The sequence below is a fragment of the Arachis hypogaea genome, chromosome 5 (genome assembly GCF_003086295.3).
Source record: "Arachis hypogaea cultivar Tifrunner chromosome 5, arahy.Tifrunner.gnm2.J5K5, whole genome shotgun sequence".
NCBI classification, from domain to species: domain Eukaryota; kingdom Viridiplantae; phylum Streptophyta; class Magnoliopsida; order Fabales; family Fabaceae; genus Arachis; species Arachis hypogaea.
Window position 1 is genome coordinate 4,493,813 of NC_092040.1, and position 50,724 is coordinate 4,544,536.

General features: G+C 32.9%; 3 protein-coding genes, 2 long non-coding RNA genes and 1 pseudogene across 11 annotated transcripts; 3 read left to right on the plus strand and 3 right to left on the minus strand.

Annotated features, from left to right (window-relative positions):
• Positions 1 to 14,308: 14,308 nt before the first annotated feature.
• LOC112800320 (F-box/kelch-repeat protein At3g23880-like) lies at positions 14,309 to 16,184 on the minus strand. Its single transcript, XM_025842544.3, has 2 exons — positions 16,081 to 16,184; positions 14,309 to 15,928 (listed from the first exon to the last, which is right to left on the minus strand). Exon 2 carries the CDS (start codon positions 15,913 to 15,915, stop codon positions 14,587 to 14,589), a length of 1,329 nt encoding a protein of 442 aa, XP_025698329.1. The 5' UTR covers positions 15,916 to 15,928; positions 16,081 to 16,184; the 3' UTR covers positions 14,309 to 14,586.
• A 10,307-nt stretch (positions 16,185 to 26,491) lies between these two features.
• LOC112804085 (heavy metal-associated isoprenylated plant protein 27-like) lies at positions 26,492 to 26,964 on the minus strand (annotated as a pseudogene).
• An 8,673-nt stretch (positions 26,965 to 35,637) lies between these two features.
• LOC112800321 (F-box protein SKIP31-like) lies at positions 35,638 to 39,975 on the plus strand. Of its 4 annotated transcripts, none has more exons than XR_011861848.1 (9): positions 35,638 to 35,780; positions 35,915 to 35,988; positions 36,347 to 36,422; positions 36,600 to 36,710; positions 37,071 to 37,245; positions 37,358 to 37,480; positions 37,604 to 37,664; positions 39,244 to 39,373; positions 39,462 to 39,975. XR_011861848.1 is itself a non-coding variant. In XM_072196316.1 (8 exons), exons 1-7 carry the CDS (start codon positions 35,682 to 35,684, stop codon positions 37,627 to 37,629), a joined length of 684 nt encoding a protein of 227 aa, XP_072052417.1. In that variant the 5' UTR covers positions 35,638 to 35,681; the 3' UTR covers positions 37,630 to 37,664; positions 39,244 to 39,763. The 4 variants fall into 4 exon arrangements, 2 of the variants coding, with proteins under 2 accessions (XP_072052417.1, XP_025698330.1); XR_003818420.2 differs by having other exon boundaries at positions 37,358 to 37,476; XM_072196316.1 differs by having other exon boundaries at positions 39,244 to 39,763.
• Positions 39,375 to 41,861, minus strand: LOC112800323 (uncharacterized). Of its 2 annotated transcripts, none has more exons than XR_011861850.1 (3): positions 40,996 to 41,861; positions 40,769 to 40,872; positions 39,375 to 39,572 (listed from the first exon to the last, which is right to left on the minus strand). It is a non-coding gene; the product is annotated as an uncharacterized lncRNA (long non-coding RNA). The 2 variants fall into 2 exon arrangements; XR_011861849.1 differs by lacking the exon at positions 39,375 to 39,572 and adding an exon at positions 40,465 to 40,702 and having other exon boundaries at positions 40,996 to 41,825.
• A 199-nt stretch (positions 41,862 to 42,060) lies between these two features.
• LOC112800324 (uncharacterized) lies at positions 42,061 to 44,302 on the plus strand. Of its 3 annotated transcripts, none has more exons than XR_003201368.3 (5): positions 42,071 to 42,470; positions 42,591 to 42,616; positions 43,423 to 43,684; positions 43,763 to 43,965; positions 44,092 to 44,302. It is a non-coding gene; the product is annotated as an uncharacterized lncRNA (long non-coding RNA). The 3 variants fall into 3 exon arrangements; XR_003201370.3 differs by having other exon boundaries at positions 42,349 to 42,470; positions 42,597 to 42,616; XR_003201369.3 differs by lacking the exon at positions 42,591 to 42,616 and having other exon boundaries at positions 42,061 to 42,470.
• A 4,521-nt stretch (positions 44,303 to 48,823) lies between these two features.
• LOC112803167 (uncharacterized) lies at positions 48,824 to 50,134 on the plus strand. Its single transcript, XM_025846680.1, has 2 exons — positions 48,824 to 49,790; positions 49,908 to 50,134. Exons 1-2 carry the CDS (start codon positions 48,824 to 48,826, stop codon positions 50,132 to 50,134), a joined length of 1,194 nt encoding a protein of 397 aa, XP_025702465.1.
• Positions 50,135 to 50,724: the final 590 nt, after the last annotated feature.

Consider the following 50,724-nt stretch of genomic DNA (forward strand, 5'->3'; position numbering starts at 1 on the left):
TTTGGTATTTTTTGAAAATTAATTGAAAAAGGAAAATAAGGATTCCAAAACTTTTAATATGAATTCCAGGAATCTTGCATTCTTAGTCTGAAGCTTCAGTCCAGGAATTAGACATGGCTCACTAGCCAGCCAAGCTTTTAATGAAAGCTTTGGTCCAAAACACTAGACATGGCCAATGGCCAGCCAAGCTTCAGCAGGTGATTCAGGAACAACAGCAGGTGGATTAGCAACAACTAGCTTGCTCTTGATAACAAATTGCAAGCCTCAGTCCAAATAAATTTAGACATGGCTTTACAGCCAGCTAGGCTTCACATGCTTCATGAAACACTAGAATTCATTCTTAAAAATTTTGAATAAAATTTTGAAAACATTTTTTTATTTTTTTTTTCGAAAACAGATGAGAAAATTTTGAGAGTATTTTTGAAAAATTTTTGAAAAGAAAACGAAAAGAAAATTACCTAATCTGAGCAACAAGATGAACCGTCAGTTGTCCAAACTCGAACAATCCCCGGCAACGACGCCAAAAACTTGGTACGCGGAATCGTGATTACACTTTAATTATATAAAATTCATTGCTCTTTCTTCCCTGGCAATGGTACCAAAAACATGATGCCAATACCATGGTTCACAATTCCGTGTAACTGACCAGCAAGTGCACTAGGTCGTCCAAGTAATACCTTACGTGAGTAAGGGTCAAATCCCACGGAGATTGTTGGTATGAAGCAAGCTATGGTCATCTTGTAAATCTCAGTCAGGCGGATATAAAATGATAATGGAGTTTTCGAATAATAAATAAAGTAAAGGATAGAGACACTTATGTAATTCATTGGTGGGAATTTCAGATAAGCGTATAGAGATGCTTTCGTTCCTCTGAACCTCTGCTTTCCTGCTGTCTTCATCCAATCAGTCTTACTCCTTTCCATGGCAAGCTTTATGTAATGCATCACCATTGTCAATAGCTACTTTCGGTCATCTCTTGGGAAAATGATCCAATGCCTTGTCACGGCACGGCTAATCATCTGGAGGCATCACTTTTGTCAATGGTTGCATCCTATCCTCTCAGTGAAAACTACGCTTACGCGCTCTGTCACAGCACAGCTAATCACTGGTTGGTTTCCGCTCCTACCGGAATAGAATCCCTTGATTCTTTTGCGTCTGTCACTAACGCCCAGCACTCGCGAGTTTGAAGCTTGTCACAGTCATTCGATCATCGGATCCTACTCGGAATACCACAGACAAGGTTTAGACTTTCCGGACCCTCATGAATGCCACCATCAATTCTAGCTTATACCACAAAAATTCTGATTAAGAGATCTAAGAGATATTCATTCTGCCTTGTTTGCATGTAGAATGGAAGTGTTTGTCAGGCACGCGTTCCTAAGGGAGAAAGCGATGAGCGTCACATAATCATCACCTTCATCATGTTCTTGGGTGCGAATGGATATCTTAGAAGCGGAATAAGTTGAATTGAATAGAAAAACAGTAGTACTTTGCATTAATCTTTGAGGAACAGCAGAGCTCCACACCTTAATCTATGGAGTGTAGAAACTCTACCGTTGAAAATACATAAGTGAAAGGTTCAGACATGGCCGAGATGGCCAGCCCTCCTGATCTAAGAACAATGCGTCTAAAGATGGGTCAAAAGACTAATTCCCAGATGATCTAAATACAATAGTAAAAAGTTCTATTTATACTAAACTAGTTACTAGGGTTTACAGAAGTAAGTAATTGATGCATAAATCCATTTCTGGGGCCCACTTGGTGTGTGCTTGGGATGAGCTGAAGCTTTCCACGTGCAGAGGCTATTTTGGGCGTTCAACGCCAGTTTTGGATCCTTTTCTGGCGTTGAACGCTGGTTTTGGATCCTTTTCTGGCGCTGGACGCCAGAATTGGGCAGAGGACTGGCGTTGAACGCCAATTTACATCGTCTATCCTCGAGTAAAGTATGAACTATTATATATAGTTGGAAAGCTCTGGAAGTCTACTTTCCAACGCAATTGAAAGCGCGCCATTCTGAGTTCTGTAGCTCCAGAAAATCTATTTTGAGTACAGGGAGGTCAGAATTCAACAGCATCAGCAGTCCTTCTTCAACCTCTGAATCTGATTTTTGCTCAAGTCCCTCAATTTCAGCCAGAAAGTATCTGAAATCACAGAAAAACACACAAACTCATAGTAAAGTCTAGAAATGTGAACTTAACATAAAAACCAATGAAAACATCCCTAAAAGTAACTAGATTCTACTAGAAACATACTAAAAATAATGCCCAAAAGCGTATAAATTATCCGCTCATCAATAAGTACTTTTTTCGTCCCCAACGTCTGGGGTCAAAATCAATTTCATCCTCAACCTTTTTTCCTTATTAAAATCATCCTCAACATTACAAAACGTTATAAAATCATCCTTTTGTCCATAAACAATATTTTTTGGACAATTTTACCCTTTTACAAAAATAAAAAATATTAAAACCAATATTAAAAAACAAAAGAAACCCTCTCCATCCCTGGCGTATCTCTCACTCTCTTTCGGTCTTTCTCTTCTCTCCCTTTTCCGCCACCCCACCACCGCTGCCTCCATCTCCTTCTCCATCTTCTTCTCCCTTTCCATCACCACTTCTCTCTCTCTCTCTCTTCACCACCACCACCACCACCTCCACCACCTCCACCACCATACCACCACTACCCTTAACTCTAACACCAATCCTGCTAACTCTTCATCCATTAAAATTAATATCTGAATGGTTGAACAATATCACCCAATCGGTGAACAAAATCAACACCCTCACACCAACATCAATTGAATGTTCAATGCAATACCCGAACAGAGAAACAAAACCCCCACAAAATCAGCACCAAAAATAATTTTAAAACTGCAACCCAAACAAAAATGAAGAAATCCATAATTTAAAACAGAATTGTAAGGGGGTTTGTTCCTGCTTTCGCATTAAGTCAAACACCTGCAAAACAACTCCGATATCTCTTCCCTGTTCCCTCTCCATCCCGTTTCTCCTACTCTCTTCGAATTCTCCCTTCCCCATATCCCAATTCTTCTTCTCAGCTTAAACAAAAAACCTTTTCCCTTCAGCCAATTCAGCAACAACAACCGCAAAATAAATTTCAAGGGTTAAGTACTTTGGATTTAGCAACAACAAATTCAGCATTTTTAGCCAATTCAACAACAACAACCATAACATAAATCAACAGAAACTTTAGATTTAACAATTCAACACAATCATCATCAGTTGCAACTTCAGATCAAAATCAGCAATAATAGAAATTTTTTATGTTCTTCAAAAAAAAAAAAAAGAAGCACGAAAAGAGGAAGGAAGTGACAAAAATAAAAAAATTCCTCCTACTGCTGCTGGCGCTGGCGCTATCGCAGCTGTGGGTGATAGAGCTCGACGCTGACAAGAAGAGCTTTCTCTACAGACCTGAACTTGATCTGGCCAACGGCCCGTGTGATTTTGCGCGTGGTTGAAGAGGATGCGATTGCATGTGAAGATCCCGTTGACCTCGCGGTGGCGGAGATGTGGGAGCGCATGACCTCTAGAAGGCAGAGGGACAGGGCTCAAAATTTCAATCTTGGTGACCTAGCTGTTGTTGCTGATTCTATAGTGGTTGTGGCTGTGGTTGCTCTCTTTGAGAGAGAATCCAGTCGCCGTTAATCCACTCATGTGGTGAGGCCCAAGCCTGCCGGTGATCTCGCCGGACCACCAACCATCGTTGTCGAAGGCATCAACTGCCTGGTAGAGAGATAACTTGCCATCGGAGGGAAGGCCAGATGTCCCTCGGGAAGAGCGTATCGGTTAACGGCTCAGAAACGGCGTCGTCACGGAGGAGTGTCTTGTAACAGTGGTGGGCATGAGGAATATGGGTTGGGTCAGGGAGGTGAAGGTAAGGAATTAGTGATGAGTTATGGTTGAGGTAGTATGGTGAGTCTATTGGTGGCATGCATAGAGAATGGGAAGAAAGAGAAGGGATAGGGGAGTGGGGTGGGGTGGGAGAGAAGAAAGGAAAGAGACACAAAGTGGGGGGTGCAGGTTGGGGGGTGTTTTTTTTATTTTTTAATATTATTTTTATTATTTATATTAATTATTAAGGGTAATTTGGTAAAAAAAATAAAATTGATGTATAAAAGGACGATTTTATAATATTTTGTAACGTTGGGGATGATTTTAATAACAAAAAAAGGTTCAGGACGAAATTGATTTTGACCCAAGACCTTGGGGACGAAAAAAGTACTTATCCCTATTTTTGAAGAGTATCCCTTACACTTTGTTTGGTATAATGGAACTTGTGAGGAAAGAAAAGGAAGAAGATGAAAACCAATGAAAAACTTGTATTTTCCCTGTTTGGATTAGCAGGGAACTTGAATGGAAAATAAAAAAGCCTACGTGGGGTCCAGTTAAAAATTTTCTGCCCAAACTTGTGAAGAAAACTGGGATGAAAGTGTAAAAATGTGTAAAAGTACATAAATATCCTTTCATTAATAACAAATCAAAATCCTTAATTGTTTCCAAACTTTTTGTTTGGCTATTCATAATCTTCAATTAGTTGCTTCTTCTAATTTATTTGTCAACTGTTTATGTCATAGGAAGAATTTCTGTCAGTATTATTTATACATGTTTGTTTTCTAAATTTTCTTTTTTTTATTTGTTTTCTTTTATGTATTGATTTAATTTCTTAATTATATACTTAAATTGCAACCAAGTGTAGTGATCAACTGAATTAACATGAAGACTACAATTTATTCAAAAACTAAGTGTAGTGGTAAAAAGTTAATCATTTATTGGTCAAAAGGTAATCGCTAGATTATTATACCTGAGAGTGCAACTATATTAGTAGGGTTGAGTCCCTTAGTAGCAAAGAATGCTTGAAGTTGATCCAAGGTCATTGAAGGACTTGAAAGGTTTTGTGTTAAGGTTATATTTGCTGTTAAACTTTTTCCTCCCTAATTGAACTTCCCCACTAGTACCTTGAGCCTTTAATAAACACATATATACATATTTGTATTATGTCCACGCATGTGATTATCATGTTTATGTAATATATGTACTTATTAATTTTGATCCGTTTAATAAATTCCTTATGACATAATTAATATAAATATATTTGCGCATACAAATTTGTACGAAAAAATATAAATTTAATAATAAGCAAATAGAGTTTTTTTAGTTTAGGACAAAAATAACATGATTTCTTTTGCGTCGGTTAAATTAGTTTATGACCATATTATTAAACACTTTTAGTTGCCAAGTTCACTAAATGTTGGTACTTATCCAATGCATTGATTAATATATCATGTGATTTACAATTTTTGATATGTTCACTCTAAACATTATATTCTCATAGATGGATAGCGAGAATATCGAAGATGTGATAGTAGGAGACAAAACGAACATCATACCTGACTCAGGATTTCAAGTTAATCAATTCTCCTCTACTGACCTGTATCATCTTGAACTGATACAAATCTTACCTCCTATTAGGGAAGACTTAGAAAAGAGATAACAGATTTGTGTCACGTCTCTTTCATGTGTTACGGTGCATACGTTGTATTCTTTGGATATCTTATCACAATATAGGCCTAGGCAAATTAATAACAAAAATTTGGAAAGAGAAAATAGACGTATGCAGTTAATGACACAGTTACTTATGTCTGAAAAATGCCGAGATGTCATACGTATGGCCCCTGAAGTATTTAGGCAGTTATATCAAAAGTTAAGAGGAACTGGTAAAGTAAAGGATTCAATTCGCTCTACCGTTGAAGAGCAAGTCGCTAAATTCCTACATATTATAGGTCATAATGTGAAAACTAGAACCATGTCTTTCTTCTTCCACTGCTCAGGAGAGACAATTAGTCGTCACTTTCACAATGTCCTACATGCTATTCTATCGTTAGAGGGAGAGTTCTTCAAGCAACCATCTGGTGAGGATGTTCCTTATGAAATACATAATAATAGTCGATTCTATCCATTTTTTAAGGTACTAACTCTTTCAATTTAGTTAGTGACATTTATGAAATAGTATATGAAATAATTACAAAATTGTTATGTTAATATATCAATATAGGTGATTATGTTTCTTATGTGAATATGGATATATATGTATGTATAGTTTTCACTCAGAATTGTTTGATTGGATTTTTTATGGGATTGTTACAGGTTACATAATGCCGAATAAGGGAAATAAAACAGCAGAAGCCAATCAACCTTCGAAAGATAACTTATGATGGTCTGATGATATGGATGAAGTTTTGCTAAATGCATTAGCAGAAGAAGCATCAAAAGGTAATAGGCATGATGGCTCGTAGAAAACTGAAGCATATGCCAATGTTGTGAAGACTTTGAGCATAGCAATAGGCCCTCATATAACAAAGAATCACATAAAGAATAGAATGAAGACATTGAAAGATCATTTTGCTGAGGCATATGACTTATTTCATCACTTAAGTGGATTTGCATGGAATCCTGTAACTAGAAAGTTTGAAGCTGAAGAGGAAGTGTGGCAAGACTTCATTAAGGTATCTTAAACTTTACTTTTATTACTTATACTTTTGATGAAGTTAGTCAACGAATAATTTAGTAAAATTTTTTTTTAAATATGCTTAAGGAGATTAATGATATAAAGTATGAGTAGTTTTTATTATTCTTTTACGAGATCATTTATTTATATATTTTTAAAAAGAATAATATATATTTTTATTTATGACATTAAAAGATAATAAAAAGAATAAATTCATAAAAATAAATTCAAAAAAATAATTTTTTTAATGAAGAAAATATGTTAAAATTTTGAAATATAATTTGGATAATTTTTTTATTAAAAAAATAATTTAAATACATTGGTATATTATAATTTATATATAATATAAAGAAGGGTATTAATGTAATTTTACTTGGTTATGATTTTCTCTCTTTTTACTTTTCCTTTCATCCAAACACAAAAAAAAAATTTCCTTTTATTTTTTTTCCATTCATTTTCTCTTTATCCAAACAACATAATAGAAAATCAACTTTTTCTTTCATTTTCTTTCCTTCTATTTTCTTTCTTTTCATTTTTTTTCTCTCATTTTCCATCTTCCATCCAAACAAAGTATTAGTGTTGTTTGCTCCCTTCTCTTTATGGGCCTAGGTCCTCTCACATTTATAAATGAATAAATAAATTAATTATTATCTCTTAATTTTTGATTTATCGATTGAATAAGAAAATACTATGAATAACTAAAAAAAAATAATTAATTAATTAATTTTTTTAATACCAAAAAAATTTATCCCTTAATTTGTTTGGTGTCTTGAAATAGTTAATTTTTGAATGATGAAAAATCATCATCATTAATTATATTATTAATCAAAATTTAAAATCCCACTAAAACATGAAAGCCATTCATAGAAAAAAACGATGAATCTTGAGCAGCACAGTTATTATTACATACATAAAAGTACCTTTTGAGAGAGACAGTACTAATAACGGTGGAAATAATTAAATTATTTTTATCTATTATATAATAGAATTTGAATATTTACCTAATGTTAGCAAAAGTATTTTTTTCTACATTGATTATTTAAATAATTATTAAAAAAATAATATAATTAAATAATTATATAAAATATTTTATATTATCAGAGTATTAAAATTAAACTATTATTATAACTATGTGTATAAATTAAATATGTATATTATGTATTGTTATAAAAAGAAATCAGCAACATAAGTTAATTTCATTTTCTTAGTACTTATTACTTAATCTAATTTACATGGGCCTACATCTAATTCAAATCTTAGTAGTTAATTGGTTATTTTATCTACTTCTCCTAATATATTAAAGTTGGATTCAACTTAAAATGATGAGTTTTTGTTACGTATTTAAATATTTTTATCAACTAAGTCTAATTAAATTTGTTTAAATTTAAAAAATTACTTACACATAGAATTAGAAATGAGTTTAAGTCAGTTCATAAGTTGGTTCAAGCTCGATTTATTAATAGTTTGATAAGTTGAGCTCGTGAGCTGATAAACCGAACTTGAGCTTAAAATTAAACTCAAATTAAATGAGGCGAGCTTGAGCTTGGATAAGCTCAGCTCATTAGCTCATGAGCCGACTCGATTTATTAAATTATTAATACACATATCCTATATGCATTTAATTTATTTATTATAGGTTGAATAGATGATGAAGTAGAACATGATAAATCTAATTAAATTGTCTAGAATAAAAGAGAATAAAGAAGACACGTTTATATATATTAATATTCTTAATTATTTAAAATTTTATTGTTATTTTTTATATATAATTTTGATGTAAGACATAAATAAAAAATTTATAATTGATAGATAGACAATATATAAAATTGATCTTTTTAAATATATATAAATTATAATTTATTGATATAGAATTATAGATTATATTCCTATTATTTGAGTCAACTCGTGAGTTCGTGTCAACTCGTGAGTTTTCAATGAGCCAAACTCAATTTTTGTGAGTCAAACTTGAGCTTGGTTTAACTCGGGCTCATTTCGACTCACTTCCAACCCAGTTACACATATGCATATTAGTTACACACTTTTTTTTACGTAAAAAATAATACCAAAATTTCTTAATCTTAATATAAAAAATTATTAATTTTGATATCGAAATTTTTTCAAAATTTTAAATTTGATACCGTACTTTTTATTTTATTTTTTTGTTTCTTCTTATTTTTTTTCTTTTTTCTTAGTACATAATTTGTGTTTTTATTATAAAAAACGACAAACTAAAAAAGAAAATAAAAAATTGTATAATTCTTTTTTTTCTTTTTCTTATTCTTTGTGTGATATTTTTTGTCTTTTTTTTGTTTTTATTTTTTTAGAAGATAAAACAAAAAAATTATTAGAATGTAAAACAAAAAGAATTATAGTACGAAGAAAAAAATGGAAGAGGAAGAGGAGGATGAGGAGGATTATTGGGAAAAAAACTTAAAATAAAAAATAGCACCGAAATTTTTAAACAGCAGTATATGAATTTTTTAACTTTGACAATAAAATTTTTTAACTATAACACATAAAATAGGATGCTGAATTTTTTTTACTTCTTATTCTTCTTCTTTCTTCATGTAGCATTTTTGTGTTTCTATTTATAAATTTATGTGCTTTTCATTCAATTTTGTTTGTGTTTATTGTAAAAAAGAATAAACTAAAAAATAAAAAAGTGCATAATTTATTCTTTTTATTTATTTTTTTGTTTGATTTTTTTATTTTATTTTTATTATTTTTAGAGGATGAAATAATAAGAATAATGAGTGTAAAATAAGAAAAACTACAAAAATAAAAAGAAGGATAACAAGGAGGAGGAGGCGAGGAGGAATAGTAGTAATATTAGTAGTTTAGAAAAAACATAACATAAAAAAAAGCAATAAAATTTCTTAACTACCGATGTAACATGTTTTGTTTGTGCTAGAAATTAACAACTATTAAATTTATACGTAATAAACTTAATTTGTCTAGTGGTTAGTTCATTATATACTTATATAAGTGTTAGAAAGTTTGAATTTTTTGTTGTACATACAACAACAAATTAACTAGCAATAAATCCTTTTAATTCGCGACGAATTAGTTCTTGCAATGGATACCGTAAAAAAAAATTAAATATAAATATATAATGTGTTAGATAATCGTTTCTATGAATTTTGAATATTTGAATCCACGACCCTACTTATTGAATTTGAGTTAATAGTCAAAATCGTCCCTGAAAGATACCTCGATCTTCATTTTGATCATCGAAAGATAAAATTAATCAAAATCGTCCCCGAAAGATACACAACTTGGTCACGTTCGTCCTTCCGTCATCTCTCTCGCTGAGTTGGCAAACGGTTGCTTACGTGTGCCGTTAACTGCGCCAGCGTGGCAAAGCCAAGTTGTACTATGGTGTTGCTACAAGATAAGTCCGTTATAACAAGTCAAATTAGTCCTTGAGTTGATAAACCCTAATCCCAAATTCAACGATAAATAAATTGCCCTCAAGGCTTTTGGTTGGTATAGACCTCGGTAGGAGGTGTAATTGTTGGTTCACGGCGAGGATGGAGACAGAAAATAGAGGTCGTGGTGGTGGTTCGTGGCATCCGTCGCACGACAATCATGGTTCTAGCACTGTCTCAGTTTGTGGCATACAATTCTGAAAGTTTACGGTGGTTGTGGGTCAGAGGAGCATTCAAATAGAGACCCTAATTATTAATACCGCGTTTCACTTAACCCATGCAGATGCAAACCCCAAACACAAGGTAATGTTTCAAATTCAAACATTGTTTCACCATATATATATGTTACTAGTTCAAATTCAATTGTCACTTTGATGTAATTAACTTTTTGTATGATAATATATGTAATATGAACAATGCTGGATTGGTGTTCTTCTTTTGGAAATTAACTGCATGCATCACTATCACTATATCTTCCCAAGTAGCTTTCAGTGTTGCGTTACGTTATAAAACATGCTTTTATACATAGCATCAATATATTATATATCCCTGTAACTAATTAATGTTGATATTAAACTTTGAAATGGAAACTTCACTGCATATGATGTTGTCAATCAATAACAATCACCTAAATACAATTGAATTTTGAAAGAATGGTTTGGATTATCTATCTAACACTATGTATGCAGTAATGGAAGCTGTGAAATGGGTAAGCCAGCTAAGAATTGAGAGTGATGTGAAGACATTGCTTCAGCCATATATGGCAAAAGCTTTTATTGCTCCTGAGTATATGTTTTTCTTATGAATCATAACAGTGATTTGGTTTCAGAAATGACTCCTCTGAGGTGTCTCGGAAGGTTGATGGCATTATTGTATATGGAACAATTGTGATTGAAATTTGTCTACATGTTTCTTGAGACTCAATTGATTCCTTTGGTCTTTTTTCATTGTATTCTGTAATGTACAATTTTTCATTATGATTTTGCTTTTGGTATTAGAGGTAAAGGCCGAGCAGAATACCTGAATTGGAATCTCAGGTTTCTCATCTGAGAGAGGATTTGAAGAAAGTGAGGGAGCAGCTAAGTTTATCTGAATCATGCAAGAAACAAGCTCAACAAGAAGCTGAGGAATCCAAGCAAAAACTCTTTGCCTTGTCTCTCAAACTTAAAGAATCACAGCAGCAAGTTCTAAGCCTCACTTCTGCCAGTCTTGAAGATTCTCTTACATCTTCCATGATTGAAATTTCTCATTGTGAGAACTCACAGACACAGTTTCCAGAATCATCAGATTTGGAACTACTAAACCTGAAACAAAACTTGGCAAAATCTCTTTGTATTCTGAAGAACATGAAACCTACTGCATCTGCACCTGTGTTATTTCTGCTGAGATTATCAAAGGGACAAATTCTGCAACTGCTAAGAGGCTGGCAAACTTTATGATTTTTGTGTCTACTCCAGGCTTCAAGCACCCAAGGAAAAATGATAAAAATGATTGATTAATTAGAAATGTGTTGTGGTTGAATCTTTTTGTATGAAACAACATTTTGTTTTTTGTATGGTATTTATCTTTTAAGACAATGTGTTGTTGTGTCATCAAAATCTCATAATTTTGCTATGGTGTTTATCTATTAAGGGAATGTGGCAATTAGTCTTCAATGACAAATTATTACTAAGGTTACTCAGTTTCATTACTTATTTTGTTTATGGCTTAACATAACTTATATCAACAATGACAGAGACTTGTTTGCAAAATTCACAATTTATAATAATGAATATAGACTTGTTTCCAACTTTAAATAACTACTCCTATTCAGGCCATGGAGTTCAATACAGCATTACATTCTCACATAACATAACTTGAGTTTACTTAGAAGTATATATCAAACAACAAAGTATCACATTAATTACAACAACCCCTAACGTGAAAATCATTAGCAGTTTCTGTGCTCTAACTTTAGCTTCCAAACTGCCCAGTCTCTATGCCACCTTCAACCTCCATTCATCATAGTTACTTTCAACCTCCATATCAATTCCTGCATCTTTCTTTGTACCACATATACCCACTTTTTCATAGACATCATCATCAACCCACTTCAACTAACTGCAGTGATTGCCCTTCTACAATTTCAGAAAGAGAGCAAAAAAAAAAAAAACACCCAACATCACAGAACAAGATGAAAATCATAAACTTTTTTCAACATCACTCACCCGGTACCTTGGACATACATAAAACAATCTATTCGGGTTCTCTGCTGTTCTGGATTTTTTAATCCCATTCTTCAACCCACAGAAACATGATTCGTGATGTGTCTTCAACCTCCTCATTCGCATTGAAGCGCTAGAACCATAATTGTCGTGCGACGGATGCCACGAACCATCACCACGACCTCCATTTTCTGTCTCCATCCTCGCCGTGAACCAACAATTACACCTCCTACCGAGGTCTATGTCCAACGAAAGCGTTGAGGGCAACTTATTTATCGTTGAATTTGGGATTAGGGTTTATCAACTCAAGGACTAATTTGACTTGTTATAACGGACTTATCTTGTCAGCAACACCATGGTACAACTTGGCTTCTGCCACGCTGGCGGTTAACAGCACACGTAAGCGACCGTTTGCCAACTCAGCGAGGGAGATGACGGAAGGACGAACGTGACAAAGTCGTGTATCTTTCAGGGACGATTTCGATTAATTTTATCTTTCGATGACTAAAATAGAGATCGGGGTATCTTTCAAGGACGATTTTGACTATTAACTCTATTGAATTTTGTATGATATCTACTTGTTTCGTGTATTTACTAGAGCTTGAGCCTTGCAATATGCAAATAATTAGTTGAATCATACAAGCCTTTAAGTTAAGAGGAAGTATAGGGAGCTAATGAAGTATTTGTACAATGTGTACAATGGGAGTTTAGGGATGTTCGATTCAGTAGGATATCAGATGTTTATTATCCCTGGTAATCGGATGGTTATTCTAGATGTATTGTGTTTGAGAAATTAGTAATATTTTATTCTGGAGGTTTATTTTTAACTCATATTGGACCAAATAAATAGCTCATTGTACACATTGTACAAATACTCTATTGGCCCCTAGCGGGATTCTAAGTTAATGGTGAAAATTCAGGTACTATTAATTTCAATTTCATGTGAAGTTAATAGATGATAGTCATTAAATACTGGATAGATTTGACTAAATTATCATCTAACAACTCTCAACTATCAATTTTAGATGAAGTTAACTACATCTAAATTTTCACCATAATTAATATCACTTTACTTAAAATATTATGAGCAATTCTTAAGAGAAAATATATTTAAGAAAAAAATATATACGTACATGATACGTGTAAAGTGTAAGAGTAAGACATTGTGTTAACTTCTACGTTCAAATTATTCTATAAAAGGAGAATTTTGATTACACCAGATTTCTTTTTCATTTAATAAGAAAAAAAATTAAATGAGTTGATATAATATCATATATACTTTATTTATAAAAATAAAAAAAATAAAGTTGAAAGCACACAAGTATTAAGCATTCTACCCTTCTAGTTTTCTCTCTAACTCAAGAATAACGTTGGTTTCTCTTGAGAAAGGTGAGGGAAATGAACAAGAGAGAATAGAATAGAAAGATAAAAGTAGTTAAGTTATAGATGAATGTCATGTCAAGTAGTATCATTCTCTAAGGTTTAGTAAGTTTTCAAAAGCAATAAAGTAATTATATTACTCCTAAGCAAAGTTGCATCATGTAAGTGAAATTTGGAACAACAAACGTATAAATCTTTAAATGCACTTGTAACATATCAATGTCATTCATTTCAGTAATTATATTACAGATGAACCGAGAGTGAATTGAGCAACAGTTTGATACTGAACTGAGAGAAAGCGAATCGGCTTATATATTACAGAAAATTGAGAAAAAATGAAAATGAAAAACAACCAATGGACAAATAAACCCACGTCGGGAAAATTTAAAAAAATAAACAAAAAAGCAGAAAAAACACTATAAAAGCACTTGAAAAAGAAGAATAATAACAAACTTATTTATATGATTTGACTCAATGGTAGAGCTTTCAGCATTTTTACCTGATGAGCCACATTATCCAGAAACCTTGCATATGATATAACTGCCAAAACCAACATCTTTGTATAGCAGCAATTCCACAATTGTTTGGCCTCTTGAATTGTTTATCTTTCTAATAATAGTAACAATAACAAATTCTTATGATCCTCTAGCTCATTTGTTCTCCAATTAAATCCAAACCTACAAGGAGAAATGACACTCCTTGGAACAATAAGTAGTAGAAGTGCATCCCTTGTGCTTATAACAAGCTCCTAAATGCAGCAGTGAGCAATAAGAATGCAAGTGCAAGCTCTTTCTTGTATATCTTATTCATTTTCTTTACAGGTTTTATAGCAACACTTTCTTGGCATTTCTGTATTTTGTTAAGATCAGAAAGTCCACTATCAGAAGCTCCTCTGTGCAGTATAAATTATATAGCATTTTATGATGAATACATATTCTAACTAAAACAAAAGAAAATCGGTATTCATAAGGAACCTAATTAAAAAACATTAAACATGAAGCCAGAGTCTATAAAATACAAAAAAAACAAGGCACTACATTAATCATAAGAGATTATAGGCTTGGCTTAATTAACCGCATCTCAGATGAGCAACTTGGAAGACCAAAGTGCGAGGGCGAAACTAAGCTTTCATGATAGAGTTGAAAGACCCTTGGAGATGCGTGCTGAGTTAAAGGAAGAAGTCTGGGCATGCCATCACTGGAGCTGTTAATATTAGGAAGATCTATGCTGCCATCTTTTAAGTTACATAAAACAAACTTGCCACTCGGAGCAATTGCAAGGAGAACATCTTTCAACATGTATATAGGCTGTAATGCAACGCATGAGGGACTATGAACGAGTAGCGGGTGGTGGGGGATTGTGGTCAATTTAGTCCAAGACTGAGGAACTCCATAGTCCTTCATGAACCAGACAGTCCAATGAGTTTTCTTAGTCTCATAACAAACAGCAAGACAATCCCTCAAGATACCCAATTTGGGTTCCATCCAGAGATTATCATGTGAATCCCTGCTGGGAAGGGAAAACTGACTATAAGTCTCTTTGACCAAGTCAAGGGAAATAACCTTCACAAAACTACTATAGCTGTAAAGAAGCCAATTAAGAGTGCCAGTGCCACTTAAATAAAGCCCTGCAAGACGCTCCAGATATTTCCCGGAATGAAAGTCAAAATAATTATGGGGGAAATCCTGGATTGTTCTCCAGGTAGAATTTGGGCCGAATGTAAACATTCTGGTGGTGACGGGTTCGCCTGATTTCTTTCTCACAACAGCCAAGAGCTTATACTTGTCATTGACATGATCATAACCGAATCCGCAAATGGAGAGGACACCTGCAATTTCAAGCGGCTGAGAAGTGAATCCGGTGCAGGGGTTCCACAGCATGGCACGATGGCTTATTATGAATCCATCCTCGCCGCGCTCTTCATCGTGCAAGCACAGCAATCCATTGCAAGAGCCAATGATGATGCGGTAGCGTCGTCCCTCATAGGAAACTACTTTAGTGGGTTCCTGGGGAGGGTTCTCCATCACAGATCGTACGGAGAACACTCCGATTTTGGGGTATTCGCAGGCTCGGGCAAAATAGGCAATAAGTGGGTGGGTCAAGGCTGGATCCACCGCCATTGAACGTCGAAGGTGGTCCTTGGCAAATTGGGAACTGGAAATTAGGGTTCTCCATGAACTGCAGACGCTGTTCCTTAATCGAAGGAGAGACCTCGCCGGTATCCTCAGCAGGATTTCCGCTATGAGCTCGTCCAGAAGGATAGGTGGTGGTTTTGTCGTGACACAGCGGAGCAGTTCCGGCCACCCCCCGGTGGTTGTGACAACCTTCCCCTTCCTCGGAACAGCATCATCATCATCATCAGGAATCGGACCCCTCCTCATACGTACGAGGAAACTCCACAATACAGCAGGAATAAGAAATCAAAAACAATATAATTACTAAAATTCAAATCTCAGCGGTATTGCCATTTAATTTACAAAATAAAACATACATGGAGATTCTATAAAAGAAGAAAAACAGAGGCCAAGAGTAAAACAGAGGTTTACCTAAAGGAAGATGGTGCCGGCGATGGTGAGAGAAAGCGGATGATCTGCGCTTGTGTTAGCAGCTAAAAAAAATATTTTATTCTATGCAAAATAATTTAAAAAATAGCTTAAAAATATTAGAAGTACTATAAAAATTTGTAATGTCCTTAGATATTAAAGAAATACTTTACATAATTACTGAGAATTTAGAAATTAAAGAAAAAATATTTTGATCATGTATTTACCTAAATCATTAGAATATTACAAACTTTTATAGTACTCATAATATATTTTAAGCCATTTTTTAAAATTATTTTGTATAAAATAAAATATATTTTTTAATTATTTTATGTGGAATAAAATATTTGCTTTCATTTCTAAATTATTATTGACTATGTAGAATATTTTATTTAAATTTTGAATACACGTATGTATTTACCTAAGTTATTATAACATTACAAATTTTTATAGTACTCATAACATTTTTTAAGCCATTTTTTTAAAATTGTTTTGCATAGGATAAAATATTTTTTGTAGTATAATTTAAAAAAATTATTAAAAAAATTTATTAAAAAATGTTCATAAGCTATTAAAAATGGACAGAAAAGTATTGTATGGAATTCGAATTGATAGCTCATTAATATTTTAAAGAAGTATCGTAATTAAATATTTGTTAGCTTTTTTTTTAACGTATGAAATACAAAATATATTTTTTAATTTTTAAATTATTAATTTTTTAATAAAATTTTAATAAAATTTTTTTAATAAATTATTAATTTTTAACAGCATAATTCGAATTATACCATGAATTACTGTGTGTAATTCGAACCAAGCTGGTTCGAATTAGTGTGTGTTTGTGTATAATTCGAACCAAGCTGGTTCGAATTATGTAGAACGTGCATGCGTGGATTCATGAAGCAGTTTTTGTTTTGGCTGATTCACGTAAATTATTTTTTCCCTTGGCTTATCTCTGTTTTTTGCCCATACTTTTTCTTATTTATTAGTACTAAACTACAATATGTAAATCACTTATTCATATAATCCGCATGCTTTACATTTTCCTTCCTAATTTTGTGCTATGATTGAAAACATGCTTCTTTGCCCTTAAATTTGCTATGTTTAATCCTCTCTCATTACCATTCGATGCCTTGATATGTGTGTTAAGTGATTTCAGAGATTAATAGGGTAAAGTTGAATTTCGTGGATATTGTTCTGCAGAAGTGGAGAGAGTGGGTTATGGAGTGTGTTAGCACAACTTCTATGTCGGTGTTGATAAATGGGTCGCCAATAAAGCCGTTCAAGATGGAAAGAGATTTGCGACAAGGTGATCCTCTATCTCCATTCTTGTTTGTTCTTGTTGTGGATGTCCTACATAGAATGATTGGAGTGGCAGTCAGGAACGGTCGGATAGCTCCATTACTTGTTGGGAGAGACAATATAGAACTGTCACATCTCCAGTTTGATGATGATACTGTGTTATTCTGTCCACTAGAGGAGGAGACTATTAAAAATTACAAGAGGCTGCTTCGTAGTTTTGAGGTGATGTTGGGGCTAAGTATCAACTTTGACAAATCCAACTTGATCACAGTCAACTGTGAACAACAGTGGGTTCAAAGTATGTGCAGCTTGTTGGGGTGCAAAGAGGCTACTCTTCTGATCAGGTACCTTGGAATCCCCTTAGGAGCTAACCCAAGGTTAGTCAAGACTTGGAAGTCAATTATAGACAAAGTGAAAGAGAAGCTCAGCTTATGGAAATCAAAGACACTCAACAAAGTGGGGAAGCTTGTGCTCATCAAAGCAGTTCTGAATAGCCTCCCGGTATATTATTTAAGTTTATATAAGATGCCGAAGGGTGTTCAGGAGAAACTTATTTCATTACAGCGAAGGTTCTTGTGGAGTAAGGAGGATGGCAAGAAGGGGATGACTTTGGTTAACTGGGAATTGGTCCAAGCTCCAAAAAAGTTAAGTGGGCTAGGAGTTGGTAATGCGATGCTTCGTAATACAGCTCTCCTGTTTAAGTGGTGGTGGTGGTTCTCAAAAGAGGAGGGTCCGTTGTGGAAGAAGGTGGTTTGCTCATGTAATAGTCTCTCTCCTACTAAATTATTATCTTCCCAGACTTTACCTACTAGAGGGGGCCCGTGGAAGGATATCTGTCAGCTACAGATCAGGGAGCAACATATAAGAGACAAGATGATAAATGGCTTGTCTATGGAGATTGGCAATGGTAGGAAACTCTTTTTTGGGAAGATGTGTGGCTAAGTGGTGGTCCTCTAAAGGAAAGGTTTCCAAGGCTTTTCTCAGTTTCAGATCAAAAAGAATCTGTCATAGGGAACTATGGTTTCTGGGATGGGTTAGAGTAGATTTGGAACTTCCAGTGGAGGCGTGAGCTTTTCCAATGGGAGTTGGAATTGGTGAATCAACTACATGATGCTTTGAGACCGATTAAACTAGCTTTTGATAGAAAGGATAGAGTTGTCTGGAAGTTTGACAAACAAGGCATTTTTTCTACTAACTCATTTGTGCAGGTCTTGCAGGTGGAAACACTACCGGAAGAGATAACAAGCTATAGCTTCACGAAGACTATTTGAAAAGGCTTAGTCCCCCAAGAGTGGAGTTGCTTGCCTGGTTCGCTTAAATAGGCAGGGTGAACACAAAGGAAAGGTTGTGTCGCCTCGAAATCGTTAATCAGGATGAGAATGTGTGCGTATTATGTAATCATGATGTGGAATATATTCACCACTTGTTTCTTGGCTGTAAATTTACCTGACAGGTGTGGTGCACTTGGTTATCTGATTTTGGCAGAAAATGGTCTGTTCCGAGTACCCTCAAAGAACACTTTGAAAGCTGGACATGTGCTATAGGTAGAAAGGAGGAACATAAGGTGTGGTTTATAAGTTTCTTTGTCATTGTATGGAACGTCTGGCTGGAAAGGAACAGGAGGTTGTTTCAGAATAAAAGTAAAAGTGTCGAAGACATCATCAACATGATGCGATTTAACTACAAGAAGTGGAGGTGTGAAAATCCTTTTTGTTATTGATGGCAATACTGGAGATGACATTGGGATGCATATATATTCGCTCTGACAAGTTACTAGGTGGATATAACAGACGTTGTTTTATTTTATTTTTATTTTGTTATTGTCACTACTTTGTGCTCCATGTTTGTGTTGAACTTCTTTGTTTCAAAAAAAAAAAACAAAAAGTACCAAACCAGTGATAATATAATAACACTAGTAAAACCACATATCTAATTCATTACTTAATAAATAAGTCAAAAAAATAAAAAATTTTCATCATCTCTATACTTTAACATGTGGTGATTTCAATGAGTCAATTACAGCAGCGTCAAATAATTCTTGTGGTAGCTTTGGTTGATTGATTATGGCAAAACAGAGGAATTTACAATTTTCTATGTTAAAAGATGATGAATCATTATTTTACATTTGAAAAAACCAAAATAATAATGCGTAGAGTTTGGGCTTTTTATATAAATAAACATTGGAAAAACATTAATTCTCGGAATACGCCTGGCTTAAATTAATGACTGAAATACGCATGGCCAATTCAACCTTGCCGGCCACGAAATGGAATTCCACACCAAATCGCAAGTGGCGCCCACGAAATGCAGGGAAGAGCAGCAGGCTTTTTCATTTTGTGGCTAGCAGAAAGGAGATGGGGCTTCTTCAAATCTTGCAACGATGTTTGTGGTGGAATCATTATCCACAATAGATCATCGCAAACGAATGTAATACCTTCTGCTGTATGAGAAATTTCTCCATTAGGATATATAATCATGTAAACATTCTCCGCAGCCATACAAATAGCAAACTAATATTACTACCTGGAAATTTTAAAGAAAGAATGAGGGTGCAGAGGTTGAGGGCTAGTTTGGAGTGTGAAAAGAGAGTGATAATGGTTCCTTTCGCCGTTGATCCACGAGCGTTTATATAGGAAAATTACGGTATCAATTCGTGGCCGGTACACTTGAGGTGCACCAATTCGTGCCCGCCCTCCTTGGAATACCCATTTCGTGGGTGCCAGCCACAAAATGGCTGCTCCCCCATTTCGTGCCCGACACAGCTGGTATGGCCCCTACTTCACTCTCTTCCATTTCGTGGGCGCCACTTGCGATTTGGTATGGAACTCCATTTCGTGGCCGACGAGGTTGAGTTGGCAATGCGTATTTCAGTCATTAATTTAATCCATGCGTATTCCTGGAATTAATGTTTTTTTCATGTTTATTTATATAAAAAATCCCGTAGAGTTTTAAGAAAAAGGAAGGGGTATGAAAACAAAAAGAAAAAAAAAATTGATAATACTAAATAATGTGAACACAATGGACATATCGGATATTTAATTCAATAGGTATATGCAGATAATTATGTTCATTATTTTTACTGGGATGCTTTTTTTTTATTCGATTTACTTATATACAATTAATAATAGCTGGATGTTCAATTCACTAAATGTATAAATAGTTATTCTCATGTTAAAGTTTAAGAAATAATTTAAAGAGTAGAGTATTTTTTTATTTTGTTAGATCAACTCTAAAATTTATTATTTAAATTATTTATAAAAATTATTGTTTACCTAAAAAAAATGATCAGAGCAACAAACGCTATAAAAAAATTTAACAAGTGTATGTCAATTTTATCGAATTACCAGGATAATTAGAGTTCTATTCATTTCTCATTAGGAACTATTCAACTATATATATTTTTTTTTACTACAAGAATTTCAGTTATATTATTAAAATAATTCGATTAAATGTATGATCCAATTTGACTATAATTCTGTGAGGAAAAAAAAAATCCATGTTTCTATTGTGGGAATTGCAATGGTAAAACCTGGAACCAAAGATACTTAGACATATAACAATTTACCAACAATTTATTGTGGCCTTACTAATTTGAGAGATGTCAGCATCAATTTCATTGAGAACTAATGAAGTTGCACGGGGTATGATAAGTATAATGAAAAAAAAATATTAAAATATTGTTAGATTACGTGCTTAATATGGATCTTTATATTAAATTGAATCATAAAAATAAGAATATATAATTTTACTTTTTAAAAAAATGCAAAATTTTATTAAAAAATTAAAAATACCGTTTAATTATAATAAATACATTATAATATAATTGTATAATAAAATTGTGAACAAAACAATTTAATATTAAAGTCTGGTAAAAAAATTAACTATAAAATTAAAATTTTAATGAACAAATTATTACCTTAATATAACAAAAAATATTTGTTATGCCATTTACTACAAATTACAAAAAATGATGAAATTCTATTAATAAAAAATTATAATACAATGCAGTATAATTATCACCATATTTAGATAATGAACTTTTAAAAGTTTATATTTGAAGATAAATGATATTATTAATGAAACTAAAATTCATACGACTGGCAAGATTCTCTGCCAAACTAAAATCAATCCCACACTAAGCTGTCAATTAATGAGACACTATGTAATAAGCCAAAAAAAAATATGACCCGTAAATCAAAATCAATTGCAATAGAAACTTAAAACTAAGATTTCAAACTCAAATTAATAAAAAATCAACCAAGAGGATGAGGGTTCCATTAACTGGACCATTCTTTATTAATGACATGTATTTAATCTTTAGTCAAGGTTTAAGTCTATAAAATAATCCTGCCAATATTGTTGATTCTCAATTAATTATGCAGTTGGAATATCTCATAATATAACGAGAGACTAAAAAATAAAATAGTATAACCATTTGAAACACAATGGCTCTATTTTTTTAGAAATAATTTATTAAATATTTAAAACATCTTATAATACTAAAAGTCTTTAGTATAGTTGCAACATATGAATGAAGAATGGTGAATACAGTGAATGGCCTGGGAACAGTACTGGTTCCCATCCTTCCTGTCATACTCATAGAAAGGTTTGCACATATGAAAGGCATACAAACTGCATACAGTGAATGGTTTGCCGTGCATAATCTTTCCAACATTATCACCACAGATTAACACACTTGTTCACCCAAAGCCGTCATTGGCTTTTCCTGAGTAATACCAAAAAACAAAGACGTAATTAATGTTATTTAATCTATCATTTAATCACTAAGATATTTGAATTCATAATACCATAAAATGAAGAAACCTCTCCGTGCAACAATATATGTTGATTATTTGAATTAATCATTATATGTTACATAAGTTCAATCACAAATGAAAAAAATAATTTGAAAAGAAAACAAACATATATATACTCTAATGCATACTCTCACAGATCAAAACATGAGCAAAAGTAATTCCAAATCTTATTCACTATGTCTAACCAAAGCTTTGAAATGGAGAGTAACGGTTGATTATCAATATTTGTTATTTTTCATACTTTTTTTTTTATCATAAAAACTTTAACCTAATACCCTCTTCTGCTGGAATGTCTTTCAAACATAGCATAATACACAAAGCAAACCATATAATTTCAAAAAGGATAAAAATAAAATACAAATCCTTATAACATATAGCTCGTATGAGCCTTAACCATTCAATGAAAAAATAACCTAAAGAACAATAGTCAATCAATCAATGATGAAGATGACAAATAGACCCTTTTTAGTGAAAATGCATAACATAAAAATATTTATCAATAGGTGCTAGGGCGATACAATGCTTTGATATGGAATTTTCAATAACTTGATTTTTTTATAGACAAATAATAATAAAAGAAAACTACAAACTTCAAGCTTCAGCTAGATGAGAAAAATTTTATGTATCTTCATGACAGGCTTTAGCAAATGGCGAAAAACTTGAAGATAGCATTCATCCCCCATGAGTTCATAAAATAATCTGATAATTAATAACAGAGGATAACACATAATAGACATAAGTGTTTTTTTTTTTTTTTATCTCACATCAAGCTTGAAAATCATGTCTATATAAGTCATATAGTACTTACCTGACAATTGTGCAAGGGTTGAAAGCATGCTATTACTCTAACAACAATTGTTGATCTGCCTTCAATTTCATTCGCATGTTTTAATGCACCCCAAAAGATATGCCACAATAGAGTATGGCAATGAAGGCACTAAACTAATAACTACAAAATAAAAAATAAACTAATGTGAGAATGGGTATGGCAGTGTTAATGGAACCTATCCTACCTGCGAAAACAAAGAATAATATGAGTTAGTTACTTTGTTATTTATGAAATGAAATTGTCTCAATTTGAGGATTCATTCATATCCATCATATATACCTTATTTGAGGCACAACTGAACCAAGCACCATCAGCAGAACCACCATGCCAGAGAAGGCTTTGCAAGGAAGAATGTGAACCTGAACCACCACTTTCTTTCTCCAATTCCTCCCTTCTCTTTCAATTATTACATTCAGGACTGCCATCATGGTTTCTTCACCTCCTTGCTTCTGTGGTGATATTATTTTCTTTTTTCTGAGGTTATGATAATGATAAAGATATGAAAAGATCACATAAACAGTTAAAATCAAAATATTTACCAAATTTCATTATCAAAACTCAAAAAGGAGATACCGAACCGTGTATCATAAACAGTAGAAGTTACCAAATCTTAGTCAATAATGTATTGGAAAAATAAGATTATAGAGAGGTGATATGAAATGAAAATCAAGATTTTAAAATATGGTTAAAAAACATATTAAAAAATATAATAGTAATGTCACTCTTAAATTAAAAGAATATAAAACCACTATTAGAAAAAATTAAAATAAAAAATAAACGCAATAACAAATCAATCAAATGCTGACTTCAAAAAGAAAGGAAGAAGACCGAAACAAAAGGGATTGCAAGAAAGAAAGCAGTAGAGTAAGGGGTGCACAAAAGTGTGCATATTCACTTGTTATGAAGAAAGAAAGCCATAGTGTCAGGGATTGCAAGAAGTTAGAGTACCACAAATCTAAATGAAAGATTGGAGATCCCATAAATCTGGCTGTTGCAAGAAAATGTCTCTGGAAATTAAGCAGAGCTGCTGGATCTTGGACTCCGAAAGCTAAACCTTCTTGTCGGGGTTGCCCACGAATTTCCAGTAGCCAATTTGATTTTGCCTTCACGTACTCTGCTCCATTAATGGAGTGATGAAAAGAAAAAAAATTAAAAAATATGATCTATGAGGATGATGAAAATGAATATATACTCTGAAAATACAAAGCCAGGACATCAAAAACTAAAGGAAAAATGATTAGTTCATGCTGCATTACTTAACAATCTCATTTGGTTTGTACATTGGATGCAAATTAAAGATAAGAGGGAAAGAGATTAAGACCTTTTGGCGAATTGCAAATAGAATCCCGGCAACAACAATGAAGTTATGGATTTACTGCATCAAAAGCTCCACACCAGGCAAAGACGCCTCTGCACAACAACAACATCATCATTTCAATTCTTACCAAAATTAGAACATATACATCAGATCAAATAATAAGGAACACACATAGCTCATCATCGCAAACCATTATGAATCTGTGACTGAACAAAGAGGAGTATGAGTAGGCATATCAAAATTAAAAATCGTATACGTTCATTTGAAGAAGACGACTACTTACATAAGCAGAGAATACAGCATTATCACACCAAGACCGTTGATGGCCGCTTTTGGTGCTGCAACTATGACTTCTCTTCCGTTCTGTCTATTGCCATCCGAATCATCTCAGCCTCACCAAACTGCATGCCCATTGTTGTCGATGCCAGTATGCATCTCTCGCTCCTCCCTGTCGTGTCTCTACTTCTTCCCTCTGCTTCCCCGCAACAAACACAATACCATAATGCATGTCACCATCAAGAAATCTCCGTTTGACAAAGAGAACACAGAGATAACAAAAATAAAAGAAAAGAAATGATGCAGAGAGATATATAGATCTAGGAGAAGAAAGACATGAGAGAAGATAGAGAAAGAAAGAGAGTTATGGTAAGAAGAAAATTGAAATTTGATTATTTGAGAGATAGTTTGAATGCTTGATAAGGTTGTGCATATTTAAAAGAGAAAGTATGAGGAGCCAATGGAATATTTATACAATGTGTACAATGGAGGTTTAGGGAGTATTAGAGATATAATCATTAGTGTTATCTTTATCCATTAGTTGAAGCTTTTGGGATGAATGGTATCATGCATGGTATTAGAGCGCTAGATCCGAAAGGTCAAGAGTTTGATCCTTGGTGAACCCAAAATCAGTTTATGCTTTTGGAAAGATGTTTATTATTGCTAGTACTCGGATGGTTATTCTAAATAGTAAAGAGGATGTTCATTTTCTAACTCAATAACTCATTGTACACATTGTATAAATAGTCCATTGTCTCCCTAGCGGGATCCTATTTAAAATTCAAATTTCATATCAAATTACATATAGATATAGTCAAAATTAAAAGGACGAACATTAGGAACATCTTGAAAATGAAGATGAATCCTTGTCTGGTTGCAAATCTAGTCTTTACGGACAGAAAGATAAAGACAAATATAAAAGTATTATATCGTTGTTGTGCTCTTTGCTTTCATAGTCTCATTGCATGTGCTCTTTGTGGCAGTGACTCAGTACCTTCCAGCGATCTGCTCTCTTTCGCTGATTCCTCCTCTGTATCCATCCCTACAGTATTGAAGATCACCACAAACTCCACCGCACCCACTGCGACCACCACCGACATAGCATGGTCCACCACCGTAGCAGTCGCCATTTCATCCATTGCCGCAACCCTACCACCAGCGATAGCGTTGCCTCCACCGCGATGATTCCTCGAAAGGTTGGATCCATCAAGTACAGTGACATTCTCTGTCTTAGTGCGTACACTAACTCTATAATCTCCACTTCTGACTTAAATTAGGAACAGTAAGAATTAGAAGAAGAAGATGATGAATAAAAACTACTGAAGAAGAAGAAGAAGATTATACAAAAATAGAATCATTAAAAGGAGGAGAAAAAAAAGAGAAACTGATAATGAAGAAGTAGAAGAACCAAAAAAGAGGAGAAAGAGATAAAATTGGAAACAAAGAAGAGAGAGAAATCCTCTTTTAGTTTTAATTTTGTATTCAAAATTTAAAATTTAAAATTTTAGGAATGTGTGTACATGTAAATTGTAAAGCAAACTGAGAAAGGGAGATTAAAAAATTGGATACGGTCATGAAAAGTGTGGTGTAACGAAATTAGTTTGATGTAGGGATGTAATATAAGAATCATGATGATTGAAGACCTTTAAATTTTGATGGATGAATACATATAATAGAAATTGAGAATAAATCTGGTAAAAGACAAATAGGAATTCCACTATGAGAATAACCTTCTTTTATAGGATTAATTGGACTTTGTTATTGTGTTTAGGCTTGTTACTTTTTTTAGTTGTTACGTACTTATGCCACTTTGTACAATGACACTGTACATGAAGCTCCACATATGACATAACAGCATTGAATAACCAAGATACATCACATAACAGTGCAAGCATTGGGGTTCTCATCGCTGAAGGCGGTGGTGTACTTGACCTCGAAGGAGCTAGCACGTGCCAGTTGAGAAGCTTCTGGATCCAAGAGCACGTTCCTGACGTACCCAGGCGGAGCCTTCTTGTCATAAGCCTCTGGCGCATACGGGTGCGGAACGACGTCGTATGGTACATATGGCCAGAACTCTGCTTTCTTCCCAGTGCGCTGCCTCACGCGCTCTAACACTTTCTTTGGATCAACGTAACCCTTTACAGTTAACTTGCTCTGCTTGGGTTCAACTTCCACTTCTGTCACGCCTTTCATCCCCTTTCCACTGATTTCTTCACCCTTCTCTGGCACCCTTCGCAATCCATCTTCACCTTTATTTCCACTCCCTGTATTTGCTTCAGCTTTCTACTTTTGTGCTGTATTCCACACCATTCCTCACACACCTCTCCAATACTATCAAAAACACCCATTATACGTGCCTAATTAATCTAAGCTAGCTAGTTTGCTTAGTTTATGAAATTTTTTATATAATCCCAAATGAGCAATCATAAGATCAAATGCGGCCCTGCTTTTGGCAGAAGATTCTAGTGAAAAAAAAGTGAACCAGATTATTCTAGTGAAAATATTCTTTTTAAATTTTTTATTTTCTTTTATTTGCCGTGGTGAAAAGTGAAGATGATAAACCTACCCACCTATCGTCCATATAATCATCATCATCCAAGGTGAAAAGAAAAGAACAAGTTTGTAATTGACCTCAAACAATAATTGATGTCTAGTTTTAGTCTTCTAGTTATAACAATTTAATACGATTACCAACATTGATAAGGAGCTCAAGCACATGCATAAAAATAAATAAATAAATAAATAGTTAATAGTTAAATTAGTTTCTTAAAGACATATTTAATATTGACAACCCTTGGACAGGCCACAATGTTGTTGGCTTGGCTAGAATTACCGCCAAGGACTTACAGATTTACAAGAATCGAAACAATGCCTTTCAGTCTCTCCGAAATTGCCTGTGTTGGAAACTACCGGTAGGCAACAGTTTTAAAGTTAATTGTAATGTAAGCTTGTATCAGGATTCAAATTTAGCGGGATTTGGATGTATTATTAGAGATTTTAAGAAAGATTGGGTCTCGGGCTGCTCTGGAAGCATTCCCTCTAGCAGTGACGGATCCAGAAAGTTTTGACAGTGGGGGCAAAATATATGTATAACATAATAATAATAATTTAAGTTTAGCTAATATGTGTTTTAAAGAGATATGACAAACTTACTATTAGTAGAATATTTTAAATTTTTTCATTTGACAATTGTAAAATAAATACATTAAAAATTTAAATTTTTTGTATTTCTAACAAAAATATTTTCAATTTGTAATCTTGTAATATGTTCCTTTAGGACACAAGATAAATAAACTCTAATAATTTTTATAATAAAAATATTATATTGCATAAAAATCAGCTATAAAATTATTCATTAATCATTATGTATTTGTGTATAAATATATTTATTGTTTAATTCATTTTCAATATATATTTTTTATTTCAATATGTATTTTATACAAATAGTTACTTTTTATATACATATAACATAATTATTGTTATAATTATATTTTATTATTATAAAATATTATTACTCTTCAAAATATATAATTTACAAATTAAAATATTAAAATAATAATTTAAATAATAATATATAATTTATAATTCTATTTTTTAGGTTTTATATTTTTAAAAACACTGAATAATTTTTTTTAACAACACAATCGAAATGCCTCTTTTATATATATATATATATATATATCATCAAACAGTTATTAGAAATTCACTTCTCATACAATCAAAAGTCAACTCTCACCGATATCTATAGTTAAAATTTTTTCAATTAATGTAGTTGCTACTGAAAAAAATTAAAATTAATTTTAAAAAAAGGATAAATAATATCGTTTGAGTTCATTTCTAAGAAAGAACACCAATCTTATATAAATTGAGAATTGATCATTCTAATAAACATCTAATATAAAATTCTTAAACTGATTATTAAGTACCAAAAGTTAAGTAAAAAATTATTATGGGGTCAAATTCAATAATTTAATAGGGGCAAATAAATATTATTATCATATACTACTCAAAAAATTTTCAAATTGTAGTGGGGGCGCTTGCCCCCACTACCTAATATATAGATCCGTCCCTGCCCTCTAGTCTATCATCAGATGTGAATTATTTGATGCTTGAAGGGGGCTGGTTTTAGTTTAGGATTGCAGTTTGAGGGATATTCCTTGACATTCTGCCTATCATGCATGAGCTTACAAGTGGGTATTCATCTGAAGTAACAGATTTGGTTCACAAGATTCAGGAGCTTTTATCTCATTCTTGGCTTGTTCACGTTGAGTGGGTGTCCCGAGAAGCAAATAGAGCTGCGGATTGGATGGCTAGATATGGTGTCAAGAGTAACTCTAATCATGTTATTTGGTCTGAGCCTTGTGCTGATCTCCAGCAAATTATTCGCTCGGATATAGGATAGTGTTTGCTTTGTTTCTTTCCATGTTTAGACACAAAAAAAATAGTTTCTTAAAGATAAGACATTTTTTTAATTCGTTCCTAAAAGATTTTTCAATCAAATTAGTCTTTCAAAGATTACGAATTAATTTTATCTGTCCTTTGATTACTTTACTCACAATTTTCGTCAATAATTGATGATGTAAAATATTAACTGATAGCATACATGACCATAACATGTTCAATTAGACGTTAACTAAATATATTTACGAAAATCTATAAATTTAGTCACTATGTTATATTAGGAATAAGATTTTTGTAATTGAAGAAAATGACTAAATTAATAAATTTTCATAAACATATCTGATCAATATCCAATTAGACATATTAGGTGTTATATATGTTATCAATTAACATTTTATAACATTAATCTTTGAAGAAAATTGTTAATGGAGAGACAGGAGGACAAATATGATTAATTCACAATCTTTTAATGATCAATTTGATTGAAAAAATATTTGAAAAACGAATTTAAAATTTTCAGAGACTAATTTGACTATTAATCCAAAAAATAAATGAAGAAGTTACGAGTTTTTGGATGAGAATTATAGAAACCCCCAATTATGGGAATGATAAAACCGAGTATAAAAAGTTAGAATTCTATATTCAAATCAAATTCATAATATTATTTCTATTGTCATAAGAACTCGCTAATGTTAACCCAAAATAAAGTAAGAATAATGCATATGAGATGTGAATTGAAAAGAATGTATGAATGTGTGAAAAAGTGAATAATGAGTAGCTAGTTTTGTATTAAAATTGTATACGTTGTTATGTGTGTTAGATAAAAGTTTAAGTTAATCAAAAATTCAAATTTCAATCTCATTTGATCACATACATCTTTATCTTTACTCTAATCCCATTACAACCTTTAGATAAGTCCTCATGATATTTGTATGCATGTATTGAATAATTGTTGATTGTTAGATGAAGAACAAATCTTAAAAAACTTGATTAGAGGAGAATTGAGTGAATCAACCCTAAACACTTGAACGACTAAAGCGTATACACATTTGATGAAGGGTTCGATAAGTCAAATTTATATTTTCTCCTGTAATTATTTCTTGTAAATTTGTACATTTTTTTTAATTTAATTCAATTGTAGATTTAACTTGACTGTGGTGGCTTGAATTAAGCTTTTAGTTTGAAACATAACCCGACGTAAAACATTAGCTAGATGAATTCATTGTTATCCATTTTATTTGTTGTGTTACACAAACATTTTCTTATGCGATAAAATACATACTTTGAATGCTTATTCTATTTCATATATTTAGTTGACAAGTCATAAGAAATTATATGCCCGCATAATACAAAATAGAAATATAAACAAATAAATAGGACTCATCTCGTGTTGTTCAGAGAAATATAGTTTGCTTCGTTGGATCAAGCTAGTGACCACAACTATGGTGCTCTTCTAGCTGACATTTGGGCTTTGAGGCATCGAGCATGGACTGTGTCTAACATTCTAACTGCCTATTGTGAACTGTCATGGACTCATGGGTGAGACTAGGGTAGTGTTACCGACCCAAAAGAATCACAAGACTAAAGAAAAACAATTATTTATATTCATAAATTTTGTAACAATTTTGCTATGTTATCAACAATATTTTTGTTAACATCTGCCAACTATTATTTATAAGTGTGTTTAATAGAAGTGTCTTTATGGATGTGTCTAATAAAAATATCTTTTTTATAGCTGTGTTTAATAGAAGTGTCTTTATAGATATATTTTTTGGATGTGTCTCTTTATATATGTGTTTAAAATATAATAATTAATCATTGTTGGCAATAAGTTGACAGATAATATGTTGATATCCTATACTTTTTTATTTTGTAAATATTAACAAAAATATTTATTAAACAAAAACATTAATATTATATTTATAAAAAATGAGTTTTGTGTAACACAAATACTTAAATTTTAATTTTTTAATAAAATTTTTAAATAATTCTTACATTTTATCTTCAATCTCAATTCTATTATTTTTTATTATGACTTGTGTCCGTGCATCATCTCTTTCTATTATGTGGAATGGGAATAGATTGGATAGTTTTGCTCCTAGAAGGGGGCTTAGACAGGGCGATCCAATGTCTCCTTACTTATTTGTGCTTTGTATGGAAATACTTGCTTGCTATATATCTCATAAGGTGGTCGAGGGTGTGTGGAAACCAGTTTCTGTCACTAGGGGTGGCCCAAAATTTTCTCATTTGATGTTTGCAGATGATCTCTTACTCTTCTGTCAGGCTACAAAGAGTCAGGTCCAAATGGTCATGCATTCTTTTAACATTTTTTGCAAGGCATCTGGCATGAAAGTGAATCTTAAAAAGTCTAAAGCTTTTTGTTCTAAAAATGTGACTGCTCGTAGAAGAGATATTTTTACTAGTGTTTCTTCAATACGTTTTACTTTGGACTTAGGAAGATATCTTGGAGTTAACCTTAATCATTCCCGTACCAGTAGGGCTTCTTTTCATTCGGTGATTGAAAATGTGAGGGGAAGATTAGCTAATTGGAAAGGAAGGCTTCTAAATAAAGCAGGGAGACTTTGCCTGATCAATTCTGTTGCAGCATCCATTCCTGTCTATCATATGCAGGTATCTTTTTTTCCAAATTGGGTTTGCGATAAATTATCTTCTATGATGAGACAGTTCCTTTGGAAGGGTCAAGTTGATGGTAAAGGTCTTTCTCTTGTTAATTGGAGGACCGTGATCACTCCAAAAAAATTTGGTGGCCTGGGTGTTAGAGATCCTGCGTGTGTTAATATATCTTTACTTGATAAATTGGTGTGGCAACTTTTTCATTGTCAGAACAAGCCTTGGGTTGCTCTATTGAGGGCGAAGTATCTGAGGAATGAGGGAGTTTTAGATGGCCGTGTCCCTTGCAATGCTTCTCATGTTTGGAAGAGTATCTCAAAGGCTTTTGGTGCTCTTAAGGATGCCTTCTCTTGGTGCGTTGGGTCACTTGATCAATCTTTTTGGTTTGACAATTGGAGTATTGAGGGCCCAATTGCTCAAGATGTCCATTTTGTACATATATCTGACTCTGATTTAACTATTAGAGACGTTTGGAAAGATGGTCAATGGAATCTCCATGATATTTTCTCTATCATTCCAGAAGATGTCAAACAGCGTTTGAATGCTTATAATCCGGATTTGAATGCTGGAGAGAGTTCGGGTTGGTCATGGGGTGTGGCATCTTCTAGACTTTACTCAGCTAGGAGTGGGTACAGTTGGCTAGCCAAAAGAAAGTTTGACTGGAATGAGCATGATAATTGGTTGTGGGTATGGCAACTGCATATTCCTGAGAAGTACAAGTTCTTGATTTGGCTCAGTTTTCATAATGCTATTCCTACGGCAGAGTTTCGTTTGGGTCGTGGTTTAGCTTTATCTAGCACCTGTCATCGGTGTCAGAATCGTTCTGAATCAATTCTTCATTGTCTTCGGGAGTGCCCTAGTGCCAAGGAGGTCTGGAACCTTTTAGGCCTGTATTCAGATAACTCGAATATACATTATTGGCTCTACAAAGGTGCAAGGAGTGAAAATATTTTTCTTTTCTTTTCGACCATCTGGTGGATTTGGAGAAGCAGGAATCATGACTTATTTAATATAGATGATTCATGGAGTGCTAGTAAAGTGGTGAGTTTGATTCGTAGTTCAGTAAGGGAGTTTCACACTATTTTTGCTATGCATCAATCTCTGTCTCCTCCTTCAGTTTGTTTGCATTGGGTTCCACCTCCAGTTTATTCTGTTAAATTGAATTGTGATGCTAGTTGGTTTGCTCCTTCTGGCTATGCTGGTTTTGGTTGTATCATTCATAATCCTGATGGATGTTGGTTGAAAGGTTGCACTGGGAAAGTCAAAGTGTGCAGTGTTCTTTTTGCTGAATTGTATGCAATTTGGAGAGGTTTACTTCTTGCTTGGGAGAGTGAATTTCGTGAGATTATTTATAAAACAGACTGTTTAGAAGCTCTTTTCTTGGTAAACCAAAGAATGCTTGGTAAGGATATTCCGGAATGGGATTTGGCAAAGCATATACAGGAGGTTATGAATTGGAATTGGAGAGTCTCTATTCTTTTAATTCAGAGGACTGCAAATAGTGTTGCAGATTGTATGGCTAAAGCAGCTGCTTCTGTCGCGGACATTTACTCGAATTGGAGCCAACCATGGAGTGAGCTTCCACATCTAATAGATTTAGATATGACCCTAGCCAATTAATTTGGTTTTGTCTCTTTTTTTTTCTTTCTTTTCGATTTAGTCACCAAAAAAAAATTCTATTTTTTTTCTTTCCAACTTTTTCATTTTTCAACAAAGATGCTTCTTTTTCTTCATGCACAACTGCATTGTATTTTTTCTTCTCGTTGTCATTTTCAATCGCCAACACTAAGTTCAATTGATTTGTGGTACTTCCTTTTTTCTTCTCCAAAGCTTCAATTACAGAGTCGGTGGAGGGATTCTTTTTTAAAACTTTCTTTTTTCTTTTATCCTTTTCGGTATTATGGGGTGCGAATCTGATATTGTTAGGGATTTGAATTTGTTCATTTGATTCCTAAGAAGGTTGAGTGGGATTTCTCCAAAAAGAATTGTTGTCGGAAAATAAAAAAGCAAGGGCAATGCCTGCTTCCAGCAAAGCGGCGATGAAGAACGAGGAGAAAATGCTAACGGTGGGGGGTGGGGGGAGGAAGGAGCTAAGTTGATTTGGGAAAAATCCTTTAGTTTTTTTGTCCATTGTTTGAATTTGAGAATATACTGAGTCAGAAATTCGGGTTTAGGTGGTAAAAAAAAATAATCCTAAAATTGACACGACGAGACAGAACAAAGGAGCACAATATCAACCTCAAATATGGTAAGAGTGGGAATCGATCCCAGGTGTGGCTTAATATGAGGCAAATTGATTTGTCACTCACACTTTGTCTCAACTACGTCTGTAGTGGGTTAATTAAGGGAGTTTGATTTTTTTTTGTGTATTAAAGGAGTTTGATTTTAGTTTAATGAAAATGTGTTAGTTGTTGGATATTTTTGACATATTGGATAAAATTTTTGTTAAGATTGGACTTTTTGTTGGATTATTGAGTGTGGAAGGATCATTGTAGTTTTATTTTTATTTGTAGGATATATCAAAACTAAATTTTTGTAACATTATAAAGGATTGTTTTAGAATTTGTTTGGGTGTTGTTTTTGCGCGGTAAGTTTTGGGAGAGGTACAGCTTGTTCGGACTAAGGTTGAGCTCGTTTCAATTTGGGTTGGATGAAGCATATGTGATATGTCGATTTTCAAAGAACGAAGGCGGTGAAAACCTGTAAAGACACTCCAATATTCAAGTCAAAAAGAATGTGAAATAAATATAATGCAATTCAGAATGAATAGTGTTGAGTTTAGAAAATTTATATCTAATTTAAATGATGATCAAACATTATTAAAACATTTATTAGAAAAATGTTAATTTGATATTTGCTTCAAATTGTTTGTATGATGGGTGTGTTAGTGTGTAGAAAATTAAAATGAGTTTCCTATTAGGTCAAAAGGCAATATGAGCCCAACTTGTTATTAATCAAACCTTGTGCAAAATTAATATAAGTGGCTGTGCATTGAAATGAAATAAAGAGGATCCAAAGAGGTCCATGTCACAAGCGCACTAACCAATATTGAATGATCAAAAGAAGGAACCCAAAGGTTTTCAAAGCAAGCCACGGTTACCTGCTACATTGTGGAATGGAATTCAAAATTTAAATTGATTAATTGCATGCATAGGTAATCGAAATTCAAAATTAAATTGGGTTTAATATTGTATTGAAAGCTTTGTATCTTCTCTCTCCTCTCTCTTTGCATTCGGTCATATCATTAGTCAGAAAAGAAGATGGAATAAAGAAGAAGTTATCAGAAGAAAAAGTAAAGTAACAGAAAAGCCTATGGAAGAAAGGTTACGAAGAAGGAAGACGTGAAAAAAGGCATGGCAAGATTTTTGTCATTGAAGGCAAGATTTGAAGAAGGGCTATCCGCCTCTGTCAGAGAGAAAGATCTTAGTTGCAAAAGTTCACTTCCATTTTTTGTTCATCAAAAAAAGAAGGTAGCCGCAGAGCTACACGTAGGAAGAAGCAAAAAATGGAAAGCAAGGAGCTGTCCTGGGACAGAGGTTCATCAAGGGTTCGAATTCATTTTTGGGGCCAAAGTCAAGATGAAAGGTTCAGATTGAAGAATTTTGGTGAAAAGGGTTGAAAGAGGTACATGTACGTTGGTTTTGTTTCGGTTTTCTCTCTCTCTTCTCTCTGTCCGAACCGCTGTTACTCTGGGTTGGAGAAGAATTTGCTTGGTTGGACTGGTTTCAACCTTGGAAGCTTTCCCTTCTATATTAAGGGTGAACGGCCAAGGGTTGAGATCAAGGAGAGAAAGTGAAAAACACAGAGTTCTCATAGCTACTTAAGCTTCCTGAGTTCTTCTCCTTTAAAGATGTTCATTTTGTTTTCTTTTTCTTAGTATTATTTGTCTGGGTCTCATGGTAAAAGGCAAACATGTGAGGTTTGTAAAAAAAAAAGCTAGTGAAAAAAAAATGTAGTAATCAATATTAGAAAAAAAAAGTCATAGATATCTCAGAGTTTCTTTCATAGATTTTTGGAGCCGAAGAATTACAATATGAATAATGTAGTGGTGCCGAAGAGGATTGAGACCGGTTCTTTCAGCAAAGTCCCACCTGAGCTCTTTCACCATATCCTTAAATTCCTGTCCTCAGAGGTTGCCTCTTTATATATTTTTGTGAAAAAAATAATAATAAGATGAAGGAGAGAAAACCCTTGAATTTTAGGGTCTACGTATATAGATTGTTTAGGGTTTATTGGCTAACTACTGTTGTTTTTTGATGGGTGCAGGACCTTATTTCTTGTTCCTTGGTCTGTAGGTTTCTAAATTATGCAGCATCCGATGAAGCATTGTGGCGTCGATTGTAAGTAAATGACATCATGTCAAAGTTTGCAGCCTTGCGATTGTTGTTGATAGTTGTTAAATATTTAGCATCTGACGACATGAGCTGACTAATTTGGATTACATGCTCTTAATCCATGATATCTCCTCATTTTGCATCGTCCTTGTAGTTGATGCTGAAGTGATATGAGACCATGAACTGCCATTTGAAGTGGTGGCTCTCACCTCCTATCTCAACTCCTATCAGATTGGGTTTTAGGAGTGGGTTCTCCTTTACTTCAATAGTTCATGTTGATTATGATTCCTTGTTTCATATGATTTGTGATATTAGGTTTTCATGAATCATGTTTATATCCATTGTCATGATAAAAATTATTCAGGTACTGTATGCGATGGGGTCTTCTTCCCCCTACAAGAAAGTTAAGGGAATGTCCATGGAAAAAGTTATATATTCAGGTAATTACTTATTTTGCCCATTTTGTTTGATATCTATTCTTTCAACATTTGTTTTTTATGTATTTATAATAATCATATTTCATCATTTCTCTCATAGAAGCTTGAGTTGAGTTATTCATACATTTTGTTTGTGCATGCATGTTTGTGGATCTTTTCATTTGTCTTATCATTGTGCAGCGTGATGAAGAGGATATGGTTGAACTTGTCAGAAACTGCCAAAATGAGTTTAAGGAGTATTACATTCAAATGCAAGCAGCTAAGCGGAGTCAAGCCCCTCATCCTTCGCAGGTAATGGGAGCCTCCATTAATGTGGAAATATCTACTGATATATTGAGAATGATCTTAGGGAGATAAATAGTTATGGTCCTTGTACCGTTGTTCGTGCTCCCCTGCTGTCCAAGCTATTTGATGAAGGGGAAAGCTGAACTTTATATTGTAATGCCCGTTTGATTTTGCTCTGTGTGTGTATAAAACTTAACAGGGATTTGGGATTTCATAACATTATGCAAATGCTAGGCTGCAAAGTGATTTTGTTGTTAATACTTAATACTATAATGTGTTTTGATGTGAATGCTTCTTGCCTCCATAAAAGATGTGCCTCTTAACTGTTTGTGACCTCCCCTAATTGTATTCGTTTAACATGTGAAGGTGAAGGACGACAGAATAATCCTTGACAAAACATTAGCTGATCAAGTGTCATCATGGAAAAGCAGCAAGGGACTCAGCGATGCAGTGGTAACTGATCATGCTTGTTCTGGGGAAACATGCTCTTACTATGAAATCGGAGATGTATTTATTTGTGAGAAGACCGGGCAAGTTCATGGTATGAAACCTGTTTTATGGACAATGCTACAGTGTATTTTTACATTGCATAAGTTTAAATCCTTTAGTTTAGACTAAATCTAACAATGCAATGTTTCTTTTTCTTTTTCTAGTTTGTGATGAGACTTGTAGAGAAGTAATCATGGATCCCACCAATGAGCTTTTGGTCTGTACAATATCAGGGCACTGTTTCGATAGATTTCTGTCACCATCCGAGATGGAGCCGGATACTGTAGGTCAAAGTCTACTTAATATAGCATAAAATTAATTATCAATAGCATCTATTATAATACTGATACATAACCGTGTACACAGTATAGCTTGTCCTCGTAACGCTTTCTGTTCTTTCGAAACTTCAGGAACAGCAGCAAGGTGGTGCAACTGATGAGGCAGAACCATTTATGGGGTCGGGCCGTTTTGGTAAACTCATCTCTCCCTGTCTCTGGCTTCTGTTCTTTGTTCATTTTTCGGATCAAATCAAATCTTGCACATCCATCTCATTATGTTGCTTCTCATTATATTCATTTTTTCTTGATTGGTGTTCTAAAACTTTTTTTTGTTAAAAAGAATGTAAAAGAAAAAACGTAATATCGAACAATGCTCACAACGGAGAGTTTATTATTGTTAATGATAGATGGTTAGTAGTTATGTAAAACATAATAATGTCACTTTTTCACCGATATTGGTCCATTTTTTCAATGGGATTGAAACCAGTTGAGGATTGCCATTAGCATACCGGTATAACTCCGTTTTATGTTCTGGACAGTTATATTCGTTAATAAAAAAATATATCGAACTAATTTTTAGTTAGTTAATATTAACTAATATCTTTTTAATGTCTTTTTGAAAAAGAAATTTCTTTGATGTCTATAGAATTTTTGTCTAATTTACCTAAAAGTAGTGCGATAATAAAGTGAGACATTTGTTTTAGTTTTTGAATCCGATAAGTAAAATTTAAGCATCATGATACAAAATTATGTCTTATTTAACAGATAATAGACATGTCACCGTATTTATATCTTGATTTTTGATGGATATGAACAGAACAGAGCAAGGAACACATCTTAGGATCTTACTATTACATCGTGTCTGTCAAGTTGCCAATACTTGCCATACTTATTCTCGTAATAATATTCCAGCTTAGAATCAGATTCACCACAACACAAGTTCGGGAGCAAAGAAAAATTGCTCCAGATTCTTTGATCGCAATCATTGCATTAGCTTTGAAAGAAGTTCCTTGTTTAGATGCAATTCCAATTAACTAAGAATTCCTCTTAGAATAATTCAATGAAATCTAATCTCCCCATCCACATAAAATAAATAAATCTGAACACGTTTTAGTTTTTAGTTTGTTTAAGAAATATTACTCCACCATAAACTAAATTAAACTAGTTTAAATTATATAATTCTTATTTTTTTTGGTTACTAAAAGAAGAATTTAATTCTCATATACGATATAAATAAATTTTATATACATCCAATTACATATATCACATTAAAAAAACTTCTTTTCAATTATTGCAGTAATAGTCATTAAAAAAATATTTTATATCCTTGATACATCAAAATTACACTCTTAGGAAAACAAAGTTATGTAATTTTTCATTTGACATGTCTCCTTCTAAAAAAATGTTAGAGTGAAAAAGATAAATAAATCATTGATCTCTTAACTCAAAAATAAATAAAATGTTAATTAATTAAAATATTCCATATAATAATTTATTTTACATCCAAAGGGATTATAATTGGAGATATCATTGTTTCTATTACAGAAGTTATAGAAAATGACCTATTTTAGAATGTGACTTGAAGATTGATTTACGTAATCGGAAGTAACTGAAAAGATTTACAGTGAAACCTACAAATCGATCACTGATTCAATCCGAGTAACTGCAGAGGATATACGTCAACAGAAAACTAAGAGTAATGATACAAACTTAAGTCAAGTTAGTCCTATGTATGAATTGATATTATTTTTTCTCTTTGTTTTGTTTTTCAGTACTATGAAGAGATTGGAAAACCAATACCAAAGGTTGAAGTGATGAAATATCTAAAGAGTAAGCAGTACACGGATGCTAAGGACTATTCACGGGAATGTGAATCTTTTGTGATGATTGCCACAGGACAAAGTAAAACAAGAATACCTTAAGCTTTTAATTATGTGACATACATTTCATCAATTTTGAAAACTCTTTAATCCTCAAAATTATAATGCAGGTGTGCAAGGGACATGTAAGTATGGAACAAGGGTAGATTACATATTATCATCATCAGATTCAACATATAAGTTCGTAGCAGGGTCCTATCTTGTGCTTTCTTCCAAAGGGACTTCAGATCATCACATAGTCAAAGTTGATGTGGTTAAAGAAAATAATAGCATTCTAAATAGTAGTCCTCGTGAAGAAGAAAATAATAATGTAACAAAGATGCAGCAGAGAATGAAAACACAGCCAAGTCCATCAAGTTGTATATGGAACAAAAACACATATGGGAGAGATATAGATTGAGTTTCTTATTTTTCTTTTTCTTCTCTTTAATTTGCTTACATTAATCATTGCTGAATTTAACTATAGTTTCGAAGATGGGGCAGTTCAGTTAGTTTTAATTTGTTAATGCTTCCTAATCCTCTAGTCATATGTGTTCTGTATAAATCTGTGTTTCCTAAAAGACAAAAGATTTACAAGATTATTGAGAGGCAAAATGTTATGTCTTACACATTTTTCTTTTGTTATTTCTTTTTGGAGTTGTATAGCTTTTGGTTTTTGATTTATGAACTCAAACAACCATTATTTATTTATTTCTTTCTTTTGTTAATAAGAGTCCCATTGCTTTCATAACATAATACAAATGGGGAATAGTAGAAGGCTAATATTTTTAGTGTAAAAAGAAAACAAGAAAGTTGATTAGTGTTAATTCAAATATAAGGTAAAAACAAATAAATATTGATTAGTAGAATAAAAATATCTAAAGAATCTTTTGATAGACTATAGGTTATAGTCAAAGAAGTCACAAAACTTGGTACTTGCATTACCATGGGACATGGGTTGCTGCTGTTTTAGTTTTACTCAAAGAAGTCAACGCCTTAGTAATTGGTGCTATTGATTTAGAGAAACTTGACATTAACTCCAACATTAATGAGTCAAAGTCGAAGACTATGGACCATGATCAAGGTACATATAAAGATATACATAGAACAGAGAGAACAATGACTCAAACAAGATGGCAGAAGAGGAATCCATCATAGAAGAGGTGGAAGAGTACACCAAGAACGCGGGGTTTCACCAGTTTCAGTTCCGTTTATGAAAAAGCAGAACCATGAATACCCCTTATTCAAGCCAAATAAAAAACAACGCATATCACAAAACATTAAATTCATTGTACTCCTATGGTTCACAACACTTGCAAAGACTAACCACATTCACCAAATATTACAAACACGTCAAAATTTAATGTTAAACCTGCCAATAACAACTATGTCACATTCAGAGATTAAAGCATACTTTCAAACACTAATAGGAACGTACCTGCTCATCTAAACCTACACCGCTGCGTTGAACCCAATCATCCCTGCTCCTCACATTCCACTGGCACGTTCCCTCTACAACACGGCTGCAGGACCCCATCCTCTCTGAATAAATTGAAATCATAACAACAATTAGCACAATTGGGTATACTTAATGTGTCGTTCACTTTTTCGCTTATTTCACCAGGCTAACAACATCTACTTTACAGATTTTAAAGTGAAACTCACCTATTGCTGTAAATACAACGCACTTTGTCGTACTGAGTATTTATCCCACCAACTTCGTCTGCCCAGCACTGTACCCACCACGCCAGGAACCGTTCAATACCTGACTACATCCACTCGATGAACACATTCAAATGACACAAACACAGAAATGGAAGACCCCAAAAACCACCACGTCGGTAAACCACCTCCCTCCTCTTTGTAAGCTCCCTACTATTGCTCCAACAATCATATTCTTTGGAAAACACAGTTTTCTTTTTATTAAGGCATTCGGCAGGGTGGCCTAAGATTGAGCCGACCCGGAATCACACCCAAAAGACAAATACGATGTAAAACAAAAACATAACAACAACTACACTCCCTCTTAGTGGAACTTACCTCCCCAATCCCGATGCACATAAGCCTACCGCACTCCTTGAATGAATCCAAGGCCCTACCAGATAAGAACCTTGCTGCTTCAATAGCGGAGGGAGACGGCGACGCAAGGAGTGAGCCACTGGAGAGAAGGTCGCCGGGGAGAGGAATCAGCTGCTGGAATATCTTAAAATCGGCTCTTCTCCTTGGGAAGATGACAGAACTCAGCATAGCATTATGCATCTCAACATTGCGTTCCTTTAACAAACATCCCGGCAGCATCAAAATTATACCTTCTTCTTCCTCACACTTTCCTAACCTTCCAATCCTCCATAACGGTGGAAAATATCATCTATCCAATACAGTACAAATTTGATTACTTTTTTAATTAATTACAAATCTTCTTCTTTTTTTTTTTTGGGTATGAGAAACTGAGAGAGATTAGAGTTCTTGGAGAGCATCAACGAGATTGAAGCAATCTCCTGCGGATCGAAAAACCTAACTCTATTAATTACAAATCTGATTAGTTATAACTTTTTTATTTCACATATTTTTTCTTTTTCTTTTTCAAACTCATCATACAGTTTGGGCTAAAAATTATCAACCATTAATTAAAAGAAATAAGTTAGTCCAAAAAAAAAAAACGGATATACGATCAAAGCCCATTAGCCAAGAGCCACCACCAGCTTATTCCAATTCAGCTATCTCATAATAAGCTTTCTTTGAGGATTATCTTTAGCCGTTTCATTGAGTGTCCTTCCATAGTCTTTTTGGTCTTTACACAATATTATACACAACAACTTTTTAATTGGCTACCTGATAGTACTTGTCATACCAATGTATCAGTAAAGTGATTGTAACACCTGAAAATTTTCCTATAAGTTAGTAGTTAGTGAGGAAGCCAATAAGATCCTGTGCCTAAAATCGAGGAGGGGCAACAATTTCGGAATATCCACGTGTCAACGTGTGAGAGCAGCATGCAATGCTTTGACGGTTATATAACAACAAACGCGTACGGCGTGCATATCTTATTTCGCGCTCAAATTCATTCAATAAATACTTCTTCCTCTATTTCTAAAGATCCTCCAATTTCTTCACCCACTTCTTTCAAAATCCCTGATTCGGTAAGCTCCTTTAATCCCCTTTTTATTTCATTTTGTAAAATTTTCATCCTTGTTTTGGAACTTCTTGTTAACAAAAATTTGATATTGCTATTGGCTTTTGCATGCAACACTAACATTAAGATCCAGATCGAAAAGATTCAAAAACGGTAATTATTTTTTCACTACTTAGTTTCTTCTTGCAGTCACATCGTTTCCATATTCGTTTTTAGTGCTCTGGATTTGGATTTTCTTCGCGATTTACGTTCTCCTTCTAATTCGTTTTTTTCTATTGTGTAGTTTTAGTTTGGAAAATTCGGTTTCACGATCTATGCTAGGGTTTCACTCAGTATCTTGTTTTTAGTGGATTTAGGTCTCCGCTCTTGCTAATGCTCAACTGTTTGATGATGATGTTGATGTGTTGCGCTTTTACATGCTGCTGTGTTGTTAATTTTGAAGTTTCTCACTGTTTAGTGCTGATTTGAGTTGTCTTATTTTGCTCAATGTTGCCTGAACCATATTGATTGGCTGCTTGTTTTACCTGTTTGATGTAATTTGGATTCATATGAGTTATTTTACTGCTGATTGCAACAGCTCAATCCTGAATTCTAATTCGTTTTTTTCTATTGTGTAGTTCTAGTTTGGAAAATTCGGTTTCACGATCTATGCTAGGGTTTCACTCAGTATCTTGTTTTTAGTGGATTTAGGTCTCCGCTCTTGCTAATGCTCAACTGTTTGATGATGATGTTGATGTGTTGCGCTTTTACATTCTGCTGTGTTGTTAATTTTGAAGTTTCTCACTGTTTGGTGCTGATTTGAGTTGTCTTATTTTGCTCAATGTTGCCTGAACCATATGAATTGGCTGCTTGTTTTACCTGTTTGATGTAATTTGGATTCATATGAGTTATTTTGCTGCTGATTGTTTATCCGGGAACGTCCAATTTACTGCCGGAATGCTTTTCTCATTTTGTTCCAGGCATGACGCACAGCAGCGATGACGACGTTCTGGGGCTTGGAAATAAAGCCTCTGGCAGCAAGAAGAGGTCGCCGCCAAGTGACTCCGAAGACGACAACGAAAGGGAAGACAGGGGATTCCAATTGGAATCCCCAGAAAATAAGAGACCGAGAACTGCAGATGAAGATGAGGATGATCCTAATCCGGAGGTTTTTCCAGACTGTGATGCTCAAGTCTTACATCTGATGAGTACGGGAGTACTTTTTGTTCTGCTAGTGACGAGGTAATAAATTAATTTTGTTTTTCTTTATCTAGTGCAGAAGTAGCAGACTGTTAACAAATTCATTTTATTTATGTTAAGTGGTCCACCTACTCCTAGGCAAACCACGCAATTGAACGAGATAAGGGCACACCGTATCCTAACTTTCATACTGAAATCGGGGTCCATCGGGACCCTCCTACATTGTCCTCCTACGCGAGAGGACGCCCTTCATACTTTTCCCCCTCATGTCCTTCCACAGGAAATTGCTGACACAGTAGCTAAATACGCGGATTGAGGATATGGTAATTGTTTTACTCTTTTTGTTTCTTCACAATTATATTGTCTGTTTATATTATTAAGCTGATTTTGTTTTGTTTGGGCTGTATTTTGATCAAAGTGTTATGTTGTTGTTTCTTTCTTTTTCTTAGATTTTCAGATTCCACAGAGCATTCATCCATAGCTGTTGGAAAGCTTTGGGAAATGTTTTAGGTCATGATATGAGAATGCTCATTGTTTGTTTGATTTTGGGAAATGTACTATGTACTACTGAGATGCTGCTGAATTTTAGAGAAGTTTTGTTTTCAAAACTCAATCTTCACTTTGATTAATTGACATGGTATGCACGCTTTTCGCTTTGAATGTTGCCTAGGCCAATTAATCACTACCTTGGCTTGTCATTTCTCTGTTTAGTTGAGATTTCCCATTCTTATATTTTACTAAGCTGCTTCATATTCTTTATTTCCACTCATCTTTGAAGAGTGTTTGTCTGGACCCAATTGCATTAAATCAAAATAAAAAATCTGAATTTTCTCTTCGAAAATAGTAATGGTGAAAAGAACAAGCATTCTACTCTTGAAATAAGATTGGTCTCTTTTCTTAACATCTATGGGAAATACAATTATACAATGCCTTCTTTTCTCAATTATAATGAATTTAAAGTGCATCAAAGGTAGAAGTATGGTTGAAGATGCACATTACAACGTTAAAGCAAAGGATTGAGAAATTACAATGAAAAAGTATATCAAAGTATGATTGTTTTGTTGACAATGAACTCGAGACGTTAACTTGGGTTTAATGGAATGTACAAAAATGAAAAATTTCAAACAAATTGATTGTAGTAGCTGTTACCGAAAGTCCAAAAGGTTTCACTTTACCAACTACTTTCGATGATTCTCATTGAAACCTAGGTTCTTTAACACACATATAGCAATATGGTCCACCCAAATTGAAGACTAAAGACACTTGCCTCCTCAACTTTCTCATACACTCTCTTAGTGTGTGTTTGATTTCAGTTTACAAACGGGAGTTTGCATAGAAGTGATTTTACAAAATTAATTTTGATGAAAAGTAAGTTTGGGTTAACGTAATTTTTGTTTGGCAATTTTTATATCAAAATTGATTGTAGTAAAATAAATGTTGTTTGGATTATACTACTTAAAATCATTTTTAGATGAAAAATTACTAAAAGAGACATCAATTTAAATAATTTTTTACATATGCAAAATCAAAATACTAACAAAAATAATATAAAAATATTTATCATATAAATAAAATAAATATAATAAAAAAATAAAAATATAAAAGAGAGTACTATAATATAAAAGAGAGTACTATAAATTTTATAATGTCAAAAAAAATATTCTATAATTTTTTTAGTACGGTTAGTACTCTTTAATTTAGTATTATTTTTTACTATAAATTTTTATTATTTATGATTTTGTTGTTACATATAATTAATTTCTTATTTATTTTGTCCTTTTTTATAGGATCATAATTTATATTATACAAAATTTTGATAATAAACGTAGTATATAATAATTACAATTATAAATTTTACAAAGTCAGAATAAAAAATTTAAAAAATTAATACAAAATAAAAATAGAGTACTTTAAAGAATAGAAAAAAATCATACACATAAGAAATAATAAAAATTCCATAAAATCAACAACATATATCATATGAACAAAAAATATAATAAAAAGTAAATAAAATTCGTATGAATAAAATTAAAAAAAAAATAAAAAATTTCATACGCAAGATACTGCATAGAAAAAAAAGAATTCATATAAAAAAAATAAAAATATCCTAAAAAAAGTCAACAACATTTGTCATATGAATAAAAGAAATACAATAAAATAAATAAATAATCCAAACAAAAATAAAAAAAAATTCATAAAAAAATATACATATAAAAAATAGTATAATAAATGATTAAAAAAACTCATAAAAACATAACATGAGAAATCAGAACACTACACAAATAATATAAAAATATTTATCATATAAATAAAAAATATAATAAAAAATATAAATAAAAGATACAATAAAAAATATAAAAATTAAAATATAAAAATAAGTATTAAAAATAATAAAAAATTAAAATATTTAATTTGCTAGTGATTAAAACAAATTTGAACTATTTTAATGAAAAAAAATTTGGAACGAATAACTATGAAGAAGTAAGAAGAACTGTAAAAAATTATTATGAAAGTAATAGTTATTAGTATCTTTTTATAGAAGAAAATGAAGGATAGGATTAGTAAAAAAGAAATAAAATTTCACTTAATTTTTCAAAGACAACAAGCAACCATGAAAGTGAAACGCAGAAGCTACAAATTTTAGCTTCTCCTAAACGTGCGTTTAGAAGCAGAATCACTTCTGCGTTCAGGAAGATAAAAATAGCCAAACAACAAAGTAAAACTTTCAAGAAGCTCAAACGTGCTTCTCTTCTCTCCAACGTGTTTGCCAAACACACCCTTAATCTTCTTACAAGCTTGCACATGCAGCATAATAAATGTTGTGTTTGTTTACGGGAACATGATATTAAGATAGAGACATTGAGATATAAAATTATATTTAATAAATGAGATATTAATAGAAATATTGTATTTAAAGATACTAAATTAATATATGTTGTATCTATTTTAATAAGAACATAGAAACACTTATTTTTTATTTTTTTATTATTCTTGTTAATTTTTTATAATTATATTTTTATTATTATATTTTTCTTCTCAATTTTTTTTAATAAAAAATAGAATGAATTAGATTTTTATAATTTATTTTATTTTATTACCAAACAGAATACAAAAATACTAAATTTAATATCTTTATCTTTTATATCTTATTTTCAATGTCTTGTCTTATTTTCGTAAACAAACATAGCCAAATGATTGTTGGGCGACCTTGGACAACCCTAGTTAAAATTCTATATGTCAAGAAATTAAAACAAGCGGTTTAGTTTTATTGTTTATACAATTATTTAATCATATTGGTGTTTTTTTTTATGACAATTCACGCAGATGGTTATTTTTGTGGACATAACATTACATAATTAAAAACACATATTTAAATTTATTTTATGCTAATAATGTATTAAAATAAAATTATTAAATATTTGTTTGGTTTGTGTTCATTTGTTTTTTTTTTGGAATTACAAAAAGACAAAGAATTAAAATTTAATTTTTCCTAATTTTCTATAAAAGAATCTAAGCACAAAAAATATTAAAAATAAAAACAAAAAAAATCGAGTAAAGTATATTTTTGTTTTTGAAATTTATTAAAAATATCCGTAAGTTTGATTTTATTTTAATTTTGTTACAAAATTTTCGATTTGTATCAAATATACACTTAACAGTTAAATTTTTAAAAATTTTAGAACCAATTCAATAATAATACATGACAATTATGTCTGATTTACTTATGTTAAAAATTAATTTTATAAAATTATTATTGAATTGGTTCTAAATTTTTTGAAAAATAACTACTAACAATATATTTAATACAAATAAATTTTTTTGAATAAAATTAAAATAAAATAAAATTTAAAAAAAATGTAATAAAATTTAAAAATAAAAAATATATTTTGCCCTATCTTCTTTAACCAGACGTTCCATGATTGTTTGAAGTGCACAATGCTATAATGTATATCCCAAAATGTAGCCCTCCATTCTCGTGAATCATATTACTACTACACATTAATTGAACCTTCCAATCTTTTGTTTGTTTACCTTCTCTTTGCATATTCTCTTGAAACTATCGTTTCTACGTAGGCCCTTGCCGGCGAAACCTTCGGCAATTTTTATACTTATTTATTTGCATATACCTTTCAACCTTTCACACTCAAATTTTCTAAATTCCTCACCCACTTTAATTTAAGTAATATGAATGTCTATACGAGTTATATTAGAGAGTCAATAACTTAAGTTACTCCATTTAATTTAATATTTATAATTTTACAATTATATATTTATTATATTTAATATTAATTAATTATTCTAACAATAATTAATGAATATAAAATAAAATTAAAAATAGTTAAAATACAACATAAAATAATTTCAAACTTCTTTACACTGATTTTTTATTAGCTTTTAAATATATTTTGTCAATATATTACAAGTTTTATTATTCTAAGAAAAACAATCAGTACTTAAAATTCTACTTTTAATATACTAGAAGTGTGAATGTTGATTAAAATTTTAAATCAACTTGCATAGATTAAAATTTTCATGAAGCATGGTTAAAGAATTGAAGAAGCAAAGTTTGAATTGAAAACAATAAACATTAATTTACTAGAAGATGTTGGAAATTTGGAGAATAACCAAGAATATTCAAGAGAGTAGTATAACTACAACATTCTACAACAATGAAGAAGTTCAAAATCAAATTGAATTGGAATTGAAAGGAAGTTGCACTCATCACCTCCATACTAGAAGAATCATGAAGTGCATTGAAAGGTTCAAGATTGATGACTAAGCTTAATGAAGAATTTTCAAGATGTGCTAGAAATTACTTATTTGAATAGTCAAAGGAAGAAGCAAAGTTGGATAAGTATGTGTATTAAGAAGTTAGTAGAATCATGAACTTTTAGTATGAAACTTTGCCTATATAAAGGCATATATGCCTTATGTATTTTGTGTGTTCATAATGAAATGGGTATGTTTGGTAAATTCTCTCCCTTGTTTTATGAGTGTTAGTGAGTTTAAGAGATGAAAAATATGATAGCGTCGTTTATATGAGTGAGTGATCCTAGGGCCAATATAGTGTGGGTATTATACTTACATTTGGTATCAGAGCTGGTTAATCCAGCGCCTGGTGTTTGAGAGTTTGTGAGGTGTGAGAGAGTTCTCACATAGTTGTTTATTCATAGAGTCAGTATGGCAAACACTTTTAATATTGTGTGGTCCGGTCCCAAGTTAGATGGGAAACTTGATTATAGTTATTGGGAGACTTTGATGTCCACCCATTTGAAGGTCCAGAACCTGTGGAATTTCATTGAACCAGGTTTGCAAGAAGGAGCAGATGCTGCCCAACAAAGGAGAGATCAATTGGCGCTATCTCAAATTCATCAAGGAGTAGATTATACGGTGTTTGGCAAAATAGCAAATGCCAAAAATGCAAAGGAAGCATGGAACACGTTGAAGCTGTCATACAAAGGTGTAGATAAAGCTCAGAAAGCAAAGCTACAGTCTTTAAGAAGAGAATATGAAAGGTACGAGATGTCTAGCTCAGAAACCGTTGAGCAATATTTTACTCGTGTTACAGATCTTGTCAATAAGATGAGAGTCTATGGAGAAGATATGCCCGATAGCAAAGTGGTGGAGAAAATTCTTCGCACCATGCCGATGAAGTATGACCATGTGGTGACTACGATACTAGAGTCCCACGATATGGATACCATGACGATTGCAGAGTTGCAAGGAACCATGGAAAGCCACATCAGTAGAATACTAGAGAAGTCTGAAAAATCAACCGAGGAAGCCCTGAAAAGCCGAGTGAATTTCAACAACGTTGCAGAATCAAACCGTACACAAGAAGGACGAGGTCGTGGTTTTAATTTTCAAAGTAGAGGTAGAGAAAGTTTCAGAGGTAGAGGTCGTGCCAATTACAACCAAGGAAGTTACAATAATTTTACACCACCTAATCAAGGAAGAGGTGGAACGAATTTTAGGCCTGTCAACCGAGGAAGAGGTCGAGGCAATTTTTATCAAGAAAGAACCAATTTCAACTATTTTCATTGTGGAAAGTATGGACACAAAGTAGCAGATTGCAGATTCAAAATGGTGAATAACAATCAAGCACACGTTGCAGAAAATCAGCATCAAAATACTGATGATAATTCGGGTACTCAGACTTTATTTTTTACAAGTAATTCATGTGCTGAAGATGAAAATATATGGTACTTGGATAATGCTTGCAGTAATCATATGTCTGGTAGAAAGGAGTTATTTTCTTCATTAGATGATTCAGTTAAACTATTATTGAAGTTTGGTAATAGTACAAAGATCCCTATTGAAGGAAAAGGGCACATACCAATCAGATTGAAAGATGGTTCTCTGAATTATATTTCTGATGTTTTCTATGCTCCTGAACTTGATTACAATTTACTGAGTATGGGGCAATTATCTGAGAAAGGATATAAGATGATAACTTATCGTGGATATTGCACTGTATTTGACAACAATTGAAGGTTCATTGATAAAGCAAAGATGACTTCAAACAGAATGTTTCCGTTAAAAATTCAACATGTTAATCCCTCTTGCATGAGTTCTGTGATACTTGATGATAACTGGTTGTGGCATATGCGGTTTGGCCACTTTCATTTTTCTGGCCTAAACTACCTGTCAAGAAAAGGACTTGTTTCTGGTCTACCACGGATTCATATTCCCAATTGTATTTGTGAGATTTGTCAACTGGGAAAGAAGCACAGAGATCCATTCCCTACAGGAAAGTCTTGGAGAGCTAGAAGATTACTTGAAATTGTGCATTCAGATCTCTGTTCTATAGAAGTTCCAAGTAATGGTGGTAGCAGGTACTTTATCACTTTTATTGATGATTTTAGTAGATATACATGGGTATACTTTCTGAAGCAGAAATCAGAAGCATGTGATGTCTTTAAGACATTCAAGGCGTTTGTCGAAAAACAAAGTGGCTGTAAAATCAAAATTCTCAGAACAGACAGAGGAACAGAATATCTTGCGTGTTCAGAATACTTTAAGCAACACGGAATTCAACACCAACTAACAACTAGATACACTCCTCAACAAAATGGAGTTGC

Bases quoted from the DNA above. Each gene is read 5' to 3' on its own strand.
- LOC112800320 (XM_025842544.3), bottom strand. From the start codon at position 15,915: ATGAGGAGGGGTCCGATTCCTGATGATGATGATGATGCTGTTCCGAGG.
- LOC112800321 (XM_025842545.3), top strand. From the start codon at position 35,682: ATGAATAATGTAGTGGTGCCGAAGAGGATTGAGACCGGTTCTTTCAGC. The intron at 35,989-36,346 runs GTAAGTAAATGA...AAAATTATTCAG, and splicing joins GAAGCATTGTGGCGTCGATT to GTACTGTATGCGATGGGGTC. The intron at 36,423-36,599 runs GTAATTACTTAT...ATCATTGTGCAG, and splicing joins GGAAAAAGTTATATATTCAG to CGTGATGAAGAGGATATGGT.
- LOC112803167 (XM_025846680.1), top strand. From the start codon at position 48,824: ATGGCAAACACTTTTAATATTGTGTGGTCCGGTCCCAAGTTAGATGGG. The intron at 49,791-49,907 runs GTACTCAGACTT...TTTCTTCATTAG, and splicing joins AAATACTGATGATAATTCGG to ATGATTCAGTTAAACTATTA.